The sequence below is a fragment of the Ranitomeya imitator genome, chromosome 1, assembly GCF_032444005.1.
Source record: "Ranitomeya imitator isolate aRanImi1 chromosome 1, aRanImi1.pri, whole genome shotgun sequence".
Taxonomy (NCBI): domain Eukaryota; kingdom Metazoa; phylum Chordata; class Amphibia; order Anura; family Dendrobatidae; genus Ranitomeya; species Ranitomeya imitator.
This window is the reverse complement of record NC_091282.1, coordinates 811,934,209-812,006,297: the sequence shown is the minus strand read 5'-3', so window position 1 is coordinate 812,006,297 and position 72,089 is coordinate 811,934,209.

Sequence of the window (72,089 nt, the reverse complement as noted above, 5' to 3'; positions counted from 1 at the left end):
CCTGTATATATTTACTTATATATTTTAATCACTAGTAGTATATATATTGTAAGGGTTTTGTATTCACTTAGGTGCGGCAGGAAGAAAACAGGAGGCGTGATTCTTTAAAAACTCCATACGAGTTTATTTGCTTCATAAACCCATGAGTAACAACAAACGGTAAACGGCCTTCAGAGCAGGCAAAACGACAAAAAATTGCCCTTAGCTGGCTCTCTGCTCCCTCAGGCCTGTGGGCACACAGGCTGGGCAATGTCCAGCATGCAGGCTCTGTCTGGAGCCCCACACACAGGAGGTTTTGTACCTCCCAAGACACAGACCATGTGCCAAACAACAGCCTCCATTATGTAGGCTGTAACCACACCCACAGGTGAGGTATGTGGGTAGCCAGACCCACCTACCTCTCATAGCTACCCGCAACCCAGACTCAGGTGCACTAAACAACATCTTAGTGCTCACGTGCACTAAAACAAAATACTCCGGGTTGCATCGCAGGGAACAGCCATCTCTGCAACACATACCTCCCTAGTGATATATATTTATGTATCCATTTTATTCAATGGTGGTATCTATTTATGTATACTTATTAATGCGATGGTGGTATGTACTATATGTACACGTGTGTTTTTCACTGGTTATATTTATGTACAGTATATATTTTATTTACTGGTAATATAAATTTATGTATACATTTTATTCACTGATAGTATCGATTTATACATACACAGGGGCGTAGATAGAAATCATGGGGCCTCATAGCAGAAGTTTTTTATTGGGCCCCTCCAACAAAAATTTTTTTTTATAATTTGTGGGGCTAAAGAAGAGCATATCTCACAACTTTGCAGTCCTTACAAAGTAATTTTCCTCCTACTGAAGCTCTAAATTCCCATTTCATGGTGTTACGCCGCTATCTCATACTTACCTGTCCGGCCGGCGCACTCTTGACGCTCCTTCCTGCTCTCCGTCTTCCAGCTTCTCCAGCGCTCGTCCATTCTGCGGTCCGCGCATGAGCAGACGCACTCTTTTCGTCGCTGGGGCTTCTGGGAGGTCGTGGCCCGGCGGCTCCGCCTCCGATATGACGGCGCCCGTCGGGTACTTCTTCCCAGCGCCTGCCTTGCTCAGACACCTTTGCGTCTATTGTGTTTGCTGTTTTTTTGCCAGCATCTCTGTAGGTTCTTTGGCTCTGGTCCCTGCATCCTTGCTGTGACTCTTATTAATCCCAGTCCTGTGTTCCTGCCATTCTAGCCAGTCCTGTGTTTCCTGCCGTGCCCACCAGTCCTGTGTTCCTGCCGTTCCTGCTGTGCCTTCCAGTCCAGTGTTCCTGCCATTCCTGTCAGTGCTGCCGTTCCTGCCATGCCTCCCAGTCCTGTGTTCCTGCCGTTCTAGCCAGTCCTGTGTTTCCTGCCGTGCCTACCAGTCCTGTGTTCCTGCCGTTCCTGCCGTGCCTTCCAGTCCTGTGTTCCTGCCGTTCTAGCCAGTCCTGTGTCTCCTGCTGTGCCCACCAGTCTTGAGTTCCTGCTGTGCCTACCAGTCTTGTGTTCCTGTCGTGTTCCGTCAAATGTGTGTTTTCATCTTACAGGTCAAAAAGGACAAAAAGGAGGCAGATTCTCTTCCGCCACATTGACCTTACGACTGTCCTGTAGACCTTGTACCTGGTACCACTCCTCCTAGGGGAAGAATATATCCTCTCTCGCCTGCAGAAACTCAAGCTATGTCAGACTATATTCAAGAGAACCTTACCAAAGGTATCATTCGAAAATCTTCGTCTCCAGCTGGGGCGGGTTTCTTTTTCGTGAAAAAGAAGGATTGTACCCTTTGTCCTTGTATTGACTACAGAGGGTTAAATAACATCACGGTGAAGAATAAATACCCATTGCCTCTTATTTCAAAACTCTTCGACCGCCTGAGAGGAGCACGAATTTTTACCAAGTTAGACCTCCGGGGGGCCTACAACTTAATTCTTATCCTAGCTGGAGATGAGTGGAAAACCGCATTCAACACTCGAGACGGTCACTACGAGTATTTGGTAATGCCCATTGGACTTTGTAATGCTCCTGCTGTATTCCAAGAATTCGTCAACGATATTTTTTTAGATTGCCTCTATACCAGTGTCGTGGTCTACTTGGATGACATCCTTGTCTTTTCTCCAGAATTATCCACTCATCGACGTGATGTTCGCCAGGTCTTACTACGTTTAAGACAGAATCATCTCTTCGCGAAGATTGAGAAATGTGTCTTTGAACAGTCCTCGGTACACTTCCTGGGTTATATCGTCTCTGAGGATGGTGTGAAGATGGATCCTGAGAAAGTGTCGGCCGTTCTAAATTGGCCACATCCTTCGGGAGAGAAGGCTATTCAGCGATTCCTTGGCTTCGCCAACTACTTCTCATCTCTGACCAAACCAATTTCTGTCCTGGTCCGCAAGGGAGTAAACTCTAATCTTTGGCCTCCAGAGGCTGAAGCTGCTTTCCAAACTCTGAAGCAAGAGTTTGCTTCAGCATCAGTGCTCCATCGACCAGATTCCAACAAACTGTTTATCCTTGAGGTTGACGCATCCTCTATTGGAGCTGGAGCGGTCTATCTCCAAAGGTCTAACTCGGGTCGATTAGTCACCTTTGGGTTTTTCTCTAAGGCTTTCTCTTCTCTGGAGCGAAACTATTCCATTGGTGACAAGGAATTACGGGCCATAAAATTGGCCCTGGAGGAGTGGCGGTACCTTCTAGAAGGGGCTGTACATCCTTTCATTATTTTTACAGATCACAAGAACCTTTCCTATATCCAGTACGCCCAAAGGCTAAACCCTCGACAAGCCAGATGGTCCTTGTTTTTCGGACGTTTCGACTTTGAGTTACATTTTCGACCCAGGAATAAGAACATTAAAGCTGACACTCTAGATCTTTTCAACCTTTGGATGAAGAGGAGAGACCAGCGCATATTCTTGATCCTGCTAAGATTGTTTCGTTGGCTCCTCTGAAGGTGATCGCTACACCCCCGGGAAAAACCTTTGTGTCAAATCATGACAAAATTAAAGTTTTACGTTGGGGTCATTCTTCCCGGTTCGCTGGACATATTGGAGGCAAGAAAACTCTCACCCTGATTTCTCACCATTACTGGTGGCCTTCGCTTCGCCAAGATGTCTTGGATTCGTTGCCTCTTGTTCCTCATGTGCTAGGAACAAAGTTCCACGACAGCTTCCTTCTGGACCACTGCATCCACTTCCTGTGCCCTCGGTTCCCTGGAGTCATATTGCAATGGATTTCATCACTGATTTACCGAAATCTTCTAATTGGCCCACTTCATCTCTCTACCCAGTTTACCTTCAGCTCCTGAATTAGCAAAGGACTTTTTACATCAAGTATTTCGACTTCATGGATTCCCTCTGCATATCGTGTCCGACCGTGGAGTTCAGTTTACCTCTCGTTTTTGGAGAGCTCTTTGTGGACTTATGAAGGTATCATTAGATTTTTCTTCTGCATACCATTCCCAGTCCAACGGACAAGTGGAGCATGTGAATCAAATTCTCACATCTTATCTTCGCCATTTTACTAATGCTCATCATGATGACTGGGTGTCTCTTCTTCCTTGGGCTGAATTCGCTTATAATAACCATACAAGTGAATCTTCATCTAAATCTCCTTTTTTATTGTTTTTGGGCAACATCCCGGCATTCCTCTCCCTGTTTCCCCCACCTCAGGTGTACCGGCAGCAGATTCCTTGTCTTTGGAATTCTCCAAAATTTGGCAGGAGACTAAAGAGTCGCTTCAGAAGGCGAGTTGTAGAATGAAAAAGTATGCTGACAAAAGGCGTTTAGATGTTCCTCTGTATCGTCCTGGCGACAAGGTCTGGTTATCCTCTCGCTTCATTAGACCCAAGATTCCCTCTCAGAAACTAGGTCCATGATAAATCGGTCCCTTTGAGATTTCTAGCCAAATTAATGATGTAGCTTACAAGTTGAAGTTGCCCACCTCGCTACAGTTAGGTCCATATATATTTGGACAAAGACAACATTTTTCTAATTTTGGTTATAGACATTACCACAATGAATTTTAAACCAAAGAATTCAGATGCAGTTGAAGTTCAGACTTTCAGCTTTCATTTGAGTGTATGCACATTAAAATTGGATGAAGGGTTTAGGTGTTTCAGCTCCTTAACATTTGCCACCCTGTTTTTTAAAGGGACCAAAAGTAATTGGACAATTGACTCCAAGACTATTTCATGGACCGGTGTGGGCAATCCCTTCGTTATGTCATTCTCAATTAAGCAGATAAAAGGCCTGGAGTTGATTTGAGGTGTGGTGCTTGCATTTGGAAGGTTTTGCTGTGAAGTAAACATGCTGTCAAAGGAGCTCTCCATGCAGCTGAAATAAGCCATCCTTAAGCTGCGAAAACAGAAAAAAACCATCGGAGAAATTGCTACAATATTAGTAGTGGCAAAATCTACAGTTTGGTACATCCTGAGAAAGAAAGAAAGCACTGGTGAACTCATCAATGCAAAAAGACCTGGGCGCCCATGGAAGACTACAGTGGTGGATGATCGCAGAATAATCTCCATGGTGAAGAGAAACCCCTTCACAACAGCCAACCAAGCGAACAACACTCCAGGAGGTAGGCGTATCAATATCCAAATCTACCATAAAGAGAAGACTGCATGAAAGTAAATACAGAGGGTTCACTGCACGGTGCAAGCCACTCATAAGCATCAAGAATAAAAAGGCTAGACTGGACTTTGCTAAAAAACATCTAAAAAAGCCAGCACAGTTCTGGAAGAACATTCTTTGGACAGAAGAAACCAAGATCAACCTCTACCAGAATGATGGAAAGAGAAAAGTATGGTGAAGGCGTGGTACAGCTCATGATCCAACGCATACCACATCATCTGTAAAATACGGTGGAGGCAGTGTGATGGCTTGGGCATGCATGGCTGCCAGTGGCACTGGGTCACTAGTGTTTATTGATGATGTGACACAGGACAGAAGCAGCCAAATTAATTCTGAGGTATTCAGAGACATATTGTGTGCTCAGATCCAGCCAAATGCAGCCAAACTTATTGTTCGTCGTTTCATACTACAGATGGACAATGACCCAAAACATAAAGCCAAAGCAACCCAGAAGTTTATTAAAGCAAAGAAGTGGAATATTCTTGAAAGGCCAAGTCAGTCACCTGATCTCATCCCAATTGAGCATGCATGTCACTTGTTAAAGACTAAACTTCAGACAGAAAGGCCCACAAACAAACAGCAACTGAAAACCACCACAGTGAAGGCCTGGCAGAGCATCAAAAAGGAGGAAACACAGCGTCTGGTGAGGTCCATGAGTTCAAGACTTCAGGCAGTCATTGCCAACAAAGGGTTTTCAACCAAGTACTAGAAATGAACATTTTATTTAAAATTATTGAATCTGTCCAATTACTTTTGGTCCCTTTAAAAACTGGGTGGCACATGTTAAGGAGCTGAAACTCCTAAACCCTTCATCCAATTTAAATGTGGATACCCTCAAATGAAAGCAGAAAGTCTGAACTTCAACTGCATCTGAATTGTTTTTTTTTTTAAATTCATTGTGGTAATTTCTATAATCAAAATTAGAAAAATGTTGTCTCTGTCCAAATATATATGGACCTAACTGTACGTATTCCTAACTCTTTTCATGTATCACTCCTCAAACCCGCAATTTTTAATCATTTTCATTGTGCTCCGTCACATTCTCATTTACCTATTTCTTCCTATGCTTCTTTTGAGGTTAAGGATATTCTCGCTAGTAAATTTGTTAAGGGTAAGACTTTTTACTTAATTGATTGGAAAGGCTTTGGGCCCGAAGAAAGATCTTGGGAACCCCTGGAGAATATCAATGCTCCTGTAATCTTGAAAAGATTCCTTTCCAGCTTTAAAGGGAGGGGGTACTGTTAAGCCGCTATCTCATACTTACCTGTCTGGCCGGCGCACTCCCGATGCTCCTTCCTGCTCTCCGTCTTCCAGCTTCTCCGGCGCTCGTCCATTCTGCGGTCTGCGCATGCGCAGATGCACTCCTTTCGTCGCTGGGGCTTCTGGGAGGTCGTGACCCGGCGGCTCTGCCTCCAATATGGCGGCGCCCATCGGGTACTTCTTCCCAGCACCTGCCCTGCTCAGACGCCTTTGCATCTATTGTGTTTGCTGTTTTTTTGCCAGCATCTCTGTAGGTTCTTTGGCTCCGGTCTCTGCATCCTTGCTGTGACCCTTATTAATCCCAGTCCCGTGTTCCTGTCGTTCTAGCCAGTCCTGTGTTTCTTGCCATGCCCACCAGTCCTGTGTTCCTGCCATTCCTGCTGTGCCTTCCAGTCCAGTGTTCTTGCCATTCCTGTCAGTCCTGCCGTTCCTGCCGTGCCTTCCAGTCCTGTGTTCCTGCCGTTCTAGCCAGTCCTGTGTTTCCTGCAGTGCCTACCAGTCCTGTGTTCCTGCCGTGCCTTCCAGTCCTGTGTTCCTGCCGTTCTAGCCAGTCCTGTGTTTCCTGCCGTGCTGTTATGAACTGGTGGTTCAGAAACACAATGGGCCTGGTGGTTAAGAGCACACCAAGTGACCTGATAGTTACTAATAACATAGGACGAGCTCTGAGACGTGGGAACTCTGCAGACCGCAATCCCTAATCCTATCACACCACACTAGAGGTAGCCGTGGAGCGCTCCTGACCAGACCTAGGCGCCTCGGGCACAGCCTGAGAAACTAGCTAGCCCTGAAGATAGAAAAATAAGCCTACCTTGCCTCAGAGAAATTCCCCAAAGGAAAAGGCAGCCCCGCACATATAATGACTGTGAGTAAAGATGAAAACACAAACACAGGGATGAAATAGATCTTAGCAAAGTGAGGCCCGACTTACTGAATAGACCGAGGATAGGAAAGATATCTTTGCGGTCAGCACAAAAACCTACAAACAACCACGCAGAGGGCGCAAAAAGACCCTCCGTACCGACTAACGGCACGGAGGTGCTCCCTCTGCGTCCCAGAGCTTCCAGCAAGCAAGAAAAACCAATACAGCAAGCTGGACAGAAAAAATAGCAAACAAAGTAACACAAGCAGACTTAGCTTATGCAGGGAAGACAGGTCACAAGAACGATCCAGGAGAGAGCAAGACCAATACTGGAACATTGACTGGAGGCTAGGAACAAAGAACTAGGTGGAGTTAAATAGAGCAGCACCTAACGACTTAACCTCATCACCTGAGGAAGGAAACTCAGAAGCCGCAGCCCCACTCACATCCACCAGAGGAAGCTAATGGACAGAACCAGCCGAAGTACCACTCATGACCACAGGAGGGAGCTTGACCACAGAATTCACAGCAGTACCCCCCCCTTGAGGAGGGGTCACCGAACCCTCACCAGAGCCCCCAGGCCGACCAGGATGAGCCAAATGAAAGGCATGAACCAGATCGGCAGCATGAACATCAGAGGCAAAGACCCAGGAATTATCTTCCTGACCATAACCCTTCCACTTAACCAGGTACTGGAGTTTCCGTCTCGAAATACGAGAATCCAAAATCTTCTCCACTATATACTCCAACTCCCCCTCAACCAAAACCGGGGCAGGAGGATCAACGGATGGAACCACAGGTGCCACGTATCTCCGCAACAATGACCTATGGAATACATTATGGATGGAAAAAGAAGCTGGAAGGGTCAAACGAAAAGACACAGGATTAAGAACCTCAGAAATCCTATACGGACCAATAAAACGAGGCTTAAACTTAGGAGAGGAAACTTTCATAGGAATATAACGAGACGACAACCAAACCAAATCCCCAACACGAAGTCGGGGACCCACACAGCGCCTGCGGTTAGCGAAACGTTGAGCCTTCTCCTGGGACAATGTCAAATTGTCTACTACATGAGTCCAAATCTGCTGCAACCTATCCACCACAGTATCCACACCAGGACAGTCCGAAGACTCAACCTGCCCTCAAGAGAAACGAGGATGGAAACCAGAATTGCAGAAAAACGGAGAAACCAAAGTAGCCGAGCAGGCCCGATTATTAAGGGCGAACTCAGCCAAAGGCAAAAAGGACACCCAATCATCCTGATCAGCAGAAACAAAACATCTCAGATATGTTTCCAAGGTCTGATTGGTTCGTTCAGTTTGGCCATTTGTCTGAGGATGGAAAGCCGAGGAAAAAGACAAATCAATGCCCATCCTAGCACAAAAGGCTCGCCAAAACCTCGAAACAAACTGGGAACCTCTGTCCGAAACGATGTTCTCCGGAATGCCATGTAAACGAACCACATGCTGGAAAAACAATGGCACCAAATCAGAGGAGGAAGGCAATTTAGACAGGGGTACCAAATGGACCATCTTAGAGAAGCGATCACAAACCACCCAAATGACCGACATCTTTTGCGAGACAGGGAGATCCGAAATAAAATCCATAGAGATATGTGTCCAGGGCCTCTTCGGGACCGGCAAGGGCAAAAGCAACCCACTGGCACGAGAACAGCAGGGCTTAGCCCGAGCACAAGTCCCACAGGACTGCACAAACGAACGCACATCCCGCGACAGAGATGGCCACCAAAAGGATATAGCCACCAAATCTCTGGTACCAAAGATTCCAGGATGACCAGCCAACACCGAACAATGAACCTCAGAGATAACTCTACTCGTCCATTTATCAGGGACAAACAGTTTCTCCGCTGGGCAACGGTCAGGTCTATTAGCCTGAAATTTTTGCAGCACCCGCCGCAAATCAGGGGAGATGGCAGACAAAATTACCCCCTCTTTGAGAATACCCGCCGGCTCAGGCAAACCCGGAGAGTCGGGCACAAAACTCCTAAACAGGGCATCCGCCTTCACATTCTTAGAGCCCGGAAGGTACGAAACCACAAAGTCAAAACGGGAAAAAAACAGCGACCAACGAGCCTGTCTAGGATTCAACCGTTTGGCAGACTCGAGATAAGTCAAGTTCTTGTGATCAGTCAAGACCACCACGCGATGCTTAGCTCCTTCAAGCCAATGACGCCACTCCTCGAATGCCCACTTCATGGCCAGCAACTCTCGATTGCCAACATCATAATTACGCTCAGCAGGCGAAAACTTCCTGGAAAAGAAGGCACACGGTTTCATCACCGAGCCATCAGAACTTCTTTGCGACAAAACAGCCCCTGCTCCAATCTCAGAAGCATCAACCTCGACCTGGAACGGGAGCGAAACATCTGGCTGGCACAATACAGGGGCAGAAGAAAAACTACGCTTCAACTCCTGAAAAGCTTCCACAGCAGCAGAAGACCAATTGACCACATCAGCACCCTTCTTGGTTAAATCAGTCAACGGTTTAGCAATACTAGAAAAGTTATTGATGAAGCGACGATAAAAATTAGCAAAGCCCAGGAACTTTTGTAGACTCTTCAGAGATGTCGGCTGAGTCCAATCATAAATGGCCTGAACTTTAACAGGATCCATCTCGATAGTAGAAGGGGAAAAAATGAACCCCAAAAATGAAACCTTCTGAACACCAAACAGACACTTTGACCCCTTCACAAACAAAGAATTCGCACGCAGGACCTGGAACACCATTCTGACCTGCTTCACGTGAGACTCCCAATCATCCGAGAAGACCAAAATATCATCCAAGTATACAATCAGGAATTTATCCAGGTACTCTCGGAAGATGTCATGCATAAGGGACTGAAATACTGATGGAGCATTCGAAAGCCCGAATGGCATAACCAGGTACTCAAAATGGCCCTCGGGCGTATTAAATGCTGTTTTCCATTCATCGCCCTGTTTAATACGCACAAGATTATACGCACCACGAAGATCTATCTTGGTGAACCAACTAGCCCCCTTAATCCGAGCAAACAAATCAGACAGCAGCGGCAAGGGGTACTGAAATTTGACCGTGATTTTATTTAGAAGGCGGTAATCAATACAAGGTCTCAACGAACCATCCTTCTTGGCCACAAAAAAGAACCCTGCTCCCAATGGCGGCGACGACGGGCGAATATGACCCTTCTCCAAGGATTCCTTTACGTAACTCCGCATAGCGGCGTGCTCAGGCACAGACAAATTAAACAGTCGACCTTTAGGAAACTTACTACCAGGAATCAAATCGATAGCACAATCGCAATCCCTATGCGGAGGTAGGGCATTGGACTTGGGCTCATCAAATACATCCCGGTAATCCGACAAGAACTCTGGGACCTCAGAAGGGGTGGATGATGAAATAGACAGAAATGGAACATCACCATGTACCCCCTGACAACCCCAGCTGGACACAGACATAGATTTCCAATCCAATACTGGGTTATGGACTTGTAGCCATGGCACCCCAACACGACCACATCATGCAGATTATGCAACACCAAAAAGCGAATATCCTCCTGATGCGCAGGAGCCATGCACATGGTCAGTTGGGTCCAGTACTGAGGCTTATTCTTGGCCAAAGGCGTAGCATCAATTCCTCTCAATGGAATAAGATACTGCAAGGGCTCCAAGAAAAACCCACAGCGCCTAGCAAACCCCAAGTCCATCAAATTCAGGACAGCGCCTGAATCCACAAATGCCATGACAGAATAGGATGACAAAGAGCAGATCAAAGTAACGGACAAAAGAAATTTCGACTGTACCGTACCAATGGTGGCAGACCTAGCGAACCGCTTAGTGCGCTTAGGACAATCGGAGATAGCATGAGTGGAATCACCACAGTAAAAACACAGCCCATTCCGACGTCTGTGTTCTTGTCGTTCAGCTCTGGTCAAAGTCCTATCACATTGCATAGGTTCAGGTTTATGCTCAGATAATACCGCCAAATGGTGCACAGTTTTACGCTCACGTAAGCGTCGATCGATCTGAATGGCCAAAGACATAGACTCATTTAGACCAGCAGGCATAGGAAATCCCACCATGACATCCTTAAGGGCTTCAGAGAGACCCTTTCGGAAAATTGCTGCCAGCGCACATTCATTCCATTGAGTGAGCACAGACCACTTCCTAAACTTCTGACAATATATCTCTATCTCATCCTGACCCTGACACAGAGCCAGCAAATTTTTCTCTGCCTGATCCACTGAATTAGGTTAATCATAAAGCAATCCGAGCGCCAGAAAAAACGCATCAATATCACATAATGCAGGATCTCCTGGCGCAAGGGAAAATGCCCAGTCTTGAGGGTCGCCACGTAATAAAGAAATAATGATCTTAACTTGTTGAACTGGGTCACCAGAGGAGCGGGGTTTCAAAGCCAGAAACAGTTTGCAATTATTTTTGAAATTCAGAAACTTAGCTCTATCTCCAGAAAATAAATCAGGAATAGGAATTCTAGGTTCTAACATAGATTTCTGAACCACAATGTCTTGAATTTTTTGTACTCTTGCAGTGAGATGATCCACACAAGAAGACAGACCTTTAATGTCCATCACTACACCTGTGTCCTGAACCACCCAAATGTCTAGGGGAAAGGAAAGACAAAACACAGTGCAGAGAAAAAAAAATGGTCTCAGAACTTCTCTTTTCCCTCTATTGAGAAGCATTAGTACTTTGGGCCTCCAGTACTGTTATGAACTGGTGGTTCAGAAACACAATGGACCTGGTGGTTAAGAGCACACTAAGTGACCTGATAGTTACTAATAACATAGGACGAGCTCTGAGACGTGGGAACTCTGCTGACCGCAATCCCTAATCCTATCACACCACACTAGAGGTAGCTGTGGAGCGCTCCTGACCAGACCTAGGCGCCTCGGGCACAGCCTGAGAAACTAGCTAGCCCTGAAGATAGAAAAATAAGCCTACCTTGCCTCAGAGAAATTCCCCAAAGGAAAAGGCAGCCCCCCACATATAATGACTGTGAGTAAAGATGAAAACACAAACACAGAGATGAAATAGATCTTAGCAAAGTGAGGCCCGACTTACTGAACAGGCCGAGGATAGGAAAGATATCTTTGCGGTCAGCACAAAAACCTACAAACAACCACGCAGAGGGCGCAAAAAGACCCTCCGTACCGACTAACGGCACGGAGGTGCTCCCTCTGCGTCCCAGAGCTTCCAGCAAGCAATAAAAACCAATATAGCAAGCTGGACAGAAAAAATAGCAAACAAAAGTAACACAAGCAGACTTAGCTTATGCAGGGAAGACAGGTCACAAGAACGATCCAGGAGAGAGCAAGACCAATACTGGAACATTGACTGGAGGCTAGGAACAAAGAACTAGGTGGAGTTAAATAGAGCAGCACCTAACGACTTAACCTCATCACCTGAGGAAGGAAACTCAGAAGCCGCAGCCCCACTCACATCCACCAGAGGAAGCTCATGGACAGAACCAGCCGAAGTACCACTCATGACCACAGGAGGGAGCTTGACCACAGAATTCACAACACCGTGCCCACCAGCAGTCCTGTGTTCCCACCTTACCTACCAGTCCTGAGTTCCTGCCGTGCCTTACAGTCCTGTGTTCCTGTCGTGTTCCGTCAAACGTGTGTTTTCATCTTACTGGTCAGTACTTTATCTTTGCTGCCGCCGTCCTTCTTGTGCCTCCGCCATTTTGGTCTCCTCTGTAGCTCCGACCTTCCCTCATCTTCTGTTTTCCCTCAGTCCTATCCTCAGTCGTCCCTTTGGTTCCGGCAGTTGCGGCTTCACCCTCCTTGGGCCTGTCCCTAACGCTCCCTGTACAGGGGGTGGCTCCATCTGGTCCACTCGCCCTCGGGAGCTCTGAAGCCGTGACCCAGAGGGTCCACTTCTCTAGTCCTCATACATGGCACCGATAAAGTATGTGTCCCCCAAACACAGTGTGGTACCCCCACAGTGAATTTATCCAGAGTACCCTCCACATGCATAGTATGATGACCCTACTGTACCCCATTTTTACTCCCCCTGAAAAGTTTGGTGACCCCAACCCCATGCAGCCCTCCATGCTGTACATTGGGCTCATATACAGTTTAATGGCCCCACACCTCACCACACTGTATAATGGCCCCCACTAGCCCCCCAAACAGCCCTCCACATAGTATGCTGGACCCCACACAAACATTCATAGTGTGTAATTGCTTGCTGTGGAGAAATGGAGGTTAATGAGTGTCAGAGGCATATGCCCTTTACAGTTGAAAATAGAAATTAGACGTTTACATACACTATATAAAAAGATACATATGCATGTTTTTCTCAATATCTGACATGAAAATCAGAAAAAACCTTTCCCATTTTAGCATAAATAATCAATGGAATACATAACCAGTCTATAGTACCAACATAATCATTTCCCGTTTTAGGTCAATTAGGTTTACCATAATTATTAATATTTGCCAAATGCCAGAATAATGAGAGAGAGAATGTTTTAAGGCATTTTTATTACTTACTGCAAAGAGAATTGTGGACTTGCATACCTGAAGGTGCTTCGTTCATCTGTACAAACAATTATATGCAAGTACAAACAAGATGGGAATGTCCAGCCATCATACCACTCGGGAAGGAGACGAGTTCTGTGGTCCAGAGATGAAGGTGCTTTGGTCCGACATGTGCATATCAACCCAAGGACAAAAGCAAAAGACCTTGTGAAGCTGGTAAGATTGTGTCAATATCCACAGTGAAACGAGTACAGTATCAACAAGGGGTTAAAGTGCCACTCATCCAGGAACAAGTTATTACTTCAAAAGAAGCATAAAATGCCAGATCAATGTTTGCAAATGTACACAGGAACAAATACCTTAATTTTTGGAGACATGTCCTTTGGTCTGATGAAACTAAAATTGAACTTTTTGGGCATAATGACCATGGTTACTTTTGGAGGAAAAAAGGAGAAGCTGGGAAACCTAAGAACACCATCCCAACTGTGAAACACGGGGGTGGCAGCATCATGTTGTGGGGCTGTTTTGCTGGAGGGACAGGTGCACTTCACAAAATAGATGGCATCATGAGAAAAGAAGATTATGTGGCAATACTGAAGCAACATCTCAAGACATCAGCCAGGAAGTTAAAACTTAGGCGGAAATGGGTCTTCCAAATGGATAATGACCTGAAGCATACTGCCAAAATGGTGATCTCAATCCTATTGAAAATTTATGGGCAAAGCTTAAAAGGCAGGTGCGAGCAAGGCAACCTACAAACCTGGATCAGTTACATCAGTTTTGTCAAGAGTAATGGGCCCAAATGCCAACCAACTATTGTGAGAAGCTTGTGGAAGGATATGCCAAACGTTTGACCCAAGTCATTGTGATGCTAGCCACTTCTAACAGTCAAACCATGAGTCAGAAAGGTCAAGGAGTCAAAGGTCAGCAGCCAGGAGGGTACATCATAATCAGACGGAAGAGACAAAAGCATGGTCAGGTAACGTTCCGAGGTCAGAATGCCAGGAGGATAACGGATAAGAGCAGAAGGGGTTAAACAGACGGATGGTCAGAATGAAGTTCAAGGTAATTGAACAAAAGATCAAGCACACAGAACTCAAGGCACAGGAAGCACAAACCTCACTAGCTAAAAGTACGTCGGGCAGAGGTCTGGGAGAAACAGGTCAGTTAAGTAGCAAGGTGGCAATCACCTAGAATAATGAACACTTGGAGAGAGCAGATGCCTCCCAGTCTCAATTTGGATAGTCGAGCTGCCAATCAACACACTGACAGCTCAGTACACCTCTGTACCAGTTTGGATGGCTTAGCTGTCAATCAAAGTACTGACAGCTTCAGCACGGCCCTATACCAGATTGGATTGCCGAGCTGTCGTAACTGAAACCCAGACACGCTAAGGGGTGGAACCGTGACAGTCATTCAGTTTAAGAGCAATGGTACCAAATACTAATGAAATGTATGTAAACTTTTGACTTTGCAGTGAGTAATAAAAATTCCTTCAAACATTCTCTCTCTCTCATTATTCTGGCATTATGCAAATACTAATAATTATGGCAATCCTAGTTTACCTAAAACAGGAAAGGTTTATTTTGATTTTATGTGAGATATTGAGAAAAACATGCATATGTGTCTTTTTATATAGTATATTGTAGCGTTTCACCTACTACGTGTCTTGGGGGACAGTCGCTTGGCATGGTATTAACGCACTCAGGCACAGATTTCTCATAAAACACAGTCTCTTAGGTTTATTTCACATCAGCATAAACCACAACCTCACGAACTCGGTAACAGCTTGAACACCATCTGTATACATTCAACTTCACCACAGTCCGTCACTGACCCCGATCAGCATAACACACGGACCTCGTCCGTTATCTGTTGGCGACCTTCACAGGTTCCTGGACACCTCCCTCTTGGCCTCAGAGGTGCCCCATACATAATGTCTCTCTCCTCTTACCCCGGTCAGCATAACACGGATCCCTTTCCGTTACCTGTTGGTACCGCACAGGTTCTTGGATACCTCTCCTCCACAGAGGTATCTTTCAGACGTTCTCAATGACCTTGGTCAGCATTACCCACGGTTATCACACCGTTCCACAGCACTGGCATGTGCCAGGTCCAAAGCCCCACCACGTGCTCTTCAGGGAGATAGCACTCCCAACACATGGGCTCTCCAGGACCTTCAGCACGGACCTTTCAGGTCCAAACACTCTCACCATGTGACCCACACCCTGGTCACATTATCTAGGTGTAACTACTCCCCCAGGTGGGAGTGTGGGTGTGTGTGGCTAGTTTGACCCTCCCATCTATCATAACTAGCCCTGCCAGTCTCCCATTAGAACTACACATTTACATGTGGGACTACAGGTCCCAGACCACAACACAACTTCAGACTGACAGCCCAGAGTGTCCTCCTCTGCGACACACATATCGGCCATCTACAATTCTGCCGGACTTTGTCTCATCACAATTATGCCTCCAAGTGCATCTTGAAGTGTGCACGCAGCGCCTCCTGGCTGTAACATTGGTCACTGCACCACAATATGTAAACTTCTGGTTTCAACTGTACATATTTCACAACTGTTGACCTTCAAGCCATCAGCTACTGCTGATATAAGAGGTAAATCAAAAGCACTCATCAATTTACAAATATCTATTCAATCTACAAGAAGAGTCAATGTAAAGTTAACAGTCTATGCCTCCTAGATTTACTGAGTTTACGGCTGGATAATTAAGATTAAATGTTGTGTCATCACATTTTCTCTCCCATCTTAATTAGTCAGACACGATAGGCTTTCAATCATCCTCCACTTATCGGGGACAGTCCATTAGCATGTTTTTAAGCACAGACACAAATATAAGAGGTCTCACCTTTATTAGAAAAAAACTTTGTATCATCCAGTTTCCTCTGCACATATTCCATGCCTTCCTTGTGAATAAACTCCACACGTACTTGCCACACGTGGTTCCTGGATTATATCCGACCGAGTGTCGGTGCCTGGTATTCAATCCGTCTAAGCTAGCACAGCTCCTGTAGTTGCCATTTGTTGTTACAGTTATACATCCACTCTGGTCCTCTTCCCAGGGTAGAACAGGTGGGGTTGGACATAGTGACATACAAAAACCTGCTGTGTGTGCCTCACCTATGGTCTGTTGGATCTATCTGTATGCCTCCCTGGTTGTGGAACCCTTGGACGATGTCTACGAACATCGGTCTCCTGCAGCTTCCCCAGATTTGCCAGGCTGAGTAGTATCCCACTGCTGACACCAAAATGTGGAGACACAGTTGTCAGTTGGCGCTCTAGTCTGCTAGTCTGAAATCACATGGACCAGGGCTCATCCCACTGAATGCCCGCTCTCTTTTTACTGTGAGCACACACTCACAAAACACAGGGTGAGGGTAAAACACTGTGGAATATTTTAATGAACCGCAAATAACACATAAAACAGTCCCAGTAAAATACTCAAGATGGTGCAAAATTGCAGAATCTCACCATACCGCTGACTCGCTGGGATAAGAGCAGTTGTGACTGCAGAGCTTCCAGGGCCAACTACCGCCACCTGTGGCACGCACAGAGGAAGTAATGAAAAACTTAGGAAGCTGACATTCCATTGAGGTACGAGGCCAGGTGACTGGAGGGTCACATTCTGGCTTTTCCGAACATCTCCATGGAGCCAGGTGACCCGTAGGTCCCAATCCTGGCTTTCCCAAATGTATACATGGGGCCCAGATTACCGGTGGGTCCAAATCATGCCTTCCCCAAACGTATTCATGAGTTCAGTAATAGTCACTGGAGCAGATCTTTATTCTTTCAGCCAGGGCCGTGGTCCCCTAAGCTGGCATCCTGTAGAAAGTCAAGTCTGTGTCCCTCGTTATGAAGCCATGATTCCCTGACTGCTCTCATGTAGAACGTTCCTGGCTGTGCTTTTGTAAAGAGTATCTGGTTCTTTGGACCTCTTGGATGTCTTGTTACAGAGTCATATTACTTTTATATATTTTACAACTGTTGTCCTTCAAGCCATCATCCACAGGTCAAGAGGAAGGGGTGATGAGGTTAACTGCATTATTTGATTATTTATAGTTTATCCTTCAATGTTTGCAAGTCAACAAAATGAATGGCGTGGTATAATGTGTAATCAACATATTAGTAAACATCATTGTTCAGTAACCTTGCAACCCTGTTTTGCAAAGATAACTGTACAATAAACTCTAGGAGTTGACATAAGAGGTGAATAACAAGCATTCATCAATTTACAAATATCAATTCAACCTACAAGAATAGTCAACGTAAAGATAACAATCTATGCCTCCTGGATTATTGAATGTACGTCTGGATAATTAAGATTAAATGCTGTGTCGTCACACTTGCATACAGTATAATGGCCCCTATATAGCCCTCCATAGAGTAAAAAGGCTCCCACTTATTCCTCCTAATAATATAATGGCCCCCACATAGCTCTCCAAATTTTATAATGGCCCCCACATAGCCCTTCATATAATATAATGGGCCCCATTGTCCTCCATATAGCATACTGCACCCCATAATCCTCTATATTATATACTGTACCACATAGTCCTCCATACAGTATAATGCTCTCCCCATAGTTTTCCATATAGTATAATGTACTTCCCATAGTCCTCCATATAGTGTAATGCACCTCATGTGTCAGGATGCCAATACAGTTGTGCAATGACAGCCCGGAAGGCCCGGTGCCGACACTGTCACCAAGCCACCCTGTCTCATGAGTAGTGTTGAGCGATACCGTCCGATACTTGAAAGTATCGGTATCGGATAGTATCGGCCGATTCCCGAAAAATATCGGATATCGCCGATACCGATATCCGATACCAATACAAGTCAATGGGACATCAAGTATCGGAAGGTATTCTCATGGTTCCCAGGGTCTGAAGGAGAGGAAACTCTCCTTCAGGCCCTGGGATCCATGGGGATGTGTAAAATAAAGAATTAAAATAAAAAATATTGATATGCTCACCTCTCCGGCGGCCCCTGGACTTCACACTGCTAACCGGGAGGCTTCTTTGTTTAAAAAGCGCGCCTTTCGGACCTGTGAATGACGTCCCGGCTTCTGATTGGTCGCGTGCCGCCCATGTGACCGGCACGCGACCAATCAGAGGCCGCGACGTCATTCGCAGGTCCTCAATTCCTAGAATTAGCAGTTTTGTGAATGAGAATGACGTCGCGGCTTCTGATTGGCCGCGTGCCGGTCACATGGGCGGCACGCGGCCAATCAGAAGCCGCGACGTCATTCTCATTCACAAAACTGCTAATTCTAGGAATTGAGGACCTGCGAATGACGTCGCGGCCTCTGATTGGTCGCGTGCCGGTCACATGGGCGGCACGCGACCAATCAGAAGCCGGGACGTCATTCACCGGTCCGAAAGGCGCGCTTTTTAAACAAAGAAGCCTCCCGGATAGCAGCGTGAAGTCCAGGGGCCGCCGGAGAGGTGAGCATATCAATATTTTTTATTTTAATTCTTTATTTTCCACATCCCTATTGATTCGATACCGATACCCGATATCACAAAAATATCGGATCTCGGTATCGGAATTCCGATACCGCAAATATCGGCCGATACCCGATACTTGCGGTATCGGAATGCTCAACACTACTCATGAGCCCAATAGCAACCATGTCACCTGCTGCCATTGGAGGTAGGCTACTGTACATACCTTTTATTCACTGGTTGTATTTCTGTGCACGTTTAATATATTTCAGTATATACACTGCTCAAAAAATAAAGAGAACACTTAAACAACAGAATATAACTCCAACTAAATCAAACGTCTGTGAAATCAAACTGTCCACTTAGGAATCAACCCTGACAATCAATTTCACATGCTGTTGTGCAAATGGAATAAACAACAGATGGAAATTATTGGCAATTATCAAGACACACTCAATAAAGGAGTGGTTCTGCAGGTGGGGATCATTTACCACATTTCAGTACTAATGCTTTCTGGCTGTTGTTTTGGTCACTTGTAAATGTTGGTTGTGCTTTTACACTCATGGTAGCATGAGACGGACTCTACAACCCACACAAGTGGCTCAGCTAGTGCAGCTCATCCAGGATGGCACATGAATGTGAGCTGTGGCAAGAAGGTTTGCTATGTCTGTCAGTGTAGTGTCCAGAGACTGGAGGCACTACCAGGAGACAGACCAGTACACGAGGAAACATGGAGGGGGCCATAGGAGGGCAACAACCCAGCAGCAGGACCACTACCTCAGCCTTTGTACAAGGAGCAACAGGAGGAACACTGCCAGAGCCCTGCAAAATGACCTCCAGCAGGCCACAAATGTGCATGTTTCTGCACAAATGGTTAGAAACCGACTCCATAAGGATGGTCTGAGTTCCCGACGTCCACAGATGGGGGTTGTGCTCACAGCCCAACACCGTACATTTGCCACAGAACACCAGGATTGGCAAATTCGCCACTGGGGCCCTGTGCTCTTCACAGATGAAAGCAGGTTCAAACTGAGCACATGTGACAGACGTGGCAGTCTGGAGATGCCATGGAGAGCGATCTGCTGCCTGCAACATCCTTCAGCTTGACCGGTTTGGTAGTGGGTCAGTAACGATGTGGGGTGGCATTTCTTTGGAGGGCCAAACAGCCCTCCATGTGCTCACCAGAGGTAGCCTAACTGTCATTAGGTACCGATATGAGATCCTCAGACCCCTTGTGAGACCATATGCTGGTGCAGTTGGCCCTGGGTTCCTCCTAATGCAGGACAATGCCAGACCTCACGTGGCTGGAGTGTGTCAGCAGAAGCTGGAGTGTGTCAGCAGTTCCTGCAAGATGAAGGCATTGAAGCTATGCCCCTTTCCCCAGACCAGAATCTGATTGAACACATCCGGGACATCATGTCTTACACCATCCACCAACGTCACGTTGCACCACAGACTGTCAAGGAGTTGGTGGATGCCTTAGTCCAGGTCTGGGAGGAGATCCCTCAGGAGACCATCCGCCGCCTCATCAGGAGCATGCCCAGGCATTGTAGGAAGGTCATACAGGCACGTGGAGGCCACACACACTACTAAGCATCATTTCCTTGTCTTGAGGCATTTCCACTGAAGTTGGATCAGTCTGTAACTTCACTTTCCACTTTCATTTTGAGCATCATTCCAACTCCAGACCTCCGTGGGATATTAGTTGTGATTTACATTGATCATTTTTCGGTTTTATTGTTCTGAACACATTCCATTATGTAATGAATAAAGATTTACAACTGGAATATTTCATTCAGTGATATCTAGGATGTGGGATTTTAGTGTTCCCTTTATTTTTTTGAGCAGTGTATTTTATTCACTACTGGTATCTATTGGAAACCTATTTTCTGGTGGCTGCGCTTTGAGTCCATTGTGAGTAACAAGAAATACAAATGATTCTTGTTATATATTTGTACACGTTTTATTCACTGGAGACATATATTTACTGAATGTATACGATTTATTCACTGGTGGCATATTCATTCACTGCATATAGTTTCTTCACTGGTGATATACAGTATATTTACTGTATATGTATGTGGATTTTTTTCGGGCAATATATATTTTTGTGTGCAAATTATTGACTGATGATATTTATATGTATACATATATGCATATGTTTATGTGTGATATATATGCTTCATTTGTGATATATTTTTTCACCACTGCTATATATAGGTGCTTCTCACAAAATTAGAATTTCATCAAAAGATTAAATTATTTAAGTTTTTTAAACTAGGAATTGGGGGGGAGGGTATTCATTTTATAGAAGGGGAAGATCTGGGCACAAATAAGGAAGTTGGGGGTGGCAGTGGCATGGGGGGTGGGGTTAGAACAGTTAATAATTTAAGAAAGAATAGAGGTACAGAGAGGAACATCAAGTGCATGTATACTAATGCCAGAAGCCTCGCCAACAAAATGGATGAATTAGAACTAATGTTGTTGGAGCATAATTATGACATAATGGGGATATCTGAGACATGGCTGGATGAGAGCCATGACTGGGCTGTTAACTTGCAGGGTTATAGCCTGTTCAGAAATGACCGTACAGATAAGCGAGGGGGAGGGGTGTGTCTGTATGTAAAATCGTAATTAAAACCCATCCTGCGTGATAATATAGGTGAATTTAATGAAAATGTAGAATCCCTGTGTGTGGAGATAAGGGGAGGGGGAAAAAATAATAAATTACTGATAGGGGTTTGTTATAAATCTCCAAAAATAATGGAAGCAATGGAGAATATCCTCGTAAAGCAAATAGATGTAGCTGCGACTCAAGGAGAAGTCATTAGTATGGGGGACTTCAACTACCCTGAAATAGATTGGGGAACAGAAACCTGCAGTTCCAGCAAAGGTAATCGGTTTTTGACAACTATGAGAGACAATTACCTTTCACAACTGGTTCAGGACCCAACAAGAAGAGGGGCACTGCTAGACCTAATATTAACCAACAGGCCAGACCGCGTAGCAAATGTAAGGGTTGGGGGTCACTTGGGAAATAGTGATCACAAAATAATAAGTTTTCATGTATCCTTTAATAAGATAGAGGGGATACAAGGACACTAAACTTCAGGAGGGCAAATTTCCAACGGATGAGAGAGGATCTTGATGCAATTAACTGGGACGATATCCTGAGACACAAAAATACACAAAGAAAATGGGAGACATTTATTAGCATCCTGGATAGGACCTGTGCACAGTATATACCGTATGGGAATAAACATACTAGAATTAAGAGGAAACCAATATGGCTAAATAGAGCTGTAAGGAGCACAATAAGTCATAAAAAGAAAGCATTTAGAGAATTAAAGGAAGTGGGTAGTGAGGAGACATTAAATAAATATAGAAAATTAAATAAATTCTGTAAAAAGCAAATCAAGGCAGCAAAGATTGAGACAGAGAGACTCATTGCCAGAGAGAGTAAAAATAATCCTAAAATATTCTTTAACTACATAAATAGTAAGAAACTAAAAAATGATAGTGTTGGCACCCTTAAAAATAGTCTGGGTGAAATGGTGGATGAGGATGAGGAAAAAGCCAATATGCTAAATTACTTTTTTTCATCAGTATTTACACAAGAAAATCCCATGGCAGACAAAATGACTAGTGATAAAAATTCCCAATTAAATGTCACCGGCTTAACCCAGCAAGAAGTGCAGCGGCGTCTAAAAATCACTAAAATTGACAAATCTCCGGGCCCGGATGGGATCCACCCCCGAGTACTGCAGGAACTAAGTACAGTCATTGATAGACCATTATTTTTAATCTTTAGAGACTCCATAATAACAGGGTCTGTACCACAGGACAGGCGTATAGCAAATGTGGTGCCAATATTCAAAAAGGGGACAAAAACTGAACTCGGAAATTATCGGCCAGTAAGCTTAACCTCTACTGTGGGTAAAATCCTGGAGGGAATTCTAAGGGATGCTATACTGGAGTATCTGAAGAGGAATAACCTCATGACCCACTATCAGCACGGGTTTACTAGGGACCGTTCATGTCAGACTAATTTGATCAGTTTCTATGAAGAGGTAAGTTTCGGATTGGACCAAGGGAACCCAGTGGATGTAGTGTATATGGACTTTTCAAAAGCTTTTGATTCGGTTCCACACAAAAGGTTGATACATAAAATGAGAATAATGGGGATAGGGGAAAATATGTGTAAGTGGGTTGAGAGCTGGCTCAGAGATAGGAAACAAAGGGTGGTTATTAATGGAGCACACTCGAACTGGGTAGCGGTTAGCAGTGGGGTACCACAGGGGTCAGTATTGGGCCCTCTTCTTTTTAACATATTTATTAATGACCTTGTAGGGGGCATTCAGAGTAGAATTTCAATATTTGCAGATGACACTAAACTCTGCAGGGTAATTAATACAGTGGAGGACAATTTTATATTACAGGATGATTTATGTAAACTAGAAGCTTGGGCTGATAAATGGCAAATGAGCTTTAATGGGGATAAATGTAAGGTCATGCACTTGGGTAGAAGTAATAAGATGTATAATTATGTGCTTAATTCTAAAACTCTGGGCAAAACCGTCAATGAAAAAGACCTGGGTGTATGGGTGGATGACAAACTCATATTCAGTGGCCAGTGTCAGGCAGCTGCTACAAAGGCAAATAAAATAATGGGATGCATTAAAAGAGGCATAGATGCTCATGAGGAGAACATAATTTTTCCTCTATACAAGCCACTAGTTCGACCACACTTAGAATACTGTGCACAGTTCTGGTCTCTGGTGTATAAGAAAGACATAGCTGAACTAGAGCGAGTACAGAGAAGAGCGACGAAGGTTATTAGAGGACTGGGGGGTCTGCAATACCAAGATAGGTTATTACACTTGGGGCTATTTAGTTTGGAAAAACGAAGACTAAGAGGTGATCTTATTTTAATGTATAAATATATGAGGGGACAGTACAAATACCTTTCTGATGATCTTTTTAATCATAGACCTGAAACAGGGACAAGGGGGCATCCTCTGCGTTTGGAGGAAAAAAGGTTTAAGCATAATAACAGACGCGGATTCTTTACTTTAAGAGCAGTGAGACTATGGAACTCTCTGCCATATGATGTTGTAATGAGTGATTCATTACTTAAATTTAAGAGGGGACTGGATACCTTTCTGGAAAAGTATAATGTTACAAGGTATATACACTAGATTCCTTGATAGGGCGTTGATCCAGGGAACTAGTCTGATTGCCGTATGTGGAGTCGGGAAGGAATTTTTTTCCCCAATGTGGAGCTTACTCTTTGCCACATGGTTTTTTTTTGCCTTCCTCTGGATCAACATGTTAGTGCATGTTAGGTTAGGCTATGGGTTGAACTAGATGGACTTATAGTCTTCCTTCGACCTTAATAACTATGTAACTATGTAACTATGTAAGTTCTTCAATACAAAAAGTGAAACTCCTATATTACACAGTCATTACAAACATAGTGATTTATTTCAAGTGTTTATTTTTGTTAATGTTGACTATTATGGCTTACAGCCAATGAAAACCCAAAAGTTATTATCTCAGTAAATTAGAATACTTTATAACAACAGCTTGAAAATTGATTTTAAAATCCGAAATGTTGGCCTACTAAAATGTATGTTCAGTAAATGCACTCAATACTTGTTTGGGGCTCCTTTTGCATCAATTACTGCATCCATGCGGAGTGGCATGGAGAAGATCAGCCTGTGGCACTGCTGAGGTGTTATGGAAGCCTAGATTGCTTTGATAGGGTCTGGTGTCTCTCATCTTCCTCTTGACAATACCCCATAGATTCTATATGGGGTTAAGGTCAGACAAGTTTGCTGGCCAATCAAGCACAGTGATACTGTTATTTTTAAACCAGGTATTGGCACTTTTGGCAGTGGAAACTTCACAATAGACCTCAAGAAGTTTGGATTGTGTGCCTCTCCACTCTTCCTCCAGACTCTGGGACCCAAATGAAATGCAAAATTTACTTTCATCTGAAAACAACACCCTGGACCACTGAGCAACAGTCCAGTGGTCCATTCTTTTTCTCCTTGGCCCAGGTAAGATGCTTCTGGCCTTGTCTATAGGCCATGAGTGTCTTGACACAAGGAATGTGACACTTGTAGCCCATGTCCAGGATGCATCTGTGTATGGTGGCTCTTGAAACAATGATTCCAGCAGCAGTCCACTTCTTGTGAATCTCCCCTAAAATTTTGAAAGGCCTTAACAATCCTTTCAAGGCTGTGGTTATCCCGGTTGCTTGGGCACCTTTTTCTACCACTCTTTTTCCTTCCACTCAACTTGTCAAGTCAGCAGTTTGCCCCATGATTGTGGAGTCTACTGAATTCAGACTAAGGGACCTTTTTAAACACTTAGGAAGCGTTTGCAGGTGTTTTTTGTAAATTATTCTAATTTACTGAGATAATGACTTTTGAGTTTTCATTGTCTGTAAGCCATAATCATCAGCATTAACAGAAATAGACACTTGAAATAGATCACTCTGTTTGTAATGACTCAATATAATATATGAGTTTCACTTTTTCTATTGAAGAACTGAAATAAATTAACTTTTTGATGATATTCTAATTTTGTGAGAAGCATCTATTTATATGTATGTTTCATTGGCTGTTGATAAATTGATGTACACGCTTTATTCACTGCTGAATTTGTCATATCGGCAATGGAAAAAACTTTGGCTAACTATATATAACAAGTAAAAAACGCCTAAGGCAATAATTTTGATCATTAACAATATTTAAATTTTTATGTTGATTTTTGTCAACATTAGTTAATTGCTATTAGGATTGCTAAAAAATTAGCAAAATCATGATAGTAATTGGCAAGTGTAAATGTACTTTCACAGAGTGTATTAACACTTAGTGCCTAGGTTAGCATGAGTTTTTAGTAAGGCTGTACATACTAACATTTTGGGCATGGCACTGAACTGCTCATCCTATAAGCTTTAAATTCCAAAAAAGTTGAATGTTGTGTAAAAGGTAAAGAACACAAGAATGCAATGATTTGAAAATCTCTTGTAGACAGATTTTATTTGCAACAGAACCTGAATCAGAAGTTGAAAGTTAGACTGTTTTCCACTTCATGGAATTTGAAATCTAAGTGGTACTGTTGTGAATTCTGTGGCTGAGTTCACTTCTGTGGTCACAAGTGGTATTGCAGTCTCTGGGCTTCCTCCCTCAGGTGTTTTGGTGAGCTCGTTGGCTGCCTTGCTATTTAGCTCCACCTGAGTCTGTCTTCCTTGCTCCTTGTCAATGTTCCAGTGTTGGATCTGAGCTACTGCATCTTTCCTTGGGCCTGCTGCTCTGCTAGATAAGTGCTTCTAGTTTGTTTTCTGTTTTTTCTGTCCAGCTTGTTATTATCTTTTGCTGGAAGCTCTGAGAAGCAAAGGGGTGCACCGCCGTGCTGTTAGTTCGGCACGGTGGGTCTTTTTGCCCCTTTGCGTGGTTTTCGTTTTAGGGTTTTTTGTAGACTGCATAGTTCTCTTTGCTATCCTCGCTCTGTCTAGAATATTGGGCCTCACTTTGCTGAATCTATTTCATTCCTACGTTTGTCTTTTCATCTTGCTAACAGTCATTATATGTGGGGGCTGCCTATTCCTTTGGGGTATTTCTCTGAGGTAAGTCAGGCTTGTATTTCTATCTTCAGGCTAGTCAGCTCCTCAGGCAGTGCCGAGTTGCATAGGTAGTGGATAGGCGCAATCCACTGCTGCTTCCAGTTGTGTGAGGATAGATCAGGTACTGCAGTCTACAGAGATTCCACGTCTCAGAGCTCGTCCTATTGTTTTGGGTTATTGCCAGATCTCTGTATGTGCGCTGATTACTGCACGCTGTGTTGCCTGATTGCCAGCCATAACAGTACAAGGAGCCATTCAATGATTTCCAATAGAGGGAAAAAAGAAATCCTGACATCATTTTTTTTTCTTAGCTCTGTCTTCAGTCTTTTTTTTCCCCTAGACATTAGAGTGCTTCAGGACACAGCTGTGGACATGGATATTCAGGCTCTGTGCTCCTCAATGGATAATCTCGTTGTAAATGTACAAAAGATTCAAGATACTATTGATCAGAAATCGATGCTAGAACCAAGAATTCCGATTCCTGATTTGTTTTTTGGTGACAGAACTAAGTTCCTGAGCTTCAGAAATAATTGTAAGCTATTTTTGGCCTTGAAACCTCATTCTTCTGGTAATCCTATTCAACAGGTTTTGATTATTATTTCTTTTTTGCGCGGCGACCCACAGGACTGGGCGTTTTCTCTTGCACCAGGAGATTCTGCATTGAGTAATGTTGATGCATTTTTCCAGGCGCTGGGATTGCTTTACGATGAGCCTAATTCAGTGGATCAAGCTGAGAAAAATCTGCTGGCTTTATGCCAGGGTCAGGATGATGTAGAAGTATATTGTCAGAAATTTAGAAAATGGTCAGTACTCACTCTGTGGAATGAATCTGCACTAGCGGCTTTGTTCAGAAAGGGTCTCTCTGAAGCTCTTAAGGATGTAATGGTGGGATTTCCTATGCCTGCTGGTTTGAATGAGTCTATGTCCTTGGCCATTCAGATCGGTCGTCGCTTGCGCGAGCGTAAATCTGTGCACCATCTGGCGGTATTGTCTGAGAGTAAGCCTGAGCCTATGCAGTGCGACAGGACTATGACTAAAGTAGAACGGCACGAACACAGACGTCTGAACAGACTGTGTTTCTATTGTGGTGATTCTACTCATGCTATTTCTAATTGTCCTAAACGCACTAGGCGGTTCGATAGCTCTGCCGTTATTGGTACTGTACAGTCCAAATTCCTTTTGTCCATTACCTTAATGTGCTCTTTGTCATCATATTCTGTCATGGCGTTTGTGGATTCAGGCGCTGCCCTGAATCTGATGGATTTGGATTATGCTAAACGTTGTGGATTTTTCTTGGAGCCTTTGCGGTGTCCTATTCCGTTGAGAGGAATTGATGCTACACCTTTGGCCAAGAATAAGCCTCAGTACTGGGCCCAGCTGACCATGTGCATGGCTCCTGCACATCAGGAAGTTATTCGCTTTTTGGTACTGCATAATTTGCATGATGTGGTCGTGTTGGGGTTGCCATGGCTACAAACCCATAATCCAGTATTGGATTGGAACTCTATGTCGGTAACCAGCTGGGGTTGTCAGGGAGTACATGGTGATGTTCCATTTTTGTCTATTTCGTCATCCATTCCTTCTGACATCCCAGAGTTCTTGTCGGACTTTCAGGATGTATTTGAAGAGTCCAAGTCTGATGCCCTACCTCCGCATAGGAATTGTGATTGTGCTATCGATTTGATTCCTGGTAGTAAATTCCCTAAGGGTCGTTTATTTAATTTGTCCGTACCTGAACACACCGCTATGCGCAGTTATGTGAAGGAGTCCCTGGAGAAGGGACATATTCGCCCATCGTCGTCACCATTGGGAGCAGGGTTCTTTTTTGTAGCCAAGAAGGATGGTTCGCTAAGACCGTGTATTGATTACCGCCTTCTTAATAAGATCACTGTTAAGTTTCAGTATCCCTTGCCATTGATTTCTGACTTGTTTGCTCGGATTAAGGGGGCTAGTTGGTTTACTAAGATTGATCTTCGTGGTGCGTATAATCTGGTGAGAATCAGGCAGGGAGATGAATGGAAAACGGCATTTAATACGCCCGAGGGTCATTTTGAGTATCTGGTGATGCCGTTCGGACTTGCCAATGCTCCATCTGTTTTTCAGTCTTTTATGCATGACATTTTCCGTGAGTATCTGGATAAATTCTTGATTGTTTACTTGGATGACATTTTGATCTTCTCAGATGATTGGGAGTCTCATGTGAAGCAAGTCAGAATGGTTTTCCAGGTACTGCGTGCTAATTCCTTGTTCGTGAAGGGATCAAAGTGTCTCTTCGGTGTGCAGAAAGTTTCATTTTTGGGGTTCATCTTTTCCCCTTCTACTATCGAGATGGATCCGGTTAAGGTTCAGGCCATCCAGGATTGGACTCAGCCGACATCTCTAAAAAGTTTGCAGAAATTCCTGGGCTTTGCTAATTTTTATCGTCGCTTCATCTGTAATTTTTCTAGCATTGCCAGACCATTGACCGATTTGACCAAGAAGGGTGCTGATTTGGTTAATTGGTCTTCTGCTGCCGTGGAAGCTTTTCAGGAGTTGAAGCGTCGTTTTTGCTGTGCCCCTGTGTTGTGTCAACCTGATGTTTCTCTTCCGTTCCAGGTCGAGGTTGATGCTTCTGAGATTGGTGCAGGGGCGGTTTTGTCACAGAGAGGTTCTGGTTGCTCAGTGTTCAAACCATGTGCTTTCTTTTCCAGGAAATTTTCTGCTGCTGAGCGTAATTATGATGTGGGCAACCGAGAGTTGCTGGCCATGAAGTGGGCATTCGAGGAGTGGCGTCATTGGCTTGAGGGTGCTAAGCATCGCGTGGTGGTTTTGACTGATCATAAGAACCTTACTTATCTTGAGTCTGCCAAGCGCTTGAATCCTAGACAGGCCCGTTGGTCGTTGTTTTTTGCTCGTTTTGATTTTGTGATTTCATACCTTCCGGGCTCTAAAAATGTGAAGGCGGATGCTCTGTCTAGGAGTTTTGTGCCCGACTCTCCGGGGTTATCTGAGCCGGCGAGTATCCTCAAGGAAGGAGTCATTGTGTCTGCCATCTCCCCTGATTTGCGGAGAGTGTTGCAGAAATTTCAGGCTAATAAACCTGATCGTTGTCCGGCCGAGAAACTGTTCGTCCCTGATAGGTGGACTAGTAAAGTTATCTCTGAACTTCATTGTTCGGTGCTGGCCTTTCATCCAGGAATCTTTGGTACCAGGGAGTTGGTTGCTAGATCCTTCTGGTGGCCATCTCTGTCACGGGATGTGCGTGCTTTTGTGCAGTCCTGTGGAATTTGTGCTAGGGCTAAGCCCTGCTGTTCACGTGCCAGTGGGTTGCTTTTGCCCTTGCCGGTCCCGAAGAGGCCTTGGACACATATTTCGATGGATTTCATTTCTGACCTTCCCGTTTCTCAAAAGATGTCTGTCATTTGGGTGGTCTGTGATCGCTTTTCTAAAATGGTCCATCTGGTGCCCTTGGTTAAATTGCCTTCCTCCTCTGATTTGGTGCCTTTGTTCTTCCAGCATGTGGTTCGTTTACATGGCATTCCTGAGAATATTGTTTCTGACAGAGGTTCCCAGTTTGTCTCGAGGTTCTGGCGAGCCTTTTGTGGTAGGATGGGCATTGACCTATCTTTTTCCTCGGCCTTCCATCCTCAGACTAATGGCCAGACCGAACGAACCAATCAGACCTTGGAAACATATCTGAGATGTTTTGTTTCCGCTGACCAGGATGATTGGGTGTCATTTTTGCCGTTGGCTGAGTTCGCCCTTAATAATCGGGCCAGCTCGGCTACCTTGGTCTCTCCATTTTTCTGCAATTCTGGGTTCCATCCTCGTTTCTCTTCAGGACAGGTTGAGTCTTCGGACTGTCCTGGTGTGGATAATGTGGTGGACAGGTTGCAGCAGATCTGGACTCAGGTAGTGGACAATTTGACCTTGTCCCAGGAGAAGGCTCAGCTTTTCGCTAATCGCAGACGCCGTGTGGGACCCCGACTTCGTGTTGGGGATCTGGTTTGGTTATCTTCTCGTCATATACCTATGAAGGTTTCCTCTCCTAAATTTAAACCTCGTTTTATTGGTCCGTATAGGATTTCTGAGATTCTCAATCCGGTGTCTTTTCGTCTGACCCTCCCAGACTCCTTTTCCATACATAATGTATTCCATAGGTCGTTGTTGAGGAGATACGTGGCACCTATGGTTCCATCTGTGGAGCCTCCTGCCCCTGTTTTGGTGGAGGGGGAATTGGAGTATATTGTGGAGAAGATTTTGGATTCTCGTGTCTCTAGACGGAAACTCCAGTATCTGGTCAAATGGAAGGGTTATGCTCAGGAAGATAATTCCTGGGTTTTTGCCTCTGATGTCCATGCCCCATATCTTGTTCGTGCCTTTCATGTGGCTCATCCTGGTCGGCCTGGGGGTTCTGGTGAGGGTTCGGTGACCCCTCCTCAAGGGGGGGGTACTGTTGTGAATTCTGTGGCTGAGTTCACTTCTGTGGTCACAAGTGGTATTGCAGTCTCTGGGCTTCCTCCCTCAGGTGTTTTGGTGAGCTCGTTGGCTGCCTTGCTATTTAGCTCCACCTGAGTCTGTCTTCCTTGCTCCTTGTCAATGTTCCAGTGTTGGATCTGAGCTACTGCATCTTTCCTTGGGCCTGCTGCTCTGCTAGATAAGTGCTTCTAGTTTGTTTTCTGTTTTTTCTGTCCAGCTTGTTATTATCTTTTGCTGGAAGCTCTGAGAAGCAAAGGGGTGCACCGCCGTGCTGTTAGTTCGGCACGGTGGGTCTTTTTGCCCCTTTGCGTGGTTTTCGTTTTAGGGTTTTTTGTAGACTGCATAGTTCTCTTTGCTATCCTCGCTCTGTCTAGAATATCGGGCCTCACTTTGCTGAATCTATTTCATTCCTACGTTTGTCTTTTCATCTTGCTAACAGTCATTATATGTGGGGGCTGCCTATTCCTTTGGGGTATTTCTCTGAGGTAAGTCAGGCTTGTATTTCTATCTTCAGGCTAGTCAGCTCCTCAGGCAGTGCCGAGTTGCATAGGTAGTGGATAGGCGCAATCCACTGCTGCTTCCAGTTGTGTGAGGATAGATCAGGTACTGCAGTCTACAGAGATTCCACGTCTCAGAGCTCGTCCTATTGTTTTGGGTTATTGCCAGATCTCTGTATGTGCGCTGATTACTGCACGCTGTGTTGCCTGATTGCCAGCCATAACATGGTACTAAGGAAAAACTGCTGGGGGTCAATTTTCAACTAAGCCACATGATTGTATATAAAATGATCTCGTTAGAAAGGCAGAGTCTCTCAAAAGCAAAGATGGTCAGAGGTTCACCAATCTGTGAACAACGTTGTGGAACAATTTCAGAAAAATGTTCCTTATCATAAAGTTGAAAAAAATGTGAATATCCCACCATCTACACAGCATAATATCATCAAAATATTCTGGAGAGATCCTTGTGCATAAGAGACAAGGCTAATGGTCAACATAAGATGCTCGATGATCTATGGTTCATCTACATTAAAAACAGACATGATTTGGTTGTGCAAATCTCTGTATGGGTTCAAGATTGTTTCCAGAAATCACGATCTATGGTTACAGTTCACTGTGCAATCCACAAATGCAAGGTAACTCTCCATCAGGCAAAGAAGAAGCCATATATAAACACATACCAGAAACTGTGAGTCAGAGTTCATTTAAAATGGACAGAGGCAAATTGGAAAACTGTTATGTGGTCGGATGAATCAACATTTGTGCACAGTTCAAAAGCCAAGATCTCTAGTGGTATGAGGTTGCATTAGTGCATATGGCATAGGCATCTTACACATCTGGAAAAGCACTATCAATGCTGAGCATTATATAGAAAAATATTTCAAATTGAGAGTCCTCAGTGGTTGATACCTTTTAATGGCTAACTGAAAAGATGGTAACAAATTGCAAGCTTTCGAGACTACTCAGGTCTCTTCATCAGGCATAGACTAAAAGAAATTCTGGAGAATCACATATTTATGAGCAACACATCACAGAAAAAAAAAAAACATGGATAAGACAGGTGACGTGAAGCAGAATTACCATGAGTGATAAACAGTTATGTCCATAAATATTGGACCAGTTCTTAGATAAGGAATGTTTTATTGTCCTATCTTCTGGCTAACACGGTAGCTAGATACTGTATATATCTTTCCTGTATCAAAATGGAGCATTATATAGAGGTTTTAAGATAAATATATGCTCCAATTCAGACTTCTATTTCAGTGAAGGCCTTGTTAGGGTTGGCAGAACGCACCAAATATATTGTTTATTAAAAGGAATTAGTGCGTTCGCAACCCGGGATCCACCGTGCAGGAAAGTACCTGCTGCTAAATAATGGCGGCTCTATATGGCGGTATATACCAACTCTGTTAGCTTCACAGAGTAACCGCGAGAGATGAGCTCTGTGCCCTGTTAGACTTTCACAGAGGCACAGGCCAACTACCCAGATGTGAGCAGTGAGTGGTCATGCATGCATACACAATCTCCTCGCCGGAGGAGCCAGCATTCTAGGGGCTTATTTCAGCCGGGTCCCTGAACACATACAAACACATGACCACATTGGCGCAAAGCATATAGCAAAAGACGATACTAGCGCATGGCCGTGCGGTCATGCGCAGTTTATATAGTTGCAGCACAGGAAGCTGCTACTGAGGTTTTTGCCCTTTCAGGACCTTCCAGAAGGACCAATGGAAAGTGCTGCAGTACCTGAGCATGTTTTGCCCTTTCAGGACCTTCCAGGAGGACCAATGGAATGTACTGCAGCACCTGAGCATGTGACCGAACATGTGGCCCTCGACCTCCAATGGGAGACCCTGCCCTGGGCATGCTCAGTGTGAGTAAACAAGGACTTAGTCCCAGAGAGGCTCGCTTGCCGCAGATCAGTGCAGGGTACCATAGGAAAGCCAGAAAAGGCAGTAGTGACCCTATGCACCGAATCAGCCCCAGCGAGACGCTGGGAGCGACATCTCCGCTGAGCAGAGCCCACTGCGGCCGATACCGAATGGGAGACCGCAGCAGACACGGATCGAGATTCCCCCTGTGCAGCAGAGGAAACTCGACTCCTAACATTACCCCCCCTCCTAGGGCCCCCCCCCTCCTTGAGCCTCACTACGCTCAAAAGCTGCGATAAACAGCGGAGCCCGAATGTGCTCCACAGGCTCCCAGGTTCTATCCTCTGGGCCGTGACCCTTCCAGTCCACCACATAAAATTTCTTGCCACGTACCACCTTGCACCCCACAATAGCATTCACCTCAAACTCATCTGTGGATGAACCCGATGTCCCAGCAGATGACTCGGAAAACTGGGACAAATGAACGGGCTTTAAGAGGGAAACGTGGAAAGTATCGGTGATACCAAGGCGTGGAGGAATAGCCAAACGGTAGACCACAGGGTTGACCTGTTCCAGAACCTTAAACGGGCCAATGTAGCGAGGAGCAAACTTAGTGGACTCAACTCGCAGCCTGATGTTACGGGCGGAGAGCCACACTAAGTCGCCAGGAACAAAGACCGGAGCGGGGCGCCGGTGTGTATCAGCCGAAACCCTCATTCTCTCCTTGGAGGCCCGGATGGCATCCTGTGTGCGGTCCCAGATGTTACGTGCCTCCACCGCCCAGTCTGCCACCCTAGAATCGGTGGATGACACGGGCATGGGCACAGGGAGACGCGGATGCTGGCCGTAATTAAGGAGAAAAGGAGTTTGACCAGTGGAATCGGCTACAGCGTTGTTCAGGGCAAATTCCGCCCAAGGTAGCAAAGATGCCCAGTCATCCTGCCTAGCAGAGACGAAATGTCGCAAATATGTCACCAGAGTCTGGTTGGTTCTCTCCACCAACCCATTCGTCTCGGGATGGTATGCAGAGGAGAGGTTTAACTCTATGCTGAGTAAACGGCAGAGTTCTCTCCAAAACCGAGATGCGAACTGGGGACCCTGATCGCTGACAATCTTATCAGGCATACCATGCAAACGGAAAACGTGTTTAATGAACAACACCGCCAAGGCCCGTGCTGAGGGTAACCGAGGAAGCGGCACCAAATGCACCATCTTGGAGAAATGGTCGGTGACAACCCAAATAATGGAGCAGCCACGCGACTTGGGTAGACCCACCACAAAGTCCATCCCGACCATCTCCCAGGGCCTGTCTGCCACCGGTAGAGGGTAAAGCAACCCAGCAGGCCGTTGCCGAGGAGACCGATTCTGGGCGCAAGAAACGCACGCCTGAATATAGTCCTTGACATCTCGGGCCATATGCGGCCACCAGTATGTTCTCGCCAGAAGCTCAGATGTCCTCTTGGTCCCAAAATGCCCACCCACTCTGGAGGAGTGAGCCCAAGAGAGAACCTCCGGTCGCAAGTTAGCTGGTACGAAAGTCTTGCCCGGGGGCACAGACTCTAGCGAAACCGGGGCTACAGTTCTCAGGCTCTCAGAAGGGACAATAAGCCGAGGCTCCTCCTCCTCTTCCTCCGATGACACCACGGAGCGGGAGAGAGCGTCAGCACGAACGTTCTTCTCCCCGGAGAGGAAGTGGAGAGTAAAATGGAACCGGGAGAAGAACAGGGATCATCTAGCCTGGCGAGAATTCAGCCGCTGGGCCGTTTGCAGATACACCAAGTTCTTGTGGTCAGTGAAGACTTGGAAGGGAAAGCGAGCTCCCTCCAAGAGATGTCTCCACTCTGAAAAAGCCAACTTCATGGCCAGCAACTCCCTGTCCCCGATGGAATAATTCCTCTCCGCTGGTGTGAAGGTCTTGGAGAAGAAGAAGCAAGGATGCTTCCGACCTTGAGCATCCTTTTGGAAAAGGACTGCTCCAGCACCAACGGATGAGGCATCCACCTCCAAGATAAATGGTTTATCAACATCGGGGCGATGTAGGATGGGAGCGCTAGCGAAGTGTGACTTGATCGAGAGAAAGGCTTTGGAGACCTCCTCTGACCACAACTTGGGATTTGCTCCCTTCTTGGTGAGGGCAACCAAGGGAGCTACCAAAGTTGAGAAGTGTGGAATGAACTGGCGATAGTAATTAATGAACCCCATAAAGCGCTGCACCGCTTTAAGAGAATGGGGTTCCTGCCAGTCCATTACAGCCTGTAGCTTGGCAGGATCCATAGCCAAACCCTGGGCAGAGATGATATAACCAAGGAAAGGCAAGGACTCCTGCTCAAACACACACTTCTCCAACTTGGCGTAGAGGGAGTTTGCCCGTAAGAGGTCGAAGACTTTGCGAACATCTCTCCGATGGGAGTCAATGTCTGGAGAGAAGATGAGAATATCATCCAGATAGACTACGACCGAGGTGGTGAGCATATCCCGGAAGATGTCGTTCACAAAGTCTTGGAAAATGGCTGGGGCATTACAGAGCCCGAAGGGCATCACCAGATATTCATAGTGCCCATCCCTGGTGTTAAAAGCCGTCTTCCATTCATCCCCCTCACGGATGCGAATCAGGTTGTAAGCACCCCGCAGATCTAACTTTGTAAATACCCTCGCTCCCCGTAGCCTATCAACCAGCTCAGATATCAGGGGTAGTGGGTACTTGTTCTTAACGGTGATGGCGTTAAGACCCCTGTAGTCTATGCATGGACGTAAGTCTCCAGTCTTCTTCTGTACGAAGAAGAACCCTGCACCTGCCGGTGACACTGACTTCCTAATGAATCCTCTTGCCAGATTCTCCTGGATGTACTGGGACATTGCCTCCGTCTCCGGGAGAGATAACGGATAGACTCGACCCCGGGGAGGCTCAGCACCAGGCAAGAGGTCAATAGGACAGTCATAGGGGCGGTGAGGTGGAAGGGTCTCCGCAGCTCTTTTGGAGAACACGTCTGCTTAGGGCCAATAGTGCTTGGGGAGAGAGGAAAGATCTGCGGGTACCTGTGTAGTAGCAACCTGAACGCACTCCCTCAGACATCTACCCTCGCAAGATTTACTCCAACCCAAAATTCTCCCAGAGGACCACTCAATATGAGGAGAATGATAGCGAAGCCATGGTATCCCCAACAGGACCTCATCAATTCCCTCAGGAATGACTAATAGGGAGATTATCTCCTGATGTGATGGAGACACAGATAGCGTGAAAGGAATGGTTTGGTGGGTAATCTGTGAAGGTAGTGTTGACCCATTTACCACTCGAACGGTTACCGGCTTGGCGAGCATCACCAAGGGTATTGCGTGACGCTGGGCAAAAGCGGAAGACATAAAGTTACCCTCTGCCCCAGAATCCACGCATAGCTCGACCACAAGAGTGGATGGGCCTATGGTAATTGTCCCCTTGAAGGACAACTTTGAGGCAAACGTCGCCGTGTCTAGTGTACCTCCTCCAACTGCCACTAGACGCTGACGTTTCCCCGACCGCTGAGGACCCTTGGAGGCAAGGTGTCCTGACTGCTGGCAAACATGACGGACCTTATGTGCACGGGCAGACTGAGACTTGGATCCCGCTCGTGTCACCTCTAAGGCCTCATGTGACTCGGATGCCTGGACTGGAGATTCCAAAGGTTTGGCGAAGGTGGGAGCCAGCCGAAACCTCTGCCTACACTGGGCTCGCTCCAATCTCCGCTCGTTAAAACGGAGGTCAATACGAGTAGATACGGCTATGAGCTCCTCCAGTGTGGCGGGAATCTCCCTAGTGGCCAAAGCGTCCTTCACATGGTCAGCCAGCCCCCTCCAAAATACGGGAATGAGGGTTTTATCTGGCCATTCCAACTCAGACGCTAATGTCCGGAAGTGAACAGCAAAATGGCTGACCATGGTTGAACCCTGAGTCAAAGCCAGCAGTTGGAGCGCTGTATCATGGGTGACTTGAGGTCCTAAAAAGACCTGTTTCAGAGTGTCCAGAAACCTAGGAACACTCCGCACCACATGATCATTGCGCTCCCACAGCGGCGTAGCCCACTCCAACGCTCTGTCCGACAGGAGAGAGATTATGAATCCCACCTTTGCCCGCTCAGTAGGGAAACGTGCAGCCAGAAGCTCGAGGTGTATACCACATTGGCTCACGAAACCCCTACAGGACTTACTGTCCCCAGAGTATCTCTCAGGCAAAGGAAGGTGAGATAGGGTCGGAACAGAGGTGGCAGTGGGTAAAGCTGCTGCAGCCACGCTAGCAGCCTGAACAGCTATTGCGGTAACATCCACCGCCGAGGTTGCACGCTCAAGAGACGCCAACCGGCCCTCCAGCAGCTGGATGTACCCCTGCAATCGCAGTTCATCTGCCATTACTTAGCCAGATCCTGGCGCTAGTATACTGTTAGGGTTGGCGGAACGCACCAAATATATTGTTTATTAAAAGGAATTAGTGCGTTCGCAACCCGGGATCCACCGTGCAGGAAAGTACCTGCTGCTAAATAATGGCGGCTCTATATGGCGGTATATACCAACTCTGTTAGCTTCACAGAGTAACCGCGAGAGATGAGCTCTGTGCCCTGTTAGACTTTCACAGAGGCACAGGCCAACTACCCAGATGTGAGCAGTGAGTGGTCATGCATGCATACACAATCTCCTCGCCGGAGGAGCCAGCATTCTAGGGGCTTATTTCAGCCGGGTCCCTGAACACTCTTATACACAATCTCCTCGCCGGAGGTGCCAGCATTCTAGGGGCTTATTTCAGCCGGGTCCCTGAACACATACAAACACATGACCACATTGGCGCAAAGCATATAGCAAAAGACGATACTAGCGCATGGCCGTGCGGTCATGCGCAGTTTATATAGTTGCAGCACAGGAAGCTGCTACTGAGGTTTTTGCCCTTTCAGGACCTTCCAGAAGGACCAATGGAAAGTGCTGCAGTACCTGAGCATGTTTTGCCCTTTCAGGACCTTCCAGAAGGACCAATGGAATGTACTGCAGCACCTGAGCATGTGACCGAACATGTGGCCCTCGACCTCCAATGGGAGACCCTGCCCTGGGCATGCTCAGTGTGAGTAAACAAGGACTTAGTCCCAGAGAGGCTCGCTTGCCGCAGATCAGTGCAGGGTACCATAGGAAAGCCAGAAAAGGCAGTAGTGACCCTATGCACCGAATCAGCCCCAGCGAGACGCTGGGAGCGACGTCTCCGCTGAGCAGAGCCCACTGCGGCCGATACCGAATGGGAGACCGCAGCAGACACGGATCGAGATTCCCCCTGTGCAGCAGAGGAAACTCGACTCCTAACAGGCCTTACATATTTCAGCAAGACAATGGTAATGCACACAAAAAAGGTGGAAAAAATCCTCACTGAGTGATGCACAGATGGTTGCTCCTAAATAGTACAGTGTGGATCCAAATCTGTAGACCACCGGAAAATGTACATTCTATGACTAAGGGCTTCGGCCAGAAATGCGTCAGAATGGGCACGGTTTTTTAACTGTCTGGAGAATTTTTAAAACATGAGAAATAAGGATTAGAATATTTTTATTTATACAGCCATTTAGATCTTTTTTTCTTCACTTTTCCTCGTGAATGCTAATCCACATGCTGCATTCATCACAACAGCTTGGCTTCGCAGAAGTAGAGTTTGGGTGATGAACTGGCCAATAGAAAAATTCAGTACCGAAGACCTAGAACTGTTGTGCTAGAATCCTATTTCAACCAAGAATGGGACAACATTTCTCTCGCCAAACTGCAGCAATTGGTCCTGTCCCAACTTTTTTGATATGTGTTGTAGTGATACGTGAACGTGCTCAGATGATAAGTTATCCGAGTATCTTGAGTGTGCTCAAATAAAATGTTCTGCATGTTTTGCTGCTCTTAGACAGCCTCAACATGTCCGGGGATTGCCTAACAAAGGGGACTCGAACATATTATTTGAGCACATCCAAGATACTTGGATAACACCTGAGCTTACACGTTATCCGAGCACATTCACTCATCACTAATGTGTTGCTGCCATCAATTTCTAAATTAGCAATTTTTTTAAATGAAACGGATGTCTAACTTTCAACTTTCCGAATCATTGCATTGTTTTCTCTACATTTTACACATAGCATCCCAACTTCGTTGGAATTGGGGTTGTATATACAGTGGGGCAAAAAAGTATTTAGTCAGTCAGCAATAGTGCAAGTTCCACCACTTAAAAAGATGAGAGGCGTCTGTAATTTACATCATAGGTAGACCTCAACTATGGGAGACAAACTGAGAAATAAAAATCCAGAAAATCACATTGTCTGTTTTTTAACAATTTATTTGCATATTATGGTGGAAAATAAGTATTTGGTCAGAAACAAAATTTCATCTCAATACTTTGTAATATATCCTTTGTTGGCAATGACAGAGGTCAAACGTTTTCTGTAAGTCTTCACAAGGTTGCCACACACTGTTGTTGGTATGTTGGCCCATTCCTCCATGCAGATCTCCTCTAGAGCAGTGATGTTTTTGGCTTTTCGCTTGGCAACACGGACTTTCAACTCCCTCCAAAGGTTTTCTATAGGGTTGAGATCTGGAGACTGGCTAGGCCACTCCAGGACCTTGAAATGCTTCTTACGAAGCCACTCCTTCGTTGCCCTGGCGGTGTGCTTTGAATCATTGTCATGTTGAAAGACCCAGCCATGTTTCATCTTCAATACCCTTGCTGATGGAAGGAGGTTTGCACTCAAAATCTCACGATACATGGCCCCATTCATTCTTTCATGTACCCGGATCAGTCGTCCTGGCCCCTTTGCAGAGAAACAGCCCCAAAGCATGATGTTTCCACCACCATGCTTTACAGTAGGTATGGTGTTTGATGGATGCAACTCAGTATTCTTTTTCCTCCAAACACAACAAGTTGTGTTTCTACCAAACAGTTCCAGTTTGGCTTCATCAGACCATAGGACATTCTCCCAAAACTCCTCTGGATCATCCAAATGCTCTCTAGCAAACTTCAGACGGGCCCGAACATGTACTGGCTTAAGCAGTGGGACACGTCTGGCACTGCAGGATCTGAGTCCATGGTGGCGTAGTGTGTTACTTATGGTAGGCCTTGTTACATTGTTCCCAGCTCCCTGCAGTTCATTCACTAGGTCCTCCCGCGTGGTTCTGGGATTTTTGCTCACCGTTCTTGTGATCATTCTGACCCCACGGGGTGGGATTTTGCGTAGAGCCCCAGATCCAGGGAGATTATCAGTGGTCTTGTATGTCTTCCATTTTCTAATTATTACTCCCACTGTTGATTTCTTCACTCCAAGCTGGTTGGCTATTGCAGATTCAGTCTTCCCAGGCTGGTGCAGGGCTACAATTTTGTTTCTGGTGTCCATTGACAGCTCTTTGGTCTTCACCATAGTGGAGTTTGGAGTCAGACTGTTTGAGGGTGTGCACAGGTGTCTTTTTATACTGATAACAAGTTTAAACAGGTGCCATTACTACAGGTAATGAGTGGAGGAAAGAGGAGACTCTTAAAGAAGAAGTTACAGGTCTGTGAGAGCCAGAAATCATGATTGTTTGTTTCTGACCAAATACTTATTTTCCACCATAATATGCAAAAAAAATGATAAAAAAACAGACAATGTGATTTTCTTGATTTTTTTTCTCAGTTTGTCTCCCATAGTTGAGGTCTACCTATGATGTAAATTACAGACGCCTCTCATCTTTTTAAGTGGTGGAACTTGCACTATTGCTGACTGACTAAATACTTTTTTGCCCCACTGTACATACACAAATATATAGTGCTCAGCATAAATGAGTACACCCTGTTTGAAAAGTAAGATTTTAATCTATATCTCACTGAACATAAAAACATTTTCCAAAATGTTGTCAAGACTGAGGTTTATAGAACATTTTGTGACCCATAACATGAAAGTAAGGATAATAATATAACTTTCATTACAAAATCTTGTTTTACTCAAATTATTAAATTAGTTGACGCAAAAAACTAAAAGAGCAACCCTGAAGATTGGAGTGACGGCAGAGTACCGGTTCAAGCTGGGGAGTGAGGACCCGCCTCCATGGACAAAGAGAGGTATTTTGGATACGTTTCAAAGCGCTTTATTTTGGGAATACATGAACAAAAAACTAAAAGAGCCAACTTGTTAAAATGCAGCATTACTGCTGCACAAGGTGGCTCTTTTAGTTTATAACGGCTGGAGGGGGTGACAGTGGCCCTTTAGGGACAACACCAAGTCTTCTCGCCATAGAATGAACGAGTTGGTGACATATTGCAACATCTATAATTTATTCATTCTTTAAAAATGACGTTTGAGAGCCTGGATGCTGGATGGAGAATGATGCTCAACTTGCCGCTTTAGCATTCCCCATAGGTGTTTCGTAGGGCTCAGATCAGGAGACAAACTTGACCACCAAATCACTGTCTCCCTGTTCTTCTTCAGAAATGCAACAGGGGCCTTAACCCCTTAGTGACTGGGCCAAATTTTTAAAATCTGACCAGTGTCCCTTTATGTGCTAATAACTCTGGAATGCTTCAACAAATCCCAATGATTTTGAGATTGTTTTTCGTGGCACACTGTAATTTATAATAATGGTAAATTTAGGTTGATATGTTTTGTGTTTATTTATAAAAAAATCAGAAATTTGACAAAAACATTAATAAACAACAGTTCCCACATGTTTGCTTTACATTAGCACCATTTGTAAAATGTTGTTTTATTTTGTTAGCCTTTTAGATTTAAAATTGTAGCATTAATTTTTCATTTTTTCAAGGAAATTTACAAAATGTATATTTTTGAAGGACTTATTCAGGTTTGAAGTGGCTTAGAGAGTCCTACATATTGGAAAGCCTCCAAAATTGATACCATTTTTAAAACAACCCCCCCAATATATTGAAAACCTCTGTCAGGTAGTTTATTAACCCTTCAGGTGCTGCTCAGGAATGAATGCAAAATGACATGACAGCAATGAAAAAGGTATTTTTACCACCTAACTGTTGCTAACTTCTGAACAGGTCGCTATAGCCGGCAGACTCTAAGGCCGCTATTTGGCCATGAATTGCCATGGCAAACCTCAGGGCCACAAAATCACAATCTAAGGGTGTCAATCGGGTTAAAGAAAAAGCCCCCCACACTCTGTTAACCATTTATATGATGTAGTCACTATTGACAGCAGCATCTAAGGGGTTGAACAGAAATGGACGGTGCCAACACTGATCGTGGCTGATGCAGCAAGTTGCCAGGTATAGTGTACAGCCGATAGCTGCTGGATTGTCACCTGTATGGGGATGCTATTCCCTTATACTTTAGGTCAGTAAAAAGACGTATTGGTGGTCGTTAAGGGGTGTTTTGGATCATTGTCATGTTAGAAAAGTGGTCATCTATCAAGGGCATCTTCTCTTTCAATATGGAGAAATACATCTGTGAATTCATGATATCATCAATCAAATGTAGCACCCAGAAACCAGCAGCACTCATGTAGCCCCACATAAGGGCACTGACACCACCTTATTTCACTGTAGGCACCATGCATTTTTCTTTGTACTCTTTGTACTCCTCAACTTTACGACTGTATATAGTTTTGAAGCCCTCAAAACATTTATCTTGGCCTCATCACTCCAGAATATAGAGTCCCAGTAATCTTCATATTTTTCAGTATGGGCGCTGTCAAATTGCATGAGGGCATTATTTGTGCATGAGCTTAAGGAAAGTCTTCCTTTGTGGACGACACCAATGCATGCTATTCCTCTGTAGTGCAAATAAATGCAAAAGTGAAGGGCAAAATAGACGTCAAGGAGGCACATTGAATTAAGGCTAGGAGGGAAACAGAAAACATTGTAAAATAGCCTTAAGAGAGGATTGCAGGTTAGAATGACACAACTGATCTGCTATGGAAACAAGCAGGTAATTGAACATAACTCATAAAATGACTGATAAAAACAGTCATAGACAGATACAAGCATGGTAGAAGTCCAGCAGTGTTCTTAAGGTCTGCTGCAGAAAGACTGCGCGCAACATGGAGGTCCTGTGATATTGTGTGTAAGGGACAGATGCAGCACCAGTCTAGTAAAGGTACACCCCAATTCATAGGCAGGTTATAATGAGGGCAATCTGAGGCTCCAGGGGGCCCATGGCCAGATTGTCCTCACCATAATGTTTTGTGCACCGCCATCAGTGGTGTTAATTACTGGCCAGGGAGGGACAATACAGAATTGCAGTGCAGTTCCATGGTAGCTCCTGTTGCCTTTACTGTGACATGCTGGTGCCAACACAATGACATCATTGTACGTCATGTACTGTACGTGCCGGCCACAAAAAGAAATAGATACCCAGGGACCAGCACACAGGGGGAATGAGAGTGAGGCAAGTATCTATATATATAATTGTCTAACGGATACTTCCTTCTGTCTGTCTGTCTGCAACTTCCGTAACGGAAATCCCGCATCGCTGATTGGTCTCACCAGCTGCCTGTCATGGCTGCCGCGACCAATCAGTGACGGCCACAGTCCGATTAGTCCTTCCCTACTCCCCTGCAGTCAGTGCCCGGCGCCCGCATACTCCCCTCCAGTCACCGCTCACATAGGGTTAATACCAGTGTTAACGGACCGCGGTGTAACGCACTCCATTAACACAGCTATTAACCCTGTGTGACCAAATTTTTAGTATTGATGTTGCGTATGCAGCATCAATAATAAAAAGATCTAATGTTACAAATAATAATAATAAAAAAAAGATTATTCTCACCCTCCGACGTCGCGCCCTGTCCTCGGGAGTGCAAGCGGCAGGTTCTGGTGCCAAGGATGCTATGCGAGAAGGACCTGTCAAGATGTCATGGTCATGTGACCGCAATGTCATAACAGGTCCTGCGCTCATACCAACCCTGGGACCGGAAGCTGATGTGTACACCGCACACAGGCGCCAGGACTTCAAGGGGCCTTCGGAAGGTGAGTATATGTTTATTTTTTATTTTAAGTCTTTTCTAACCTCGCATATAGTGCCCACATTGCTATATACTATGTGGGCTGTGTTACATACTGCGTGGGCTCTGTTATATACTACATCTCTGTGCTATATACTATGTGGCTGGGCAATATACAATGTGACTGTCCAATATACTACATGCCTCCACAATATACTACGTGGCTATGTTATATACTACGTGGCTCTGCTATATACTACGTCGCTGACCAATATACTACATAGCTGTGCAATACACTACGTAGCTGTGCAATACACTACGTGACTGTGTAATATACTATGTGCCTGTGCAATATACTACGTGGCTCTACAATATACTACGTGGCAATGTTATATACTACGTGGCTCTGCTATATACTACGTGGCTCTGCTATATACTACGTGGCTGACCAATATACTACCTACCTGTACAATACACTAAGTGGCTATGTTATATACTATGTGGCTGTGTTATATACTACGTAGCTCTGCTATATACTATGTACGCTGTGTTACATACTTCGTAGCTCTGTTATATACTACGTAGCTATGTTATATACTACGTTGGTTGTGTTATATACTACGTCACTGTGCAATATAGTACGTAGCCTGTGCTATATACTACCTACATATTCTAGAATACCCGATACATTAGAATCGGGCCACCATCTAGTGTGTTTTATAAATATATACTGTGTGTATGGGATTTGTGCCTGTATACAGAGAGGCACTGTTGGCTCTCATGCTGTTTATAGGAAGCTATTGTATATTGGGGCTATGTGAGGGTTCATACTATATATTGGGCCATGTGAAGGCTCACACTGTAAATAGGAGGCTATGTGAGGGCTCACACTGTAAATTTGAGGCTATATGGGGGCTCATACTGTATATAGGAGGCTATGCGAGGGCTCATACTGTGTATAGGAGGGCTATGCAAGTGCTGACTATAGTATATAGGAGGCTATATGGGGGCTCATAATGTATATAGGAGGCAATTGGGGTTCATACTGTATACAGGAAGCTATGCTAGAGCTCATCTACTATATAATTGTCTAAGGGGTACTTTCTGTCGGCAACTTCCGTCACGGAAATCCCGCGTCGCTGATTGGTCTCGCCAGCTGCCTGTCCTGGCTGCCACGAACAATCAGCGACGGGCACAGTCCGGACGAGAATTAGTCCCTCCCTACTCCCCTGCACTCAGTGCCCAGCGTCCGCATACTCCCCTCCAGTCAGCGCTCACACATAGGGTTAATGCCACCGCTAACGGACCGTGTTATGCCGCGGGTAACGCACTCCGTTAACGCTGCTATTAACCCTGTGTGTCCCCAACTTTTTACTATTGATGCTGCCTATGCAGCATCAATAGTAAAAAGATGTCATGTTAAAAATAATAAAAAAACAAACAACCTGCTATTCTCACCTTCCGTAGTCCGCCCAGGTGCGAGCGGCTGCCGCCAGCTTCCGTTCCCAGAGATCTCGCGAGACCGCTAAGTCTTCTGGGTAATTTCGCAATGCATCCTGGGAACGGAAGATGGCGGCAGCCGCGTGCGCATCGGCACAGCTTCGCTGGATCCCGGCGGGTGAGTATATAACTATCTTTTAGTTTAATTATTTTTTTTTAACAGGGATATGGTGCCCACACTGCAAAATACTACGTGGGCAGTGTTATATACTGCGCGGCTGCTATATATTACCTGGCCAGTGTTATATACTGCGTGGGCTGTGTTATATACTGCGTGGGCTGTGTTATATACTGCGTGGGCTGTGTTATATACTGCGTGGGCTGTGTTATATACTGCGTGGGTTGTGCTATATATTACGTGGCCGGTGTTATATACTGCTTGGGCAGTGTTATATACTGCGTGGCCACTGTTATATACAGCATGGCCTGTATTACCGCATCGGGTATTCTACAATATGTATGTATGTATATAGCAGCCACATAGTATATAGCACAGGCCACATAGTATATAGCAGACAAATACTACGTGGCCTGTGCTATATACTATGTGGCTGCTATATACATACATACATACATACATACATACATACATACATATTCTAGAATACCCGATGCGTTAGAATCGGGCCACCATCTAGCTTCAGTTCTACAATGCTAAACCACATACTGCATCCATCACAGCGGCATGGCTTCGCAGAAGGAGAGTCCGGGTGATGAACCGGTCGCCTGCAGTCCAGACCTTTCACCAATAGAAAATATTAGGCACATTTTAAAGCAAAAAATTCGACTCAAGACGAAAATCTTAGGACTGTGGAGAAGTGAGATTCCTACATCAGACAAGAATGGGAGATGTTCCTCTCCAAAGCTCCAGACGTTGACCTCACTTCCCAGATACTTACAGACTGTTGTGAACAGTAGAGGAGCTGCTACACAATTGTAGACGTGGTCCTATCCCAACTTTTTTGTGATGTTACTGCTATCAATTCCTCAAGGAGTTAGACATTTTTTCCAATTCTATAGAATTCATATTCTGATCTGTGTTCTATGTTCTGCTGGGAATAAAATGTGGCTGTAAGATTTCCAAATCATTGCATCCTTGTATTGTATATAAGAGACTATGTGAGGGCTCATAATTTACATAGGAGGATATGTGGGGGCTCATATTGTACATAGGAGTCTATGTGATGACTCATACTCTAATTAGGAGGCTATGTGGAGCTCATACTGTATATTGGGGCTTTGTGAGCGTTCATACTATATATTGGGGACCATGTGAGGGCTCACAATGTGTATAGGAGGTTATGTGGGGCTAATATTCTATATTGGAGGCTATGTGAGGGCTCATACTGTATGTAGGGGGCTGTGTGTAGACTTATACTGTAAATAGGGGCTGTGTGTGGTCTCACACTGTATATGGGGGACTGTGTGCGGGCACATGCAATATATAGGGGGATGTCAGCATACTTACAGCAATTCTGCTCAATATTAAGTGATACAATTATTAGTTATATAAAATAATAATTATAATTAATATATTAATATTGAGCATATTTAATTTCAGCCTATTGAGTCAGGCCTCCACCACAGTCTTGTGGCCCCTCGGGAAAATTATCTACTCCTGCTCTATTATGTATAGCGCTGTTATATATAGCACTGCACAAAAAAGAACATGTTGTTCATGCCACTTTATCTTTTCTGGATCTGCAGATGTGCACCAGATCACCTTAGTGTTAAGCACATAACCTAACAAATGATCTAGCAAGGGGAATCTTGCGGCATGTCATGTGATACATTGGGTTACTGGAGGATGGCGATCTCGACTGCTGACAGTGGTTTAGGGAGTGAAAACTGCTGAAAATATTATTTTTTGAAGACATCTTTTCATTTTGAGATTGGATACTCCCTCCACTGTCAGTATTAAGCATGCAGAAGGGTTAACAACTGCCAAATATCTATGGATACACCTTTTCTAAATGCTGTTTCAAGCTGTGCTTGAAAAGAACTGGGTCCAATTGTAATCATCAAGAGACTCTGTCATTTGTAACTGCCAAGAATCTGTGCTATTGTGTAACCGCCAAGTCTCTTGCCTCTGAGGAACAGAAGGTTTTTTTTTTTTTGCATCAGCTTGTACATTGTTTGAGTACGGAGTCACCACCAATGACCTTATGCCTTATACCATGCCAATACAAAAGCAAATACAACTAACACATTTTACCTTAGCACATTTTATTGTTGGATCTAGGTGAAAATGGTAATAGTCTAGTTGGTTCTACAAATAATAAAGAAAAATGGAAGGCGAGAATGCTAACAGGCAATAACACTTAACTTTTATTAATTATCAAAATAAATGAGGGTAGTAATGGTAATGGAATTTTTTTAAAAAAGAGATTTTGTTAAGAGACCACCGCATCAAAGCCCTGTTATGGGCAGCCCAATCTCTAGACTTGAACCCGATTGGAAACCTCTGGAATGTAATCAAGAGGATGATGGATAGTCACAAGCCATCAAACAAAGAAGAACTGCTTACATTTTTGCGCCAGAAGCAGTGTGAAAGACTGGTGGAAAGCATGCCAGGACACATGAAAGCTGTGATTAAAAATCATGGTTATTCCACAAAATATTGATTTCTGAACTCTTCCTGAGTTAAAACATTAGTATTGTTGTTTCTAAATTATTATGAACTTGTTTTCTTTGCATTATTTGAGGTCTGAAAGCACTGTTTTTTGTTTTTTTTTGACCATTTTTCTTTGCCAGAAAAAAATACAAAATTTATTGCTTGGAAATTCGGAGACGTTGTCAGAAGTTTATAGAATAAAAGAACAATTTACATTTTACTCAAAAATATACCTATAAAGAGAAAAATCAGACAACCTGAATATTTTGCAGTGGTCTCTTGCTAGAGCTGTATATTAAAACAACAAAGTCCCCCGCAACATGTTTCACCATATTCATGGCATCTTCAGGGGATGGGACAATTACTGTTATTGTCCCATCACATGATGATGGCAAGAATGCGGTGAAACATGTTGGGGGGACTTTGTTGTTTTAATCTATATGTCTAATCTTGTCAACTGGTGGTTACCCCGGTGTGTCATCTCTTGATTATTAGCAGCAGCAGCAGCAGTAGCAGCTTGCAGAATATATGCAGCCTTGACAGATTAGGGACATATTCCTTTTTTTTAAAAATCCATTACCATTAATCCCCTCATTTATTTTAATCATTAATAAAAGTTAAGTTTTATGGCCTGTTAGTGAGGGTTACACAATGGGGTTCTCCTCCTCTGTTTTTCTTGGTAATACAACCTTCCCAGGTCATTTGTTCCCCACTGTTCCTTCTACAAATAAAAAAAATTACAATGTGACACAAAGATTTTTTTAATGATTCTATTTTCTCAACATTATTAAAGGGTAAAATTGCAAAGTTGTAAAAACAAGGAACTTTACATTTTACTTATTATTAAAAATCCTCTCCGTTATCGAGAACTGAGGGATTTTATATGTTTTAGTCAACTGCTTATTACCTAGGTTACTGGCCACCACTGCAGTACATCAGTAGTGACTCCTTGCTACAAAGCTTGAGCTCTGAAGCTAGCAGAATCACTGCATCCGACCAGATTCAGAGCCCTTTGCGTTCCTTTGCTTCTACAGAGGCAAATCTGCCTAATATAACAGCATGGGAGAGTGAACCATATTGGCCAATGACATTCTGACGCCCCTGGCCTAAACTGTTAATAATCAGGAGTGCACCCCTCCCCTTAAATTATTTAAATAAATAACTAAAAAAAATGGCATGGGGCCCCCATTTTTTACAAACAGCCTTGCTAAAGCAGACAGCTAGGGGCTCTTATTATCAGGCTGGTAAGGGGCCTAAAAGTAGCAGCTTGTAGCTGCCCAGAAAAGGCACATCTATAAGATGCACCAATTCTAGAGCTTTGCCCTTCTCTTCCCACTTGCCCTGTAGCAGTGGCAAGTGGGGTTCATATTTGTGGGGTTGATGTCACCTTTGTATTGTCAGGTGACATCAAACACACGGCTTAGTAATGGAGAGGCATCTATAAGACTCCTATCCATTACCAATCTTTTAGTTCTATGGTAAATAAGTGCACAGCGAGAATAAAGTATTTTATTAAAAATAAAACAGAACACACTTTTCCATTTTTATTTAAAAGTAATAAACACAGTTATACTCACCAAACGCCTATTCCACCGAAGCCCTCGTTCTCCTGCAATAAAAATAAAATAAAAAATAACACAATACCTCACCTCTCCGTCATTCTGTCCCACACTGTTATTCATGTCTGGGGGATAATTAGTTTTCAATGTGGGCGGTGCCAAGATGTGACCATCCAGGGTGAGAACCACTGGGGAATGAGCTGGTACGAGCGCAGCGTCAGTGACTGCCGGTGACATTATCGAGGTTACCTCCGGTAACTGAGGCTGCGTTCCCAGCCAGGCTGAACTGCGGTAACCTCTGTGAGATCCCCGCTAGCATCGTCAGAAAGTTGCACGGTGCAGAGGCGAGATCACCACAGTTCAAATTCACCGCAGTGAAATTCTGGTGAACTCACCTCTGCACCATGCGACATCTTGGTATCTTGGTATTGTCCACGTTGAAAACTAATTATCCCTCAGTCAAGGATTATGATGTGGGACAGAACAATGGACAGGTGAGAGATATCGTTGCTTTTTTTTTTGGTTTATTACAGGAGAACGAGGGTTTTGGTGGAATTAGGTGAAGTCATAAGTATGGTTTAGTGTTGTGAATTCTGCTCTTGGGTTCCCTCCAGTGGTTGTAGGTGGGAATGCAGTTGTGTCTGACTCGCAGTCCTGGCCAGGTGTATCGGATGATTACAATTCTGACTGGGATATTTAGGTGTGCAGAATCCTTTAGCCCTTGCCAGTTGTCTATGTTCCTTGTGAAGTGTTGGATCATTTTCTGGCTTCTCCTGCTTGCTGCCAAATTCAGCAAAGATAAGTGTTTGGTTTTTGTATCTGTGGCACACTGCTGTGAGCTTGTTTCAGTTTTATTCCTGCTCTGATTGTAGGATTCACTGGAGTTGCAGATTTACGCTCCTACATCTTTTACTAGGCCTCCTGTGCTAAATCCTGTTTTTCTGCCTGTGTATGTTTTTTCCTCTCCGACTCACCGCCAATATTTGTGGGGGGCTGTCTATCCTTTGGGAATTTTCTCTGAGGCAAGATAGTTTTCCAATTTCCATCTTTAGGGATATTTAGTCCTCCGGCTGTGACAAGGTGTCTAGGTGTGTTAGGTACACTCCACGGCTACTTCTAGTTGCGCTGTTAAGTTCAGGATTGCGGTCAGTATAGTGGACACCTTCTCCAGTGAAAGTTCTCATGCAGCTCCTAGGTCACCGGATCATAACAGTACAACTGGCCAACAATGAGTTAAATGCATCTCAGAAGAAGGGAAGGAAGCTCTTGAGCCATTTTTTTTCTCCAGTCTGTTTTGTGTTCTCTTCCCTCTTAATATCTGGGTGGCTGAGGAGCCTGGTGCAAGCATGAATGTTCAGGAATTAGCTTCTCGTGTAGACCAGCTTGCTCCTAGGGTGCAAAGTATTTCTGATTATATTGTTCAGACTCCTGCTTTAGAACCGAAGATTCCTACTCCTGATTTGTTTTCTGGTGACAGGTCTAAATTTTTGAGTATTAAAAACAACTGTAAATTGTTTTTTTGACCTGAGACCTCAATCCTCTGGTGATTCCATTCAGCAGGTAAAAATCGTAATCTTCCTGCTGCGTGGCGACCCGCAGGATTGGGCGTTTTCCCTGGAATCTGGGAATCCGACTTGGCTTAATATTGATTCCTTTTTTCAGGCTTTAGGACTATTATATGATGAACCTAATTCTGTGGATAAAGCTGAGAAGACCTTGTTGGCCCTGTCTCAGGGTCAAGAGGCGGCAGAATTGTATTGTCAGAAATTCAGAAAATGGTCTGTGTTGACTAAATGGAATAATGATGCTTTGGCGGCAATTTTCAGAAGGGGGTTTTCTGAATCCGTTAAAGATGTTATGGTGGGGTTTCCCATGCCTTCCGGTCTGAGTAATTCTATGTCTCTGGCCATTCAGATTGACCGACGCCTGCGGGAGCGCAGAACTGTGCACGCTGTGGCGTTATCCTCAGAGCAAATTTCTGAGCCAATGCAGTGTGATAGGATTCTGTCTAGAACGGAACGACAAGGTTTCAGACGTCAAAATAGGTTGTGTTATTATTGTGGCGACGCTTCTCATGTCATTTCTGTCTGCCCTAAGCGGACAAAGAGGATCGCCAGTTCAATTACCATCAGTACTGTACAACCTAAATTTCTGTTATCTGTGTCCTTGATCTGCTCATTGTCATCATTTTCTGTCATGGCGTTTGTGGATTCAGGCGCCGCCTTGAATTTAATGGATTTTGAGTTTGCCAAGCGTTGTGGTTTTCCCTTGCAGCCTTTGCAGAACCCTATTCCTTTAAGGGGCATTGATGCTACACCCTTGGCTAAAAATAAGCCCCAGTTCTGGACACAGGTGACCATGCGCATGGCACCAGCTCATCAGGAAGATTGTCGATTTCTGGTGTTGCATAACTTGCATGATGTTATCGTGCTGGGTTTTCCATGGCTGCAGGTACATAATCCTGTGTTGGACTGGAAGTCCATGTCTGTGACTAGTTGGGGTAGTCAGGGGGTTCATAATAATGTTCCTTTGATGTCAATCTCCTCTTCTTCACCTTCTGAAATTCCAGAGTTTTTGTCTGATTTTCAGGATGTATTCGATGAGCCCAAGTCCAGTTTCCTTCCACCGCACAGGGACTGCGATTGTGCTATTGACTTGATTCCAGGCTGTAAGTTTCCTAAGGGTCGACTTTTTAATCTATCTGTGCCTGAACATACCGCAATGCGGAGCTATATTAAGGAGTCTTTGGAGAAAGGGCATATTCGGCCATCTTCTTAACCGTTGGGAGCGGGGTTCTTTTTTTGTTGCTAAAAAAGATGGTTCCTTGAGACCCTGTATAGATTATCGCCTCTTGAATAAAATCACGGTCAAGTTTCAATACCCTTTACCTTTGCTTTCCGATTTGTTTGCTAGGATTAAGGGAGCTAGTTGGTTTACCAAGATTGACCTTCGAGGGGCATATAATCTTGTTCATATTAAGCAGGGTGTTTAATTGAAAACAGCGTTTAACACGCCCGAAGGCCATTTTGAATACCTTGTGATGCCATTCGGACTCTCTAATGCTCCATCTGTTTTTCAGTCCTTCATGCATGATATCTTCCGGACTTATCTTGATAATTTCTTGATTGTATATTTGGACGATATTTTGATTTTTTCCGATGATTGGGAGTCTCATGTGCAACAGGTCAGGAGGGTATTTCAGATCCTTCGTGACAATGCCCTGTTTGTGAAAGGGTCTAAAGTGTCTCTTTGGAGTGCAGAAAGTCTCTTTTTTGGGCTTCATTTTTTCTCCTTCGTCTATAGAGATGGATCCGGTTAAGGTTCAGGCCATTCATGATTGGATTCAGCCCACATCCGTGAAGAGCCTTCAGAAATTTTTGGGTTTTGCAAATTTTTATCGCCGTTTCATTGCTAATTTTTCCAGCGTGGTTAAACCCTTGACCGATTTAACGAAGAAAGGCGCTGATGTGGCGAATTGGTCCTCTGCGGCTGTCTCTGCCTTTCAGGAGCTTAAACGTCGATTTACTTCTGCTCCAGTGTTGCGCCAACCGGATGTTTCTCTTCCGTTTCAGGTTGAGGTTGACGCTTCTGAGATTGGGGCAGGGGCCGTTTTGTCTCAGAGGGATCCTGTTGGTTCCTTGATGAAACCGTGTGCTAAATCCTGTTTTTCTGCCTGTGTATGTTTTTTCCTCTCCGACTCACCGCCAATATTTGTGGGGGGCTGTCTATCCTTTGGGGATTTTCTCTGAGGCAAGATAGTATTCCAATTTCCATCTTTAGGGGTATTTAGTCCTCCGGCTGTGACGAGGTGTCTAGGTGTGTTAGGTACACTCCACGGCTACTTCTAGTTGCGGTGTTAAGTTTAGGATTGCGGTCAGTATAGTGGACACCTTCTCCAGTGAAAGTTTTCATGCAGCTGCTAGGTCACCGGATCATAACAGTTTAGTTAGGATTATTAAAGGAGTCTGTGTCATTCTTTCAATTAAAGGACTTTATTCTGGGTGTCTGTGTTTTTATAAAATGTGACTACGGGGTTAGTAATGGGTCTTATTGATTACTTTCCATTACTAACCTCTGGGCTTGATGTCACTTGACAATACAAAAGTCACATCAACCCCACAACTATCACCCCACTTGTCACCGCTACAGGGTGTGAGAACTTAAGGAAACCGTAGGGTGGACCCACTGGACCGTGACAACGAACCTCCTACGGGAGAGCTGACCAGGTGAACCACCCCCTATACAGGGAGCGTTAGAGGTAGACCCGAGGGAGACTATCGCCACGGCAGCTGGTAAGCAAGGACAGACAAGGAGGGTAACAAATAGGGATCAGTAAGGACTGGTGGAGAGACTGAAACAGGGAAAGCACAGGAACAAGGACTGGTCGGAGAACACGGGCAGGCAGGCAAGGTGCGGGAACACGGACTGGATGGAGAACATGGGCAGGCAGGCTAGACACAGGAACACGGACTGGACGGAGAACACTGGCAGGCAGGCAAGACACAGGAACAAGGACTGGACAGAGAACACGGGCTGGCAGGCACTAGGAGAGAACAAAGGAGAGGACCAGGATTAGAACAAAGGGTACAGCAGCGAGAAGGACGTGGCAAACAAGGTAGGCAGGGAGGAACACAGGAAGACATGGGGCCAGAATCCCTTGTGAAACACAAATGAGCATCAGGCAAAGCCAGGAGGAAGAAGCTGCCTAATAAGGAGAGCGCACTGTAGGACTTCCGGGTTGGGGTCCTCCAGGGGAATAGAGCGGGCAGAAAGAGAGGCCAGGACTAGACACTGAACTGTGCGCGCAGCGCTGAACCCAGCACACGTGCGCACCCGAACAGAACAGAAGCCAGATGCGAGAGCAGACGCCGGGCGAGGAACAGCATCTGCGGGAGCGCGCCAGGACGCCAAGGATGGGTAAGTATGCCAGGACTCGGGGAGCGTCGACGTGACACAGGGCAAGTGGGAAGAGACAGGCTAAGTGCCAGAATTGGCGCATCTTTGAGATTCACCTTTTCTGGGGCGGCTGGGAACTGATGCTTTTAACCTGGGGGGACCAGTATCCATGGCCCCGTCCTTTGCTATTAATATAAGCCCGCAGATGTCTACAAAGCTTTTGTTGATTATTAATTATAAGGGGACCCTACGTCATTTTTTTTAGGGTCCTCCATTTTAATAGCTTGTAAAGGCTATGTATACAGCTGTGAGATGATATTAATAGACTGGGAAGCTCCATAGGTATTACCCCCTTCCCAGGCAATAAATATCTGCCCCCAGCCGTCCGCTTTCCCTCAGCTGGTTAACAAAAGTGTGCGGGAGCCCACACCGTTTTTTTCAGAAAAATATCTTTTAATAATTAAATGACATCTGTATATCTACCTATTCAATGTGTATTTACTGTATGTAATTCATCTCTTCTATCCAGTCGGCTCCTTCTTTGATTTCACTGTACACGGCTGCTGAATTGCAGACTTTTCTTCTATTTGTCCATGTAATATATATATATATATATATATATATATATATGTGTGTGTTTGTCACTGAAATATATATATATATATATATATATATATATATATATATATATATATATCTATTCTATCAATTCTATTCTAACCTGTCAGTGTGATTTTACAGTACGCGGCTTCTGAATTGCTGGCTTTTCAAATGATCTAGATGTATGGTTCTACAGGAAGTAATTTTTTTTTTCTCTGGCGGCACTCAACTTTATTAGAATGTACAAAAAGATACAGGTTAACCCCAAAAACGCATAAAAAAATGCATCAAAACCACAACAAAGACGCACCAAAACATGCGTTTTTGCAGCAACCGCTTTCTTGCCAAGAAATCAGGTTTTGCTGCAGAAAAAAAGAAGCAAAAACACCCAGTGTGAACTTACCCTTAAAGTGTTTTACGTCAGCAAAATCACTTTGATGAATCTAGGCCAAAGTATATGAAATTGTATGCAAACCACAGTACTGTATGGCCAAACAGACAGCTGTGTGTGCTGTTTCACAGTTCTGCACAAGCACTTGCCACGCTGTAAAATGGCCATCGGTATTTAGGGGAAGCTACACTTGCCAACAGATCATCAACAGCAACATTTTTTTTTATTAACAGATGCCTACAAATTACCATAAATGGACACAATCTATCAAATTTATCTGACATGCTAAACTTTGTGTATTTTGTTTTTGTCAGCATAGAAATGAATAGCCTGAGAAAAATCACTCATGTGAAGTAATTTACCATTTACAAGCAATTTACTCTTTTTCATTTGTTTCCACATGGACAACAAATACATTATATAGAGACCAGTAGCATAGATACTGGGGAGGCAAAGTGTAAGGTCGCCTGCCCCAGACTTCTCGCTTTGAGGGGCCTAACTGGAGCTACAGCCACTTCTACTGTATTTGTATTGGCGTACCCCCACCATCCTCCATTTTGTAGATGGAAGGTCACTTTAACCCCTTCACCACCCAAGCCTGTTTTCACCTTCCTGACCAGGCCAAATTTTACAATTCTGACCAGTGTCAATTTATGGAGTAATAACTCTGGAACTCTTCAACATATCCCATTGATTCTGAGATTATTTTCTTGTGACATATTGTACTTCATAATATTGGCAAAATTTGGTTGATATGACTTGCGTTTATTTGTGAAAATATCGAAAATTTTGTGAACATTTCGCAATTTTCAAAATTTTAATTCTTATGGCCCTAAACCGGAGAATTATTTTACACAAAATAGTTAATAAATTTAACACGTCTACATTACATCCGAATCATTTTTTAAACATATTTTTTTCCATAGGAAGTTAGAAGCGTTAACAGATGAGCAGCAATTTATCATTTTTCCAACAAAATTTGCAAAACATTTTTTGACCCCTTTACCCCCAAGGGTGGTTTGCATGTTAACCCCTTCATGACCTTGGGATTTTTCGTTTTTCCGTGTTCGTTTTTCACTCCCCTCTTTCCCAGAGCCATAACTTTTTTATTTTTCCGTCAATTTGGCCATGTGAGGACTTATTTTTTGCGGGACGAGTTGTACTTTTGAACGACATCATTGGTTATAGCATGCCGTGTACTAGAAAATGGGAAAAAAATTCCAAGTGCGGTGAAATTGCAAAAAAAGTGCAATCCCACACTTGTTTTTTGTTTGGCTTTTTTGCTAGGTTCACTAAAAGCTAAAACTGACCTGTGATTATGATTCTCCAGGTCAGTACGAGTTCATAGACACCTAACATGACTAGGTTATTTTTTATCTAAGTGGTGAAAAAAAATTCCAAACTTTGCTAAAAAAAAAAAAATTGCGCCATTTTCCGATACTCGTAGCATCTCCATTTTTCGTGATCTGGGGTCGGTTGAGGGCTTATTTTTTGCGTGCCGAGATGACGTTTTTAATGATAGCATTTTGGTGCAGATACGTTATTTTGATCACCCGTTATTGCATTTTAATGCAATGTCGCGGCGACCTAAAAAACGTAATTCTGGCATTTCGAATTTTTTTCTCGCTACGTCGTTTAGCGATCAGGTTAATGCTTTTTTTTAATTGATAGATCGGGCGATTCTGAGCGCGGCGATACCAAATATGTGTAGATTTGATTTTTTTTTTTATTGATTTATTTTGATTGGGGCGAAAGGGGGGTGATTTAAACTTTTATATTTTTTTTATTTTTTTCACATTTTTTTTAACTTTTTTTTTTTACTTTTGCCATGCTTCAATAGCCTCCATGGGAGGCTAGAAGCAGGCACAACTCGATCGCCTCTGCTACATAGCAGGGATCTGCTGATCCCTGCTATGTAGCAGAAATGGAGGTGTGCTGTGAGCGCTGACCACAGGGTGGCGCTCACAGCCACCGGTGATCAGTAACCATAGAGGTCTCTAGGACCTCTATGGTTACCATCCTGACGCATCGCCGACCCCCGTTCATGTGACGGGGGTCGGCGATGACGTCATTTCCGGCCGCCCGGCCGGAAGCGGTAGTTAAATGCCGCTGTCTGCGTTTGACAGCGGCATTTAACTAGTTAATAGGTGCGGGCAGATCGCGATTCTGCCCGCGCCTATTACGGGCACATGTCAGCTGTTCAAAACAGCTGACATGTCCCGGCTTTGATGCGGGCTCACCGCGAAGCCCTGCATCAAAGCAGGGGATCTGACGTCGGACGTACTATCCCGTCCGAGGTCAGAAAGGGGTTAAAGGGAACCTGTCACCCCGTTTTTTCAGTATGAAATAAAAATACCGTTAAATAGGGCCTGAGGGCCATTTTCCTGAAGCCACCTCCCTGCAGGACCCGGAAACCCCCCCCCCTCCCCCAACCGCCAACACCCCCCCCCCCCCACCCCCGTGGCCATTTTGGATCCGGGCCTGCAGGGAGGAGGAGGTAGGAGACCCTCGGAGCAACGCGATCACATCGCGTTGCTCTGAGGGTCTCAGGGAAGCACGCAGGGAGCCCCCTCCCGTCCCGATGCTTCCCTGTGCCGCCGGAACACTGCGATCATCTTTGATCGCACTGTGCCGGGAGTTAACTTGCCAGGAGCCGTCCGTGACCGCTCCTGGCACATAGTGCCAGATGTCAGCTGCGATAGTCCCCCTGTGAGCGCGGCTGATCGGTGATGACGTACTATCCCGTCGGGGGTCATACGGCCCATACTACCTCGACGGGATAGTACGTCAGACGTCAGAAAGGGGTTAAGGGACCACATCACATTTGAATTGACTTTGGGGGGCCTATATGACAGAAAATACTAAAAAGTGACACCATTCTAAAAACTGCACCTCTCAAGTTGATCAAAACAACATTACGAAAGTTTATTAACCCTTTACTTTAGTCCTAAACATTTTATTTTCACAAGGGTAATAGGAGAAAATGGACCCAATAATGTATTGTGCAATTTCTCCTGAGTATGTCAAAATCCCATATGAAAACTGGATGGATGAAAACTACTATTAGGCCATGTGCACACGTTCAGGTTTTTTCGCGTTTTTTCGCGCTAAAAACGCTATAAAAACTCATTCAAAACGTATACATTATGCATTCTATCATTTAGAATGCATTCTGCATGTTTTGTGCACATGGATGCGTTTTTCTCCATGAAAAAAAACGTATCGCAGTAAAAAAATGAGCATGTTCATTATTTTTGCGGATTTTCTGCGTTTTTCCTGCAATTCTATGCATTTGGGAAAAACGCATAAAAAATGCACCAAAAACGCATAAACGCGTCAAAACCGCGTCAAAATTGCTGTAAAATCACGGTAAAAACGCATGCGTATTTCTGGCAGAAATGTCCGGTTTTTGTCAGGAAAATTTCTGCAAGAAATCCTGACGTGTGCACATACCCTTAAGGCCCCTTCACATTAAGCGACGCTGCAGCGATACCGACAACGATCCGGATCGCTGCAGCGTCGCTGTTTGGTCGCTGGAGAGCTGTCACACAGACCGCTCTCCAGCGACCAACGATGCCGGTAACCAGGGTAAACATCAGGTAACTAAGCGCAGGGCCGCGCTTAGTAACCCGATGTTTACCCTGGTTACCATCCTAAAAGTAAAAAAAACAAACACTACATACTTACCTACCGCTGTCTGTCCCCGGCGCTCTGCTTCTCTGCACTCCTCCTGTACTGGCTGTGAGCACCGCTCACCGCTCTGCTTTCCGGCTGACCGACGCTCACAGCCAGTACAGGAGGAGTACAGAGCACAGCGCCGGGGACAGACAGCGGTAGGTAAGTATGTACTGTTTGTTTTTTTAACTTTTAGGATGGTAACCAGGGTAAACATCGGGTTACTAAGCGCGGCCCTGCGCTTAGTTACCCGATGTTTACCCTGGTTACCAGTGAAGACATCGCTGGATCGGTGTCACACACACCGATCCAGCGATGTCCACGGGAGATCCAGCGACGAAATAAAGTTCTGGACTTTGTTCAGCGACCAACGATGGCCCAGCAGGGGCCTGATCGTTGGTCGCTGTCACACATAGCGATTTCCTTAACGATATCGTTGCAACGTCACCAAAAGCAACGATATCGTTAACGATATCGTTATGTGTGAAGGTACCTTTAGACACATAGCTATCCTCCTGGGAGATCTGGGAGGTTGGGCGATGTTTACATACTGTGAATTATAGGTCTTCCAATTAGTCTGAGTGTTTTGTTCCTCATGGGTAGAGACTTGCAGCTCCATCTCACAGCTGCTCCTGAGCTGCTCATTTTCACTCTCTATAAAACTTGGCCAGCCTTCTCATCTCTACCTGTGAAAGTTTTGCTTCCTGGCTTGCTGGAGTTGGTGTGCTGAAGATGGAGTTTGAAGTAGGAGTTTGTAGTTGCTGCTGGAGCTAGTTGCTGTTTTTGGGTGTATGCTGTCTCCATTATCCTATTCACATTGGTTTGTACCTTCCTATCCTTCCTTTTATTCCTCTCTGCCCTTGGTGAGTATTTCTGTATGTATGTTGCTTTTTGTTATCGCTATTTGTCTTACGTGTATATACACTAGCATATCTGTCCCAGGCCACCTGGGGGAGAGGACAACTTAGGACTTTTAAATGTCTCTGACCTTACTATGCTCATGTTAGAGTACTCACAAGATGGGGATAGTTAGGGTCCCAGTTCAAGGAACAGTTTGAGGTCCCCCCTTCCTTTTTGAAGACTATCACAGCGTCACAATAGCAAACGGATGACATGTCGCGTTTGGAGAGTCCTTGATGTACTTAAACAGTGGAAACCTCCCACAAGTAACCCCATTTTGGAAACTAGATCCCTCAAGTAATGTATCTGGCTGTGTGGAGAGCAATTTGAACCCCACAAAAATGTTCTGTAGCCCCAATTTTTTTATTTTCACAAGGGTAACAGGAGAAATTGTACCATTTGCAATTTCTCCTGAGTACACCGATTCCTCATATGTGGTCAAAAACTACTTTTGAGGCACAGTGCAAAGTTCAGAGGGGATGACGCGCCACATTGCAGTTCTAATTTTGCTGGAATGGTATGTCGGTGCTATGTCACATTGGCAGAGCCCCTGAGGTGCCAGAACAGCACAAACCCCCCATAAGTTACCTAATTTTTCAAACTACACCCCCTATTAATTTATCTAGGGGTGCAGTGGGAATGTTGACATCACATGTGCCTCACAGAAATTTATACCATTGTGTGGTGAAGAAAGATTAATTACATTTTTACAGTTAAAATGTTGTTTTGGCAACAAATTAAAATTTTTCATAAGGCTAAATAGGAAAAAATGGACCTCTCAGTGACCCCATTTTACAAACTACACCTCTCAATAAATTCATTTCAGAGTGCACTGATCATGTTCACACCACGAGTGTGTCCCAGAATTTTATACCATTTGGCAGTGAAGAAAAAATATTTACATTTTTACCACAAAAATTTTGTTTTATCTCCAGATGTTACATTTTCACAAGGGGAAATTGGTAAAAATGGCACCAAATTGTGGCACACATTTTCTGCTGAACAGGGAAATACCCCATGGAAACAAGCAGCAGTGAATGTTGCTAAGTGAAAATTGAAAATCTGCTATTGTGCCCGTACATTGTAGTGCCCAGTATGCCCAGTACGTCATAGCACTCAGTACGTTATGCACAGCCCATGTTTCTGGAGACATGCACCCATAAATTAAGTGGGCTCTCCTCGCTACAAAAGTGCCAAACATATGGACGCTGAGTGTGATTTAGGCTCAGAAAAGAGGGGGCATTTGGATATGGGAATGCAGAATTTGCTGGATTTCTTTTGGGGGGTGAGTGTCACGGTTCCACCCCTCAGTGTGTCTGGGATGCAGCTACTGACAACTCGGCCTTTCAATCTGGTTTAGGGGTGTGCTGAAGCTGATGGTACTTTGATTGACGGCTTGGCCATCCAATCTGGTCTAGGGGAGTGCAGAGCTGTCAATGTGTTGATTGACAGCTCAACTATCCAATATGAAACTGTGAGGCGTCAGCTGTCTCCATGTGTTCATTATTTCAGTTAATTGCCATGCTTCTTAACTGAATTGTGTCTCCCAGAACTCTGCCAGATGTACATTCAGCTTGTGAGGTTTGTGCTTTCCTGTGCCTTGAGTTCTGTATGCTTGATCTGTTGCCTGACCTTGGACTTCGTTCTGACCATTTGCCTCTTTAACCCCTTCAGCTCTGAGCTGGCACTCTGACCTCAGAACGTTACCTGACTACGCTTTTGTCTCTTCCTTCTGTTTATAACGTACCCTCCTGGCTTCTGACCTTGGACTCCTTGACCACTATGACTCACGGCTTGGCCGTGAGAAGTGATTAGCGTCACAGTGAGGAGCCATAGCGCTTTTACAGAGCCTTTGTACTTCTAGTAATGTGGAAGCCTCCTATACTTCCGTTAACAGATGACAAACCTGAGTGGGGACTTGCTTTTCTTGTGGATTGAGTTGGAGCTTTTATTAGTAACATTTTACGAAACGTTTGGGATCACATTTATCCTGGGCTCTTCGCTGAGCACTTACATCAGGTTTCCATCTAAATCTCCAAATTACGTGATTCAGATCCATTCACTATACTGAGTGAGTATAATGGCCTCTGTTCAGCGGTGTCCTTCCTTTCAGAGGTGCACAAAACTGTGGCCGACGGAACTTTTTTGAACGCCTAGAAAGATAGATAACATCCAAAGTGGCTCCATCTGCTCATTATAGGGAATCTTTTGTCGAGGGTTACGTGTAAACGGGATGGCTGAGTGGTTAGCACTGCAGCCTTGCAGTCCTGAGTTCAAATCCCACCAAGGACAACCTCTGAAGAAAGTTTGTATAGCCTCCTGTGTGTTTCCTCCCACATTCCAAAAACATACTGATAGGAAATCTAGATTGTGAGTCCCATTGGGAACAGTGATAATGTATGTAAAGCGCTGCTGAATATGATAGCGCTAAACAAGCAAAGCATAATAAAAAAAATATATTACTGTGATGTTTGTGAGGCAGAATGAACAAATCAACAGCAGGTGAAGAATTGGTTGTATTTATGCTGTTTTTCGTGCGGTATAAGTGATTTATCCTGCACTCTGCACTGAGCGCTTGCATCTGGGATTCCGTGTAATTCTCTGAAATATGTGATTCAGAAGGAACCCCCAGTGGAAGATTCCCTATAATGAGGCAGATGGGGACACTGTGGGGGCCATCTGACCCGTGTCTGTATTTTTTAGTAACGCTGCTGCCTCAGTATAGTGAATGGATCCCTTGAGGGTTTCATGTGAATCACATCACTTGGAAATTTAGATGGAAACCCCAAAGTAAGTGTTCAGTGTAGAGTGCCGGATAAATGTGATCCTAAACATTATGTAAAATGTTCCTATTAAAAGCTTTAACTCAATCCACAAATAAAGTCCCTACTCAGGTCCATAATCTGTCAATGGAAATATAGGTGGCTTCTACGTTACTAGCAGCACAAAGGCTCTGGAAAAGTGAAATGGCTCCTTGACCCTAAAAGAAATTCAGCTAATTCTGTGCTCCCAAATCCAAATGCCCCTCTCCCTTCTGAGCCCCACAGTTCGCCTAAATCACATTTAATGTTCACATGTTTGGCATTTTTGCAGCGATGAGAGCCTGCCTAATTTACGAGTGCGTGCATCCAGAAGAATGAGCTGGGTACACTGTACTGGTCACTACAACGTACTGGTAATTACAATGGCAGTTTACTACAATGGCAGTTCACTCAGAAACATCTACTGCTACTTGTTTCTGGAAAACGCTCTTGGAGTCAAAATCGTCACTACATATAAATTCTGAAAGGGGTATAATTTCCAAAATGAGGTCACTTGAGGGGGGATTCTGCACTTAGGGGCTCTGTATATGGAGTCCGCAAGCTATTCTAGGAAAATCTGTGCTCCAGGAGGCAAATATCGCTCCGTCCCTCCCGTGTCTCGCCATATGGCTAAGCAGTACTGTACAGCCTCAAATAGGGCATTTTTACATTCAGCAGAAATTGTGTGACAAACCCTAGCTCTAACCTTAGCTCTAACCCTAGCTCTAACCCCAATCCTAAATCTAGCTCTAACCCGAACCCTAACCCTAGGCCCAACCCTAACCATAATGGAAAAATGGAAAAAAACACTTTTTTTTATTTTATTATTTTTACCTAACTAAGAGGGTGATAAAGGGGGGTTGATTTACTATTTTTTTTTATTTTGATCACTGTGATAGGGTCTATCACAGTGATCAACATGAACCAATAGGAAAATCTTCTATTGTTACCAGATGCCAGCTGGCAGATCTCGCAATTTACTTCCCAGAAGAAGACACCGAGGAAAGGGAGACAGATCCGTAGGGACCGAGGGATGCCGGAGGTTCCGGGGGGCTTGGGGGACCCCATTTCTCTCTCCTCTGGTATTGTAGATCATATCAGAGGAGAGAGAAATAAATGGGAAATCTGACTTTTTTTGTGGTCGCCGTTATTCACCAAATTGCAACACTGGGAATGGTGAAACCGACCCGAATCATGTTCTCTGGGGAGCTTTTCCATTGCTGGGGGCGCTATACCGTTATTTCTCGGAATTAGTATCCTTAACTGCCACCATTAAAAGGCGTATCAGCTGTCTTTAAGGGGTTAAGAAGCATTATTGTTGTATGGGCCCTCATGGTATTTTGACCTTCCAAGGTGCACTTGTGGCATTATTACTTTCCTGGGGTAAAGTGTGGACACTGTTTTCTAGGGCACTTGCACAGGGCAGTAATATTTTCCATGGAGAAATTTTATCGTTCTGAAGGCACAAAAGAGACATATTACTTTGTAAGGAGCACAGTGGCATCATTATGTGGGGCTGTGAGAGGAGCCATTTTTGTGCCACACTGTAGGTGCATTAATAGGGACATGGCAGCAACGGCTCAGCTTTGGGGTGACAGCAAGATTATTTTGTGCAGGTTGGGAATCAATAGGGACGATGCAGGAAATGTAAGAAGTCAAATGTGTCTTTGTTGCAATCTCTTTCTATGAGACCTGGCTGGAAGAGGTTATGTTTGTCTGGGTCAGATGGAAAAGACAGGAAAAATGACCCACCCCTCCAGAAAGAACATCAGCTGTAAGTCACCATCTACAGTACAGACCAATAGTTTGGACACACCTTCTCATTTAAAGATGTTTCTGTATTTTCATGACTATGAAAATTGTAAATTCACACTGGAGGCATCAAAACTATGAATTAACACATGTGGAATTATATACTTAACAAAAAAGTGTGAAACAACTAAAAAATATGTCTTATATTCCAGGTTCTTCAAAGTAGCCACCTTTTGCTTTGATGACTGCTTTGCACACTCTTGGCATTCTCTTGATGAGCTTTAAGAGGTAGTCACCGGAATTGGTCTTCCAACAATCTTGAAGGAGTTCCCAGAGATGCTTAGCACTTGTTGGCCCTTTTGCCTTTACTCTGCAGTCCAGCTCACCTCAAACCATCTCGATTGGGTTCAGGTCTTGTGACTGTGGAGGCCAGGTCATCTGGCGTAGCACCCCATCATTCTCCTTCTTGGTCAAATAGCCCTTACATAGCCTGGAGGTGTGTTTGGGGTCATTGTCCTGTCAAAAAATAAATGATGGTCCAACTAAACCGGATGGAATAGCATGCCGCTGCAAGATGCTGTGGTAGCCATGCTGGTTCAGTATGCCTTCAATTTTGATTAAATCCCCAACAGTGTCACCAGCAAAGCACCCCCACACCATCACACCTCCTCTTCCATGCTTCACGGTGGGAACCAGGCATGTAGAGTCCATCCGTTCACCTTTTCTGCATCGCACAAAGACATGGTGGTTAAAACCAAAAATCTCAAATTTGGACTCTTCAGACCAAAGCACAGATTTCCAAAGGTCTAATGTCCATTCCTTGTGTTCTTTAGCCCAAACAAGTCTCTTCTGCTTGTTGTCTGTCCTTAGCAGTGGTTTCCTAGCAGCTATTTTACCATGAAGGCCTGCTGCACAAAATCTCCTCTTAACAGTTGTTGTCGAGATGTGTCTGCTGCTAGAACTCTGTGTGGCATTGACCTAGTCTCTAATCTGAGCTGCGGTTAACCTGTGATTTCTGAGGCTGGTGACTCTGATAAACTTATCCTCAGAAGCAGAGGTGACTCTTGGTCTTCCTTTCCTGGGGCGGTCCTCATGTGAGCCAGTTTCTTTGTAGCACTTGATGGTTGTTGCAAGTGCACTTGGGGACACTTTCAAAGTTTTCCCAATTTTTTGGACTGCTTTTTTCTTTCAATAATACAAATTCTAACAATCTATTCAGTAGGACTATCAGCTGTGTATCCACCAGATTTCTGCACAACACAACTGATGGTCCCAACCCCATTTATAAGGCAAGAAATCCCACTTATTAAACCTGACAGGGCACACCTGTGAAGTGAAAACCATTCCCGGTGACTACCTCTTGAAGCTCATCAAGAGAATGCCAAGAGTGTGCAAAGCAGTCATCCAAGCAAAAGGTGGCTATTTTGAAGAACCTAGAATATAAGACATATTTTCAGTCGTTTCCCACTTTTCTGTTAACTATATAATTCCACATGTGTTAATTCATAGTTTTGATGCCTTCAGTGTGAATTTACAATTTTCATAGTCATGAAAATACAGAAAAATCTTTAAATGAGAAGGTGTGTCCAAACTTTTGGTCTGTACTGTATATCTGCACTGTATTCACTTGTATGTTCTGTGAGACAGGTATCTACCACTATATATTCACCATATGTTGGTAATATTGGTGTTGGTCTGTGTATACTGGTTTATTTTCAGTAACTGCATGGTCATCTGCTGAGGTTCCTTTATATCCATTATTAGGGGGGTTTCTACCATAGTTGTAATCAGGGTTACTTGATTAGGGGACTACTCAGATGGTTCGCTCCCCCTGAGCTCAACCCCTTGCTACACCTCTGAGAATCTCTCGAGAATACCTATAATGCAGCCAAGAACAGAATGAAGAGTCTACTGCTCACATGGAGGAAAACCAGGTACAGGTTTATATAATGGAAGGGTGTGGTTCCTATAAGCAGCACAGCCAAAAGATCGAGGAACTCTAAACACTTTCCATGCCACAAAAAACCTGTTAACTCATGAACGGCTGTGTAAATTTAAAGAGGACTTGTGCTCAGCGAAACGATGTGATCTTCTAATCTCCAATGTAGCAGAGGTCCCAGTAAAATGTGGCACATTCAATGACAGTACCCCCCATCTTTGAGGAGCCTCAGGACCATCATGACCAGGTGTATCTGGATATGCTATATGGAAAGCCAGAATTAATCTACAGGCAATAACTTCGAATGGGGTACCCATGCTCTCTCCTCTGGACCATAACCTTTCCAGTGCACCAGGTACTGGAGAGAGTGATGGACAAGATGAGAATCGACAATTCTAGCAACCTGAAATTCTAAAATTGCCATTTACTATGACGGTAGGAGAAAGTAAAGGTACCGGTTCAGAAGACGCCATATATTTTTTGAGCAATGACCTATGAAAAACATTCTTGATTTTAAGTGCCAGTGCAACTCAAAACGAAAAGCCACCAGATTACTAACAGCAGTTATCTTATACGGACCAATGAACCTGAGACCAAGTTTCCAGGAAGGAACCTTCAACTTAATGTTCCTAGTGGACAACTATACAAAGTCAATCACACAAAGGTCCGGACCTGGCATACATTTTTATCAACCATGTGTTTGTTTGTATCTATCTCTCATCACCTTTAAGTTGTTCTGTACTCCTTGCCGCATGACAAAAAAGGAGAACAACTGACCAAAAGTCCAAAAATAGAAAAATTATACTTTATTAAATAATGCTAACAAGATTAAAAGCAACAATGGGAACTAAAAGGACAATGTATGTAATAATTTAAATTATGAGGCTGCACATCCATTAAAACACTGAGTACATGGAAAGAGTGTAATTCATAATGTATATAAACAAGTGGAAATAAATAAAATAAATAAAAAATGAAAAAATAAAACAGTGTTGATAAAAGGGGTGTAAAGGTGTGTATACCAAATCATGTATTACCTAAGTAGTGCAGAGAAAAAAAAATTTGGTGCACCACAAAAAACATTGTGCATTAGTATGGGAAAACAAGCAAAACAATGTTGCTGAACAAAAGTGATGGAGTGAAGTGCCAATACAAAGAAAAAGCAATCTATATAATGAAATGGGACTCAATTTCAATAAGTATGGTATATAAAATAATGATCAAAATGATCTGCAAAAGCGCTTACAGGTGTAGTGCAGTTCCTCTCAGAACAGGATGGCGTCCAACCCAACGCGCGTTTCGGCTTGTTGCCTTCGTCTTGCTGCATGGAAGAGAGACAAGAAAAGAAATGTTCCTCCCCAGGAACCCTCCATACTGATACTACAGAACTGCGGGTGAAACCCAGTGAAGATTCTCGATCTCACTAATAAACACCCGAGTCAACGTTTTAGCATTCAGCAGAGTCGGTAAAGGAGCAAAATGTGCAATATTGCTATAAACCTATCCACCACCACTAAAATCACCTGCAGATGGAGGAAGGTCAGTAATAAAATCCATGGATAGATGAGTCCATGGTCTAATACAGTAGGTATAACTAAAGGTAGGAGATACCCAGATGGACGAGTATGCGGGGTCTTAGAACGCGCACAAGTATTATAGGTAGGGACAAAATCCACCACATCCTGACCAGCCTAGGATACCAGAAACAACGAGAAACAAGATTCACAGTAGCCTTGTTACCTGGGTGACTCGCAGGAACCGAATGATGATGTTCTCCTAATATTTTTAAATGTAAATGTAATAGCACAAACAATTTCCGCGAAGGGCAGGAAGCAGGAGAATCCCCCTAAGCCTTCAACACTTCACCCTCAAGATCAGAACATATGGCAGAAATAACCACTCCCTCTTGCAGAATAGGAACAGAGTCCTCAGTACTACAAATTTTTTCACCCGGTGACAGTTTCTTAGAAAATAATGTGCACGGGAACCATTTACCAGATGATCCCTATGATAAGGCCATGCCAACCCCACCTCAGATGCGTCCAATTCCACAAAAAACTGCTATGAAATATCAGGCTGAATGAGTATGGGAACTGAGGAAAACATTTTTTTAGAGTTAAAGGCCTAATAGGAAGGTCAAAGAAAGAAAAGTACGGTTGATTAGGGCGCCAGAGAAACCTGTACAATTTTGGGTCATGTCCGTGATTGGCTTGATTGTTATGATCTGGTGGCCTAGGAGCAGCATGAGACGGACTCTGGAGAAGGTGGTCCCTGTACTGACCGCAAACCCTGAACCTAGCAGCGCAACTAGAAGTAGCCGTGGGGGGTACCTAACACTCCCTAGACCCCTCGACACAGCCTAAGACTAACTTCCCCTAAAGACAGAAACAGGAAACCTATCTTGCCTCAGAGAAAATCCCCAAAGGATAGATAGCCCCCCACAAATATTGACGGTGAGAGGAGAGGGAAATAACATACGCAGACATGAAATCAGAATTTAGCATAGGAGGCCATACTAGCTAAAAAGAAAGAATAGAACAGAGTACTATGCGATCAGTAAAAAACACTAGAAAATATCCACCACAGAAAATACAAATCACCACATCTGACTAAAGACATGGAGGGTATATCTGCATCTCCAGAGACACAGCTTGGCTGCAAAAAATCCTTCACAGACAAAGCTGGACAAGACAAACATGAAAATGCATAGAACTATAAGGTCCACAGCAGGTGGATAGCAAAAACAAAACCAGGACTTATCTTTGTAGAAAAGCACAGCAAATAGGTGAGACCAGAAGGGAAGTGAATCCTCCAAAAACAATGGACAACTGGCACTGACTAAAGGATAAAGCAGGACTTGAATAGCCCAGCCCAAATTGCAAAAAATAGATACACCTGATAAATGCTGCGATCCAACTACCGCAGCACTACCACTCATAACCACCGGAGGGAGCCCAAGAGCAGAATTCACAACACTTGATAATGGCAGACACACATTTCTGAGGCTTAGTATACAGTTTGTTATGTCGCAATATCTGTAGTACCTGTCTGACATGTCCCTAATGTATCCCAAAATAAGGTAAGTAAATTAAAATGTCATCCAGGTATACCACCACAAATATGCCCACCAGATGACAGAAGATATAATTTATAAAATGTTGAAAAACAGTGGAGGCATTAGTCAAACCAAATGGCATGACAAGGTTTTCAAAATGCCCTTCAGGGGTATTAAACGCCATTTTCCACTCATCCCCTTCTCTGATTCTGATCAAATTACATGCCCCCCTAAGGTCCAACCTGGAGAAACATTTTGCTCCAACAATTTGATTAAACCAATCCAGAATGAGCAGTAGGGAGTAAGGGTCTCAGATGGTAATCCCATTTAACTAAATCTACACAGGGACGCAGACCTCTATCTTTTTTCTTGACAAAAAGGAAACATTTAGCAACGGGAAAGAGGAAGGTCTGATATGTTCCTTGGCAAAACTTTTCGTAATATACTCCTTCATGACCTGTCTTTCAGGACCTGATAGATTGTATAACCTGATTTTGGGTAGTTTTGCTCCAGGGTGTAAGGTAATGGGAGAGTCATAAGCCAGAATACGAGGCAATTTCTGGCACCACTCTTCAGAAAATACCTTGTCAAAACTGGACAGAAAAAAAGGTAGTATTTTGGTGGAAATGGTAGAGAGGCAAGTATTTAGACAGTTATTACAGAAATCACTCAATTTTGCTATTTCCTTAGACTGCCAATCTACAAAGAGGTTATGCATAACTATGTGAGAGCCAGTACAATAGGAATAGGAAGACTTTCAAGCACATAGCAAGAAATACGTTCTTTATGAAGGACCCCAATGTGAAGGCCCACATTATGCACTAGCTGTGGATGGGTTTTGCCAGAACACTATAAGACAAGCCATGAGTCCAGGCAAAATGCACATCCACCATATTGGCGCCCACCCCACTATCCAAAAGAGTAGACGCTCTTTCAGTTTCCGTACCAACAACCACTTCTGCAGGTAAGACAAACTTAGAGGTACACATGGAGAATATGCATATGTCCAGGTTGTAATCCTCTACACAACCTGGGGTCAGAAGTTTTCCTCCGGTTTCTTTAATTTAAGTGTGGAGGCACAGACCCCAATGAAGTGACCCTTCTGACCATAAAAGAAACAAACTTCCATTCTGTGATGGACCACAGGATGTTCAACCCGAACTGAGGTCCTCCCCAACTGCATAGATTCAGCAGGACACATGAGGGAGCTCTCCCCCTAGGGAGTAGAGTTGGGAGAGGGGTCAACAAGGGTCTATCTCTGAGGTGTCTGTCAATCCAGATGACTAAGGCCATAGTGGCTTCCAAGAACTTAGGAGTTTCATGCAGGACCAACGCATCCTTTAGCCTTTCTGACGGGCCTTGACAAAACTGGCTTCTGAGGGCCAGATCAGTCCACCTGGTGTCAGTGGCCCATCAGAAGTTATCTGCTGGCTGATCCACGCTGTTGAAGCTTGCGTAGCTTAGACTCAGCGAGGTAGACACAGTCAGTGTCATTATAGATGAGGCTTAGAGCCACAAAGAAATCATCTACTGACCAGAGAGACTCAGAGTCAGCCCGTAGAGAAAAGGCCCAGGATTGGGGATGGTCCTGAAGTAGGGAGACAACAATCCCCTCCCATTGTTCCTCACTCCCAGATGAATGAGGACATAGCCTGAAGTACAGTTTACAGGCTTTCTTGAAAACCATGAATGTATCCCTCCCCCCAGACAACTGATCCGGGATGACCTTGGGTTCAGGCTGGGCCTGGATGGCGGTCGAGACCCCCAGACCCGTGGTTTGCTGGTGTTGCTATACAACTATAGACCGCAGGTCTGTCACCTGCAAAGACAGAGTCTGCATTTGTATAGCTAGTACAGCAACCTTATTCATTCTATGATCAGAAAATACGGGCGAGCAATAATGTCACGCTGTGACCGTAGGAATGCCAGGGAAGAGGAACCCTATACTGTCGCTAATTTAGAAAAATCCTAGTCTATCCCTAACCCTGGGGTTACTCCTGAAGGTGGAGATGCCGGGTTCTCATACCTCTCTGTGTTCCTACGAAATCCTACGCAGCTCCCACCGTTACTCTAGGGAGGAAAGGGGCAGTAGTAAAAGGGGTAACATTGGCTGGACAGACGGGAAACCAAGACACAATCAAACGACAGGCACACAGAATAAAATACAAAGGGAAGATGGGAGCACATTAACAAGGCAGGAAAGCAACATGAAAAATGCCAAAAAGGGGAAAGAAGAGGTATTCTCAACAAACCGCACACAACAATCTCAAAACGACGAGAGCG